The sequence below is a fragment of the Staurois parvus genome, unplaced genomic scaffold, assembly GCF_062004578.1.
Source record: "Staurois parvus isolate SC_StPar_1 unplaced genomic scaffold, SC_StPar_1.0 ptg003325l, whole genome shotgun sequence".
In the NCBI taxonomy this organism is placed as follows: domain Eukaryota; kingdom Metazoa; phylum Chordata; class Amphibia; order Anura; family Ranidae; genus Staurois; species Staurois parvus.
Window position 1 is genome coordinate 1 of NW_028321121.1, and position 55,538 is coordinate 55,538.

General features: G+C 42.6%; 1 long non-coding RNA gene across 4 annotated transcripts; it reads left to right on the plus strand.

Annotated features, from left to right (window-relative positions):
- Positions 1–18: 18 nt before the first annotated feature.
- Positions 19–31,879, plus strand: LOC149428312 (uncharacterized). Of its 4 annotated transcripts, XR_016310782.1 has the most exons (8): positions 19–976; positions 9,142–9,265; positions 10,475–10,616; positions 12,166–12,265; positions 12,646–12,806; positions 18,483–18,606; positions 29,664–29,739; positions 31,636–31,879. It is a non-coding gene; the product is annotated as an uncharacterized LOC149428312 (long non-coding RNA). The 4 variants fall into 4 exon arrangements; XR_016310779.1 differs by lacking the exon at positions 29,664–29,739 and having other exon boundaries at positions 23–976; XR_016310781.1 differs by lacking the exons at positions 19–976; positions 29,664–29,739 and adding an exon at positions 2,326–5,291.
- Positions 31,880–55,538: the final 23,659 nt, after the last annotated feature.

Genomic DNA, 55,538 nt, shown 5'->3' on the forward strand with positions numbered 1-55,538 from the left:
TGCAGATTGGACAGGTGGCGCTCTCTTCAAGCCATCGGTGGATACAGCTGGTGTGGAACTCGTGAGCGCAGGCCAGGATGGTCGTGTCCTCTCCATCTTCATAACCTGCCAAACAGATGGGACAGAGAATTACCTCCTCCTCGGCGCGCTGCTCCATGGCTGGGGGGTGCTCAGGGGCCCCGGCGCGCTGTTCCATGGCCGGTGGTGGAGGGTGCTCAGGGGCCCGGGCTCGCTCTCTTGGTGAACGGCTGCGGTGGGTGGAGGCCTCCTCCCGTCTCCGATGACGTTGGACCCTGGACCTCGTCCGATGGGCGATCGGAGACCCTCCGTTCACCTGATGTGAAGACCTTCCACGGGATGGGCGTCGTGAAGGTCGTGGCATCGTGATGGTGCTGGATGACCTCAAAGTGGCTAAAAATATAAATATTTCCCACTACTAAAGAATAATATAATGATATCAGCAATAGAAATGCTAATGATCGCAGTCAGTTGCAGGAGAACCGCTCTGACGATCTGTATCGCTCAACAACCAGAAAGGAAGTGAGGTCAGAGGCAGCCTGGAGGCGGAGCTAATCACTCTGCCAATCAGAGCCTGGAGGTGGAGCTAATCACTCTGCCAATCACAGCGTCACTTTTCGGGCCTACATATTTTTACTGAAAACCAAACTAAATCTGCTATTTTATTGATTTTCCCATAGAATGAATCAGTGTTGTGGTGACTTTAGTGGGTTTTCCTAAATTCTGCCTCCAGATGTCACTGTGCCTGTATGTGTTCCATGGCGGTAATACCGCTCCCCGCCATAGGTGTCTCCCTTCCCAATCAGCTCCATTAAACGTTATAGACATGGCTTTCCTTCGGCAGCCATCTTTTGATGTCACAGAGAGTAATAGGAGCCCGAGGAGGGATGGAGGAGACAGACGGGAGCTGAGAGAAACGGGGTCCGGGGTGGGCAAGATGGAGACCGGGGGAGCCCAGGTGAGGAGAAGGCCGGGGGTGGGGAGGAGGAAGAGGCTGAGGGAGTGCTGGATGATGTGGGGGGGATTTTATCTATTGAGAGACAAATAAATGATGGGGGGGGGACATACCTGGAGCTTCGACCCCCCCAGTGTAACCTCAACTGCCCCCCCCCCCCAGTTTTACCAAACCTGCCCCCCCCAGTGTTTCTGCCCCCCCTCAGTGTTACCACAACTGCCCCCACCTTCCCCCAGTCTTTCTGCCCCTCTGTTTTACCACAACTTCCCCAATGGCCCCCCACCCAGTTTTTCTGTGCCCCCCCGTATTACAATTTCCCCCCACACTGTTTCTGCCCCCCCAGTGTTTCTACAAGCGCCCCCACCTTCTCCCCGAGTCTTTCTGCCCCCCCCCCGTTTTACCACAACTTCCCCAATGCCCCCCCCCCCAGTGTTTTTGCCCTCCTCCCCAGTGTTACAACTGCCCCCATCCCCCCCGTGTTTCTGCCCCCCCTAGTGTTACAACTGCCCCCATCCTCCCCCCCCCCCCGTGTTACCACAACTGTCCACATCCCCGACAGTGTTCCCGCCCCCCCCCCCCCCCCCCGTTACAACAACTACCCACATCCCCCTTCCTCCCAGTGTTTCTTCCCTCCACCCCAGTGTTTCTGCCCCCCCGTGTTACAACAACTTCCCCCATTCCCCCCCCAGTGTTTCTGCCCCCCCCCCCCGTGTTACAACAACTTCCCCCATCCCCCCCTAGTCTTTCTGCTCCCTCCGTGTTTCAACAATTTCCCCCATCCTGCCAGTGTTTCTTCCCCCCCCCCCCGTGTTACAACAACTTCTTCCATCCCCCCCCCCCAGTGTTTCTGCCCCCCCCCCGTGTTACAACAACTTCCCCCATCCCCCCCCCCCAGTCTTTCTGCTCCCTCCGTGTTTCAACAATTTCCCCCATCCCCCCAGTGTATCTGCCCCCCCAGTGATACCACAACTTCCCCCATCCCCCCCCAGTGATACCACAACTGCCCCCATCCCCCCAGTGTATCTGTCCTCCACCCCAGTGTTTCTGCCCCCCCATGTTACCACAACTTCCCCCATCCCCCCCCCCAGTGTTACCACAACTGCCCCCATCCCCCAGTGTATCTGTCCTCCACCCCAGTATTTCTGCCCCCCCAGTGTTACTACAACTTCCCCCATCCCCCCCTCCAGTGTTTCTGCCCCCCCCCCCCCCCCATGCCTGCACAGAATACATCTCATTTCTCTCCATGTATTCATTCTATAGTACCCCAGCATTGTGCAGAAACCCCCCCAATAATCCCCCCAGCAGCTGTGCCAGACCCCCCCCCCCCCATATCAGCCATTCATAAAGGAAATGAATACAGAGCTATAATCCCCCAAATATCACTTCCCCGCCCCTCCCCCACTCTTCATAAAGAGATCCGTGTCATACAATCACTGAGGAATACTGAAAACAAATCTAAATATTAAAAGAAATGAAATAAGTAAAGGAAAGTCATGTTTAGATTTGGATGGAGTGGAGATGATTGGAGCCCCTGTCAGTGTTTATTGCTGTCTGTGCCCCCATTGTTGGGGAGATCCCCCCTCTCTGTTTGTCCTGTTTACCATCATCATCCAAAGTGAATGGGAAAGACGATCCCACATTTTGGGTTGTCCCCAGAAAAGTGATAGAGGGGAAATCTTCCGATGGGGACACTAGTTCTGGTGATCTGGGGGGTCCAGTTTGCATGGATTTCCTCTCACTTCCTGTTATGGACACATGGACGGTGCTGACCAATCAGAAGCCGCCTTGCCCGGACTGTCATCGCTGCAAGGAGAGAATAGATAGTTGTGGGGATTTCAAATCTGCAGACCTGTGAAGCGGCTTTCTCTCCTCTCCTTGCAGCGATGACAGTACGGGCGAGATGGCACAGGGGGGTGGAAATGTTTGATAAACGACGTGTCCAGGGACTAAATCGGGGCCCCAATCTACTTGTCCCTCATGACAATCTACTTGTTTTAAAAGCAAAAGAGACTTTATGGCGACTTAAACGTGTCATATTTTTAACATTGCGCTGTTTATCTCCTCCCCCTCCCCCCCCCTCTCTCCAGCACTGCACCCGGGGACTAGCAAGGAGGAGAGAGACCTTGCAGTGTACTGAGCACCGATTGGCTGCTCGTCAGGAATGGGTGGGTCAGGGCTTATACTTTATCCCTTTGGCTGCCAGAGACGTTTTTGCCATTTTTGCACACATTTAAAAAATCATTTTAAGCCTGAAGATGGCATAACACCCAAATATATATTTCCTGAAAGCAGAGACCCTAGAGAATAAAATAGTGGTAGTTCCAATTTTTTATGTCCCATATTATCGCAAAATTTCAGTAAAAAATACAAGTATGTTAATTTTAGGGCACAAAAAAAGCAATAAATGACCCTATTTTCTGTAAAATCTAAAAGCCGAGGTTGCAGCGAATAAATAGATATCCAACTTGTCATCCTTAAATTTGTGCGCACTTGTGAAATGGCGAGGAGCTTCAGTACCCTGTATTTTCTATAGGTGACACTTTTAAAGCTCCTTTATAGGTCACCAGTTTAGTATTACGGAGGAGGTCTGGTGCTAGAATTATCGCTCTCATTCTGGCGTGCGCGGCGATATGTAACGTATCGCAATCGACGGTTTGATGCGTAGGCGTCCCAGCGTGTGCTTTTACGTTTTGTACGTTTTTGTATGTGTGGGGGTGCCGGCCTTTTTGGGGGGATGGCATGTGCTTGGGTGTAACTTTCATTGTTTATAATTGTAAAAAAAAAGTTTTTTTTTAATCACGGGGACAACTTCCCCTATGTGATGATTTTTGGTGACAGGTTCTCTTCGAGACATCCAAGGTCTAAAAGACTCTGGATGTCTCCCCTCTGTTCCTATGGGGATTGCTCTACAATCTCTCAACGGGGACCCGGAAGTGACATCATAACGTCACTTCCGAGTCAGCACAAGAAGGGGAGGGGACTCGTCCGCTCTTCTCCCTCCCCTCTACCCAACGGGGAGAGCACACGACGGGGGTGCGGAGAGGCTGGCACTGTGCAACGCAGTCAACAGCAGCGCTGCCACCTATTGCCTCACCTGACAGGTGAGCCCTGCTGCTTGCCCGCAGCAGACCTAAAGGTAGAATGAAACTACCTGCCCAGCGCCCGGAACTACATGTCCCGGGCGTCAGGAGATAGGAATCCAACATCCCTGTGGCATCTGATTGGTCAGCACCGTCCATGTGACATCAATAGTCCTCTAGCCTGAACTGTCATTGCTGCAAGGTGAGGAGAGAAATCGGCAGGGATTTCAGATGTCGGCGTCTTTGTCTCCTCTCCTACCGCTGAGAATATGGAGTATCTGCCACCATGGTATACATCCCCACATGCCCACTCTCCGCTGCGGGAAAACTCCCTTCACCGCTCCTGTCCAGTGGGGAAACCGCATTTGTTTTGGACAGAAATTGCATTCCTGTTCACATTGCATGCTGGTCTTTGTGGTGCAATTTGTGTTCATACATTTTGTATTGACGCACATCGCACCACAAAGTATCGGCAATCGGTATCGGCGAGTACTTGACCGAAAGTATCGGTACTGGCCGATCAGAAAATGGTATCGGTGCATCCCTGCTTTCTAACCTGCATGCTGGCTTCAAGTTGGTGTTTCAAAGTATGGATTCTAGAGACAGCCAGGCAAATAGCATTTTCAGAGTGTTCCATAATGATCTCCATATTGTTTCATGCATTCGTTTCCTTCAAAGTCTACCTGTCATGAGAAGTATGGGTCTGCTTTTGTGGCCATTGTTGGTCTTCTGAAAATGCTATGTGCCTGGTAGTTTGGCTTCAATGCCTGGAACAAGCATGCTGTGAATGTCAGAAAACTGTTAGAATTCCTCATCTCTGTACTTGTGAAGGATGATCCAAAGTATCATGGCGGGTACTACAATTCTCAGAAGAAAGGGTCACCTCGATATGTTCCTCAGGGTTTCCTTTGAAGCTGAAGTCTTTCCATCCCCATCAACATGCTGATGAGTTTTAAAAGGAAACTTTCTGTTTTCACTATATAGCTTGTTTAGACATCACTGGGTCTCTGTGCTTCCCTATGCAATGGCTGGTGAGAGGTGCTAGTGGGATGCTGGCCTTCTGAAATGATCACAGCACCCTGCCTCAGTACTCCTCTCATAGGTCCTCAGTTCTGATACAAGCAGTGGGCTGACTCTTAGGACGATTTGTGCAAAAATCAAAATGCTTTGATGGTTGGATGTCCGTCTCTCAGCAGTGGCACTCTCGGCAGGCTTGGTTGGCACACAAATCACTCCAGGTAATGCACACATGTGATGCCGAATCTTCATGATTGAAAGTGAAATCCAATGAATGAAAAGGGTGGACCAGGGACAGGAAGGCCGGGGAGGAAAGAATAGATGCTTGACGTCCTCCAGCAAGGAAATAAGGTGGGCTCTGACTTGTGATGCACACTGTGAGAAGCTCAGTGTGCAGTGAAATCATGCCATGTCAGTAGAGCAGAGAAGTCTGTACAACTGTGTAAGACTGAAGGGAAGCTGAAGTTCAGATCTTCAAGATTTATGTGCTCAGCTTTGATCTAGCTAGTGTCCATTAAACTCCAGAAGATCAGAAAAGAAGTCTTATCAGGTTACCTCGTATTTGTACTTTCAGTGAACCGCTTTCCTGCCGCCCTATAGAAGATATACTGCTACAGGGCGGCAGGGGTGCGCAAAATCACCTGTATATATACGTCATTTTGCATTTCTGAGCCGTGCACGCCCCTACCCGTGCAGCTATTCGCAGCCTTAGCTGTCAGTCACCGGGTCCCGGTGATTGAGGAGCATTACTGACGGAGGGAGAGAACTGTATGTAAACAATACAGTGCTCTCCCCTGTCAGCTACTGCACAATGCTTTGCATGGCTTACACAGCACACAGTTAACCCTTTGATCGCCCCACATGCTAACCCCTTCCTGACCAGTGCCATTAGTACAGTGTCAGCGCTTTTTATTAGCACTGATCAGTGTATTGGTGTCACTGGGGATGTCAGTGACATCAAGTCAGTTCCCCCCAGTGTCAGAATGCCCGCCGCAGTCATGCTATAAGTTGCTGATCGCCGCCATTACTATTAAAAATAAATCTTGCCCATTGGAGGACAGGCAGGCTGTGCTCCCACCACAGCCAGAATCTGCTTGCTTGTACATCCCGTATGGGCAAGCAGATACTTACTGACAGGAAGGCTCAATGAACTACCATGGTGCTGTGGACTGGCGTGATAGTTGGTTGAAAACCACAAACTGACAACTGGAAAGGCTGCTGGGACTTGTAGTTTTCCCATTCACAGAATACTGTGAATGAGTGACGCTGCCGGAGCCCCGCATAGCAGTTTTTATTTTACATTTTGACAGCTAGCAGGGGGGAGAAGATCCCCCATTAGCAGATACAACGGTGATGGGGGGGGGGGGGGGGTGCAGGGGCTGGTGTGATTGTAACCCTGAATATGGGTGTAACGTTACAAAAGGTGACTGTATCCTTTAAAGGATGAGTTCACCTTTTAAAAAACAATAATTATTGCACTTTTTTTTTTTTTTGCAGGTAAAATAAATGTGCATTTCTTATTTCTGTCTGCAGGAGCCCGTAGACCATTGTGCCAGCGCCATGCGGGTCTCCTGCAGATCTGTTAGTATATCTTCTTACACGTAAAGGGATGTACGAGCCAACAGATATACTGACAGGAAAAATGAATGAACTACCACGGCACTTCACAGCACAGTAGTAGTTTATTGAGGACTAAAGCTGACAGCCGCTAAGGCTCTTGGGACTTGTAGTCTCTCATCCACAGGTGACTGTGTGGGCGGAGCCCTACACGGCCACGGTTTTAAAAATTTGACAGCGAGAGGGGAGAAGATCCCCCACAGGGCCCAGTCTGATCATAACAACATATTACATTTTACACCCTGAGTTTGGGTTTAACGTTACGAAAGGTGAACTTGTCCTTTGACGGCTGCCGACATTTTTACAGGATCTTGCTAGCTGAAAGATCCTGCATAAAAAGGATCCATACTGCATCTCTGCTCATATGGCCTGATCCATATAGGTTTGTGGGAGGTGAAATGTACGGGCAGCTTTATGGGCTCTCACATTTTTAAAAAATATTTCTCTGCCCTGAATGAGTCATTTAAAATGACGCCCCATGGACTAGAATGCAGCATTTATGTGCTCGTCTACTGCTTATATATAATTATTACATTGAATGATGCAAGTGCCTACACTTTGACTTGATATTTGACTCTTAAAATCCCTGTACAGCAGAGTTCAGATTTGACCAGAGAGAAGCCGCAGCACAAGAAGTGAATCAGTTCTGCTGCAATACTCGTGTAAGGGGCATGCGGTTAGGAGGAGAGAGCAGAGTGACGGGTGTGAGCTCATCAGTCTACTGCTTCTTTCACTATCCATTCAGACTGAGGGAGGAGCAAGAACTGTAAGTTACTGCAGCAGATTAAAATCAGGTCTACTGCCCTGCTAGACAGAGCTGTGCAGTGTGACAGAGCTTTGAAATTCTCAGAACTGGACAGACAGAAATAAAGAATCTTTTGGCAGGTAAAATGTCTCTGTTCTATGTATTCCAGATTGTTTTTCAGCAGTTCATCTTCAGGTTGTACTTTTCTGCCTGGAGCCACTCTGGTTGAACAAAAACAATGTAGAAATGAAAGGATCTAAGCACCTTTCGGAGCATGTCACCCATATTTGGGGTGTAACACTTACCATGCTCCTATTCCCCAACCTCCCGCCACCAGCGCTCCTCTCCATGACAGTGGGCTTCTTCCCTCACCCGCTGTCACAATTTAAAAACAGTGTGGCCCTTCAGGGCTCCACCCACATGTCCACGTCATTCATTCAGTTTCCTTGAATGAACGGACTACAAGTATTGTCAGCCATTGTGGCTGACAGGTTGTAGTTCTCAATGAGCTGCGAGGACACTGATGAGCACTCTTGTAGTTCATTGATTCTTCCTGCAGTGTAGGAACTTTCTGACATATGGGAGTACGGGCAGACAGCTTATTGTGGGTCTGCAGGATCCGGGCATTGCACCCACAATCTGCTGATCACAGGTGCAATACTTTACAGAATGTAATGTACAAAAATAGTAAATGCACATTTTTGTTGGCTGCAAAAAAAAAAAACGTGCATTTTTAATTTTTTTTTTTTTTTTTACAAAAGGTGAGCTTATCCTTTTACCACTTGGTAACCGTGATATAGCCAAATGACGGCTACAGCGCGGTTACCTAATTCTGGGAGGGTGTCTTATGACGTCCTCCCAGAATGTGCCCCCCGCGCACCATCAGGGGCACGCACCCGGCGATCTCCGTGATCGCTGTGTCCTACGGAGACAGCTGATCACATGATGAGGTAAAAGGCCAATCACAGCAGCCTTTTCCCACATGATCAGCTGCGTCCAATGACACAACAGTTCACTGTGTAAATACAGTTGTCTGTTATCGGCAGCATTTTCCTCACACTGTCACAGCGTGCAGAAAGTACTGCCGATAACTGGCAGCTGTCACAGAGGAGATCGGCAATGATCATCAGGGCACTGATGATCAGTGCCCTTCAGTACCACCCAGCAGGGCCCCCATCAGTACCGTCCATCAATGCCACCCATTCAGCTTCGGCAGTCAGGGCTGGTTGTCCGTGTCGCCCATCAGCGCCGCCTATCAGTGCCCATCATTGCTGCATATGTTGCTCTTCTTTTGTTTATAGTGCCAAAAATAAAACACCCAACTGCGATTAAATACCACAAAAAAAAATCTCTGTGTGTGAAAAATATTATAAAAATGTCATATGTGTACAATGTTGCATGACTGTGCAATTGTCATTCAATGTGAGACAGCGCTGAAAATTGGCCGGGGCACAAAGGGGGTATAAGTGCCCGGTAGATAGGTGGTTAAACTTGCAGGTTTCTGAGTGTAGACTTCAATCCTCCTTTAAATTGTAATGTAAAATAAATGCACCCTAAAGACAACGGAAATATGAGAGCTGCTCATAAGAAGTCAAGTGTTCAGAATTACAAATCAAACTGATTGTATTCCTGTCCATGGTAGAATATGTGGGCAGTGCTGGGGTTGATGCTCTTCCAAATAACTGATATGTTTATTTTTGTTGTCAAAGTGCAAACTGAATGACTGTAAAGAGAAAGTTCTCTGGAGCAATTGTCGTCCCCAAGAATCTGTCCAAGGGAACGTCTGACTTGCTGGTGCTGTTCACGCTGGACCACAACTAGGATGTGTTCAAGGTAAGTTTGTTGATGTGTTTGGATCGTGGCGTACCGGTGTCCTGACTGCAAGTGTTTTGGGTTTGTTCTGTGACTCAGTAGCAAGTGCAGTAACCACCCCAACAAAATGTTATTGAATGACAGATTCTTGGATTAGAATCAACTTCCATTTTACTCTTGGCTGAAAATAATCAGTGGCTGTAGGGCCAGTTATCGGTGGGGGGTGGGGAAATACCAGTGTCAGTGTTAAACCGCTGCAAAAGGATTGTGGTGCATAATTCCAATGGGTTACATTTAGGAAGGCTTAATTGGGAGAATCCTGTCATTAAGTGTTCTTGCATGGCAACCACTTACTGTTATCTCACATATATATTCCTATTATTATTGCCAAATTTACCACCCTAACTCCTCCCGCAGTTTTTACACTACATAGACAGTAATATACCGAAACGTGCGGATTGTTCCCGATTGGTGTGCTATTACTTTGTGGAACGTTTCGCCGAATGGTTCACGAAATATCAGCGTTTTTGTGGTGAAATTGGTCCCATAGGAATGAATGGCGGAATGTTGAAAACTAGAGTGGGAGCTGACAAAAGCTAGAGTGTGAGCTGAAAAATCAGGACATGATTTGTAAACTGCCATCACTCCCTCATTTTCAAGCCCACCTACACAAATCTTATATCAAAACGTTCAGCTATCCCTGCTGCCACTAAAAATGTCCACGGCTAGGCGATAGTCCTGATAGTCTTCACAATATGACCATTTGTTTGCAACTCACGCCGCCCATTGACATTCATTGAAACTGCACTCTAGCCACCTCAAATTTGAAGGGCAATTTCTAAACTGCGACTGTGCCTTCATTTTTAATATTTCAGAGACATACTATGCAACAAAATGTAGGGCTGGGTCTTGTGATTCTCACAATATAAAGCTCTTCAGATTTATCATTTTTAAACTACAATCTTTTGAAGAGGCCAACCGCCAGTGAAGTGAGCAAGTTGGAGCAGTTTTTTAACCGCTCTTCTCTGGCCTTGCTGTAGAGTGAGTTGCCATAGGAACCCACTCCACCCAGTTACACCGCCCACTCCAGTTATAGACTACTGGTGGAGGCAAGAACACTTCACACAATTTCCCCAGAAATTGTAGCTTTTCTAGTTATAAGCTGGTGTTCTGTCATACAATGGACTAGATATATGATATTCCTACTGTTATATTTGTGTTTTATCCTAGACCTTCGGTTATATTATTACACTGAGGATCTCAGGGGTGGAGAGGCTATTTATTAGGAAAAAGTGGATCAGGTGTTTCCTGGTAGGAGGAGCCTATCTCTCATGTGAAGCTGTCCTGGAAGATTCCTGGAAATAGTTAACAGGTAAATAACTGTGTTTTTTTCTCTTTGTGAATGAGCCCTAATTTGGTCTAAGCTGCAGATGAGTATGATCTATTATAGGGCAAGTGCTGATGTAATTGTTAGGCTACTTTCACACCAGCATTCCAATCAGGTCCACTTGTCAGTTTTTCAGGCAGACCTGGTTGGAAGGTCCATGGAGCCCTATGGACAGGCAGATGTAATTGGGCTTGTGTCTCTTTACATCCACCTACCGCCATCCAGGTCCAGAAAGCAAAAAAACAGAAAAGAAATGCGTAATTTTTCATTTTTGTTGACTGGATGGGAGGTACAGGAGAGCCCATTTACACCTGGCCACCCATAGAGCTGACGGGTCTGCCTGTGTCCACAGAAACTGTAAGGGCACGGATGTGACCGGTCACACACTGAAACATTATTACTCCTGCAGGTCACAAAAATAGTAATGCTAAGGCTCCTTTCACACAGAGGAAAGTCCACTGCGATCTGTGAGCAGATACCCTGCTGATCGGAGCCAAACGGTTTGAAAGGTGCCTTATTAGGGGTGTTTATTTTTTTTTACCTGCTGGAGTTTTAATGTGTTTCGGTGCAGTAGTTGCCACAAATCTGCAGCTTTTCTCCTGTGCTTTAAGGAAATGTTCTTCATTTGTTGTCATTTTATGCGTGTTAGTACTTGTTTATTTCTGGTTCTGTAAGCTCAGAAATGATGATTTTTACTACTGTGAGGATGCCCCAAACCTGCCAGCAGTAAGCCTTCTATACAAAAGTGAAAACAATGGAGTCCAATGGCATTGATATTTGTATGCATGTTTTGAGTAAGAAACAAATGTGAAAGTACCTAAAGTAAAAAAAAAAACACAATTGTGTTGGAACACAATTCCTATCCACAAGCCCACTCTTTGTAGGATCCATTCACACCATCGACATTTTGCATCACACCGTTTACTTGTTTTACTTCAAAGGATAAGCTGCTCTTTGTAAAAAAAAAAGAAAAGAAAGGAAAGTTTTTGAAGGTAAAAATGTTTTTTTTTTATTTATTTTTTTTTGTGCAACCTGGGTGCAATATTAGGCTCCTGCAGAATGTCAGTGTTGCTATCACCACGTACTGGGAGGAGCAGTGAACTACCTAGAGCACTCAACAGTGCCGTGGTTGAGGACTATAAGCCGTCAGCTGCAAAAGCTGTTGGTACTTGTAGTTTTCCCGTTCACAAAATTCTGTGAATGGATGACACGGCTGGGTGGACGGAGCGCCGCAAGGCCGTGTTTATTTAAAATGGTGGGTGTGGGGAGAAGATCAGCAGCATGCTGACACAATGAGGATTGGGGGGGGCCTTGTTGCTGCTGCAAAAGTAACTTGTTACATGTTACACCTTGAATACGGGTATAACACGTAACGTTACAAAAGGTGAACTTGTCCTTTAATAAAATTTCACAAAATAACATTTCATTCAGTGCATTGGTGTGAACCGGACTCACAGGAAATGGGCAAATAGGCTCCTGAGCACCTTCTAGTAAATGTGATTTTTCTTTTTTTGTTATGACTTCATATTCACAGCATCTGGAACACCTGGGCCGGACCAGAAAATGACAGATGTAGTGCCATGAAGTACGACCAGGGCACAGGCTGTTGGCAGGGTCCCAACCGGTCCACATTGGTGAGTGTCACTAGGGATGACCGATGGGAATAACATGTTGGATTGCGGGGCATTGCCTGCTGTGACCAAAGTGCAGGGTATGGCTTCATTACAGGATAACGAGACACCTAGAAGGTCACATACACCATATATCTTATGCCTACTCTGCACAGCTATGTAACAGCATTGCAGTCACTTTATAAATACAGCTACATAGCAGTTTTGTAGTCTCCATAAAAGTGCATCTGTACACATACAGCCACGTGGAAGGATTGTACTCGGAATCTTTGGGAACGTGTGAGGAGGCGTGTTTCCCCCTGTATGTTGCACCGTAGCAATCGTGATGAGGTGTTTGATCAGACTAAGACATGCAAATGCCGTCATTTTTCTCCCTTCTGCAGGTGAAATTGTTCTGTGGTAAAGAAACAGTCATCATGTCCACGTCGGAGCCAAGTCGTTGTGAATACCTCATGGAATTCTACACTCCGGCCTCCTGTCAGCAGCCCGCTGGGATTCCCCAACCAGAGGAACATGAGGAGCTGTGACCTCATCAGTCCTATAGGTGCCGTACTGTTCTGAGTGGGAGTGTGAGCGGGGAAAAAGTGTTTTAGGCTCAATACCCACAATAAAATGGTATATGTTGGTTGTAGTGCAGTGCATTGCGGTCTGCTGTACAATGTAAGGGTGTGCCATTCATAATCCATACACCCCAATGTGCTGCACATAGAGCAGGTATATTAGAAAAAACGCATTGGTGGAAGGTCCTTCTATTCATGTCGGTAAACGTCCCTGCTGTTTTGGTCCTGCGGCACTTGTATTTTTCTTGGTCTTGAATTAGTTGGCAAATACAGTATCTCCCAGAAGTGAGTACACCCCTCACATTTTTGTAAATATTTTATTCTATCTTTTCATGTGACAACACTGCAGAAATGACACTTTGCTACAATGTGACGTAGTCAGTGTACAGCTTGTATAACATGTAAATGTACTGTCCACTCAAAATAACTCAACACACAGCCATTAATGTCTAAATCGCTGGCAACAAAAGTGAGTCCACCCCTAAGTGACAAGGTCCAATTAGCCATTTTCACTCCCCAGTGTCATGTGACTCATTAGTGTTACAAGGTCTCAGGTGTGAAAGGGGAGCAGGTGTGTTACATTTGGTGTTATCGCTCCCACTCTCTCATACTGGTCACTGGAAGTTCAACATGGCACCTCATGGCAAAGAACTCTGAGGATCTGAAAAAAAGAATTGTTGCTCCACATAAATATGGCCTAGGCTATAAGAAGATTACAAACATAAATCACGTGATAGTGCCACTTCAAATCTCATAAATGTACAAACGCATAAATATATAAGTCCAATATGAATAATTCAGTGATGCAACATACACATGCAATGTGCAATTGGTGCTCAATCGTGTAAGTGCCAACACACTTTTCCACTCCAGCTGCGTGTGTATGTGTATGTTGCATCACTGAATTATTCATATTGGACTTATATATTTCTGCGTTTGTACATTTATGAGATTTGAAGTGGCACTATCACGTGATTTATGTTTGTTATCTTTATTCCAATATTATTTGCTGGCACTTGTGTGGGGCACTAAGATGATTTGGTCACTTTAAGATGTGTCATATTTTTCACATTTCATATGTTTTCATTTTTTAATTTTTTTTCCATGTTTTCAATATCATTATTTCACATGTAGGTGTGTTTGGCATTTTTAGCCCATGTAGCAATATTTATAGTGATTCAGTTTATTAGCGCTGCACTATTGTTTAATATTTATTCTGCACTGGTTGGGTATCAGTTTGAGTGTAAGCAGCTGATAGGTAGGGTTTGGGGTCCATTACAGCGCAGGAGGAATTTTTTATCAAACAATTGTCTAGGCTATAAGAAGATTGCCAAGACCCTGAACCTGAGCTGCAGCACGGTGGCCAAGACCATACAGCGGTTTAACAGGACAGATTCCACTCCGAACAGGCCTCGCCATGGTCAACCAAAGAGGTTGAGTGCACGTGCTCAGCGTCATATCAAGATGTTGTCTTTGAGAAATAGATGTATGAGTGCTGCCAGCATTGCTGCAGAGGTTGAATGGGAAGGGGGTCAGCCAGTCAGTGCTCAGACCATACGCCACACACTGCATCAAATTGGTCTGCATGGCTGTCGTCCCAGAAGAAAGCCTCTTCTAAAGATGATGCACAAGAAAGTCTGCAAACAGTTTGCTGAAGACAAGCAGACTAAGGACATGGATTATTGGAACCACGTCCTGTGGTCTGATGACAACAAGATCAACTGATTTGGTTCAGGTGGTGTCAAGCGTGTGTGGAGGCAACCAGGTGAGGAGTACAAAGACAAGTGTGTCTTGCCTACAGTCAAGCATGGTGGTGGGAATGTCATGGTCTGGGGCTGCATGAGTGCTGCCGGTACTGGGGAGCTACAGTTCATTGAGGGAACCATGAATGCCAACATGTACTGTGATATACTGAAGCAGAGCATGATCCCTTCCCTTTGGAGTCTGGGCCGCAGGGCAGTATTCCAACATACCGACCCCAAACACCGCTCCAAGACGACCACTGCCTTGCTAAAGAAGCTGAGGGTAAAGGTGATGGACTGGCCAAGCATGTCTCCAGACCTAAACCCTATTGAGCATCTGTGGGGCATCCTCAAACGGAAGGTGGAGGAACGCAAGATCTCTAACATCCACCAGCTTTGTGATGTCGTCATGGAGGAGTGGAAGAGGACTCCAGTGGCAACCTGTGAAGCTCTGGTGAACTCCATACCCAAGAGGGTTAAGGCAGTGCTTGATAATAATGGTGTCCACACAAAGTATTGACACTTTGGGCCCAATTTGGACCTTGTCATTTAGGGGTGGACTCACTTTTGTTGCCAGCGGTTTAGACATTAATGGCAGTGTGTTGAGTTATTCTGAAGGGACAGCAGATTTACATGTTATACAAGCTGTACACTCACTACGTCACATTGTAGAAAAGTGTCATTTCTTCAGTGTTGTCACATGAAAAGATAGAATCAAATATTTACAGAAATGTGAGGGGTGTACTCACTTCTGTGAGATACTGTATATATCCTTAACTTCCCCCTCTGTGGAGAACAGGGTGGCAGCAGGACTGTTTTACAGCTGCTGCAAAGCTTAGTGCGCTGTGTTCAGAGAATTCAGTGATAGTATTGTACCCAGTGTAGGCGCAGACTCTCCCACAATTACACACTCCGTGGTCATTTTTGTGGTTTTAATACGAACGCTAATAATAAGAGCTTTAGTAAAATTAATGCAAGGCTAAGACTAATTTTTTCTAAACAAAAGAAAAAAAGTATATGTACTGTGGCTGGTCGGCAACCTGTTATGAAGTTCTTTAAGATATGCTCAGTGAGGCAAAACAATACCTTTTTGGGTGCAGAAAAGCAAATGTAAAGGAAGGGTTCTTTTTAACTCCTTTGCCCTGAGGTTTATGTTCTTACTGTGAGACTGTCACTTGTGGCATATAAATTAGAAGCATTTTGTGGGTACAAGGACTGTGCCATATGTGTACAGTGTACTGTATACTGGGACTAGGCTCAGGTTCTTTTCATCCTGCTTTAAGCCATTTCCACTGCTAGGCACAACCTGACCGTGACAACCAATTGCAATGGTGTGCTACATGCACTGCTGGACTTATTTTCTGTTCAATCCCAGCTTTCCTCAGCTGGATCTGAAGATTGAAAAACGCTGGCATAATACAGCCACATGGAGTTGTAGGGAGCTAAGAGAGGATTGGATAAAATGTGTGTAAACATTATGCCCCCGACTTTTTTTTTTTTTTTTTTTACTGCACCCCCAGACCAGACAAACTAAATCCGGCCCTGCCAGGAAAGAATGTGATTATTATTATTATTATTATTATACAGGATTTATATAGTGCCAACAGTTTGCTCAGCACTTTACAATATAACGGGAGACAATACAGCAACAATACAGTTCAATACAAGAGGGATAGGAGGGCCTTATCCTTGGAGCTTACAATCTAGGAGGGAGGGGCTAGTGGTACAAAAGGTAGTAACTTTGGGGGATGAACTGGTTGGAAGAGTAGAAGATTCCAGTATTAGTTGAGGGAAGGATAGGCTTCCCTGAAGAGATAGGTTTGCAGAGTAGGCGATAGTCTGATAAATTGGGGTAGAGAGTTCCAGAGGATGGGGAAGCTCTGGAGAAGTCCTGGAGACGAGCATGGGAGGAGGAGACAAGGGAGCTAGAGAGTAGGAGGTCTTGTGAGGAGCAGGGAGTACGGTTTGGGTGATATTTAGAGACAAGATTGGTGATGTCATTTGAGGCAGAGTTATAAATGGCTTTATACATTATTGTTAATGTTTTGAATTTTATCCGTTGGGCAACGTTAAGCCAGTGGAGGGATTGGCAGAGAGGGGTGACAGATACAGAACGTTAGTAAGGTGGATGAGTCTGGCAGCAGCATTCATGATAGACTGAAGAGGGGATAGCCTGTGATGAGGTAGGCCAATGAGGAGGGAGTTACAATAGTCAAGGCCAGATATAACAAGGGAGTGGATAAGTTGCTTAGTGGTTTCTGAGGTTAGGAACGGGCGTATCTTGGGGATGTTGTGGAGGTGAAGTCTACAAGATTTGGACAGTGACTGGACTTGGGGCTGAAAGGACAGATGGGAGTCTAGGATTACACCTAGTACCCTGGCATGAGGGGAGGGAATGATGCTTGTGTTATTGATCTTGGTGGAGCACAGGGGAGGCATGCAGGGTCTTTTAGATCCTGGATGTCTCAAAATAGAGAATCTGTCACCCAAAATCATCACATAGGGGACTTTTTGTCCCCTATGTGATTTAACAAAAAAAAAAAAAATTTATTTCTTAAAAATGTAAGTTACACCCTAGCATATAATGCCCCTCACCCCCACATATGTACGCACACACAAATGTAAAAGCATGCGCTGGGGCGCCTACACATCAAAACGTCAAGTGCGATACACATGTTCTATATCGCCGTGCACACCAGAATGAGAGCGATAATTCTAGTACCAGTCCTCCTATGTAACGCTAAACTGATGACCTATAAGGAGCTTTAAAAGCGTCACCTATAGAAAATATAGGGAACTGAAGTTTGGGACCTTTTTCACGCGTGCATTCAAATTTAAGGTTTGACATGTTGGATATCTGTTTACTCGATGCAATCTCATCTTTTATATTTTACAAGAAAATCTGATAATTTATTGCGTTTTGTGCCCTGAAATTAAATTAAGTGGATTTTTTACTGAAATTTTAAGTTTCATAGATCTTTGTGATAATATCATGTGACATATAAAATTGGAACTGCTGCCATTTTATTTTCTAGGGTCTCTGCTTTCACAAAATATATAATGTTTAAGAGTTTTGTGTAATCAGACCTTAAATGATTTTTTAAATGTGCACAAAAAACGCAAAAATGGCTCTGGCAGTGAAAGTGATAAAGGATAAGTCCAACACTCCCATTTTCTGAGGAGCAGCCAATCAGTGCTCATTACACTGCAAGGTCTCTTCCCTCCCTGCTAGTCCCCGGGTACGGTGCCGGAGACAGGCAGGGAGGGGAGGAGGAGATATAGAGTGCAATGTTAAAAATATTAAACGTTTAATTCGCCATAAAGTCCCTTTTTTTTTTTTTTTTTTTTAAAAGCCCCAGACAGTCCATAAAGCACCTCAGATTTAAATAGTGTTTTGGTTAAAATATATTTATTTTTTAGTCAGGACAAGTAGACCTGGAGACCGATTTAGTCCCTGAACAAGTAGTTTTTTCAAAAATTTCCACACCCGTTTCTGCCCAGGTACGGGCAGACAGCTTATTGTGAGCCTGCTGGAACCTGGCATTGCACCCACAATCTGATGATCACAGGTGCAATACTTTACAGAATGCAATGTAAAATAATAATAAATGCACATTTTTGGTGCTTGCAAAAAACACGTGCATTTATTATTTTTTTTTTTTTTACAATAGGTGAACTTATCCTTTAAACTTGCAGGTTTCTGAGTGTAGACTTCGATCCTTCTTTAAATTGTAATGTAAAATAAATGCACCCAAATACATCCTAAAGACAATGGAAATATGAAAACTGTTCATAAGAAGTCAAGTGTTTGGAATTTTAAATCAAACTGATTGTATTCCTGTCCATGGTAGAATATGAGGGCAGTGCTGGGGTTGATGCTCTTCCAGATAACTAATATGTTTATTTTTGTTGTCAAAGTGAAAACGGAATGACTGTAAAGAGAAAGTTCTCTGGAGCAATTGTAGTCCCCAAGAATCTGTCCAAGGGAACGTCTGACTTGCTGGTGCTTTTCACGCTGGACCACAACTAGGATGTGTTCAAGGTAAGTTTGTTGATATGTTTGGATCGTGGTGTACCGGTGTCCTGACTGCAAGTGTTGTGGATTTATTCTGTGACTCAATAGCTAGTGCAGTAACCACCCCAACAAAATGTTATTGAATGACAGATTCTCTGATTATTATTATTATTATACAGGATTTATATAGTGCCAACAGTTTGCGCAGCGCTATACAAAATGAAGGTTGACATTACAGTTACAATACAATTTGTAACTGTAATGACAACAGTGCAAATTGTACTGATAATCAGAGAGTGAATTAGGAGCATTGTGGCATCATTTTGTTAATAAGGGGCGTATTCTGGAGATGTTGCGGAGGTTGAGGCGGCATGATTTGGACAGGGATTGGATGTGGGCCTGACAGGATATTTCAGAATTTGCACTGTAATGACAACAGTGCAAATTGTACTGATAATCAGAGAGTGAATTAGGAGCATTGTGGCATCATTTTGTTAATAAGGGGCGTATTCTGGAGATGTTGCGGAGGTTGAGGCGGCATGATTTGGACAGGGATTGGATGTGGGCCTGACAGGATATTTCAGAATCCAGGGTTACCCCTAGCACTTTGGCATTCAGGGATGGGTTGATAGTGGTGCTATTGATCCTGACTGAGAAATGGTTTTGGATAGGTTGAGTTTTAGGAAGTGGTGTGACATCCAGTCTGATTTGTCTCTGATATGTCTGTTAGTAAATCGTTAATACGTGAGGGAATTGAGGTGGTGAGCTGAGGAGTAGAGAGGTAGATTTGTGTGTCATCAGCATAGACATGGTATTGGAAACCATGGGAAGCTATCAGCTGACCCAAGGAAGAAGTGTAGATCGAGATTAGGAGAGGTCCAAGGACAGAACCTTGGGGGACCCCGACAGTGAGAGGAGTAGGAGAGGAGAAAGTATAGTTGTAAGTGACACTGAAGGTGCGGTGAGATAGGTAAGATTTGAACCAACGGAGAGTACAGTCACCAAGACCAAGTAAATAGAGTTTTTTTGAGGAGGAGGGGGTGGCCAACTGTGTCAAAGGCAGCACAGAGGTCCTAGAGCAAGAGTACGGAATAGTGACCATTGGTTTTCGCGGTTAGTAAGTCGTTTGTGAGTTTTAGGAGAGCAGTTTCTGTGGAGTGTTGTGGGTGAAATCCAGACTGAAGGGGAACGAGAAGGTTATTCTCAATAAGGTGGCAGCTCAGCTGGTTGTAGACTAGACATTCAAGGAGTTTGGAGGCAAAAGGGAGTAAGCAGATGGGTCTTAGGTTGCTAAGATTGCTGGGGTTCAGTGAGGCCTTTTTAAGTATGGGGGCGACTAGCACATGTTTTAGAGAGTTGGGGAAGATGCCAGTAGAAAGGGAGAGACTGACGATACGAGTTAAAGAGTGAAGAATAGAGCCAGAGGATGACCGAAGTATTTGCAAGGGAACAGGGTCCAGGGGGCAGGTGGTTAGGTAGGCTTTAGAAACGTTTACCAACCTCCTCTATAGTAGCTGGGTTAACCAAGGGAAGTATAGATTGTGCAGGTAGACAAGGAGTGTAGGGTGAGGGAGATATCTGTACAGTAGAGATCTCGTCACTAATTGTATCAATCTTATTTTTGAAGTGATTAGCGATCTCCTGGGCAGTGAGTGAGTTAGCGGCTGGAGGTAAAGGATGAAGTAGAGTTAAATGGAGAAAAGAGTTGATGGGGATTGCGTGAGAGGGTGTTAATGAGAGTGATAAAATAGGTCTGTTTGGCAGTGTGGAGACAGGAATTGTATTTTTGAAAGGCAGATTTATATTGATTGAAGTCTTGCTGGGGCTTAGTCGTATGCCATAAACGCTCAAGAGCATGGCTACATTTTTTGAGGCATCTGGTATTGTCTTTTTGCCAGGGCTGTAGCGGTTAGGGCCTAGGTCTGTGTGTAGTGAGGGGGGCCAATGTGTCCACAGTGGATGACCGTGAACTGTTGTAGACAGAAGTGGCCAGGTTGGGACAGGACAGGGCTGAGATTTTGTCATAGAGACAATCTGTTGCCGAAAAAAAGAAGAGAAGGGTTAAGATAACGAAGGTTTCTACCGGTAACTGGTAGTTGGAAGCCAAGGAGAGAGTGAGGCTAATAACGGAGTGATCAGAGATCGGAAAAAAGTTGGTGAGGTTGCAAAGAGTGCTGTCAGGAATGGACTTGCCAATAGTGGTGGGACTCACCTGCCTTGTGGGCTGCAGTACCAGGGCTGGCCAGCGGGTGCTCTCAACAACCAGAGGTTCACTTCGGCAATTAGCCATCACCTGGGGCTGATTGCAGGTGGTGTATTTAAGGGATGGCCAGACCTGCAGTCTGTGCCTTGGTGTGTGTTTTTCCATGGGCCCCTGTATCTTGTAACCTGCATTCCTGTTCCTGTTTCTGCCTGACTTGTTGCCGACCCTGCCTAATCCTGACTTCTGCTGACTTCTCCTGTTTGATCCCTGGCTTGTGACCCTGACCATTCTCTGCCTGACCCCCTGTACCTACCTGTCCGTTAGTTGCTGTACCCGGCTCGTGACCTGACTACTCTCCGCCTGCTCCTCCTGTACCTACCTGCCCGATAGTTATCGACACGGCCTGCCTGGCTACGTTGTGCTCTATATGTGTATGTACCTGTGTATCTATATCAGTTTAGGTTTGGGTTTGTTTTACCTTGTTGTATGAATTTGTGTTAGCTTGGTGTTTGGTGCACTGCGTTTATATTTGTATTGTTAGTCTTAATAAATTGTCTTATTTATACCATATCTGAAGCCTGCGTTTCCCTGTGTCAGTCCACACACTTCTGGTCACACCCGCATCCCTGACAAGTGCATAGGTAGGAGAATACAAGGTTGAGGCAGTTCCCATTAGAGTGAGTAGAAGCATGTGTCCATTGTTTTAGTCAATAGAAGTGGTTAGGCTCAGAAGTTTAGAGGTAGCAGGAGTTTTAAGATAAGCAGGGATGTTTAAGTCACCAAGAATGATTGTGGGAATTTGAGAAGAGAAAAAGTAAGGCAGCCAGGCAGAGAAGTCAACAAGGAAGCGTGATACCGGTTCAGGAGGCTGATAGATCACAGCAATTCTTAAAGAAATTGGAGAGAATAGACGTATACAGTGAACTTCAAATGAGGAGAGGGAGGTCCTGAAAAGTGCTTTGAGGGGATAGGAGGATTCCAACTCCACCTCCTTTCCATCCACTAGACCTGTAAGAGTGAGTCCAGAGGAGACCACCATGGGAAAGGGCAGCAGGAGAGGGAAAGTCAGATTCATGAAGCCAGGTTTCTGTAGTTGAAGGAAAACCGAGGGCTGGGCCCACAGATTCAGAGGGTACACGATGCCACAATTACGTTTACTGAAGAGTTATAGTGATCATGTAGTTGAGCATACGTAAACAGAATGATAACAGCGCATAACCATACAGTAAGAATAATACTGTCTAACACTAACCCCGTACTTGCGGACTTTTCCCCAATGTCCAGAAAGCAGCCTGGCTGCGCCTGAATGTTCCTGAGCAAGATATAACGTTGGGGTGCACCCTAAGTATTGCGCAATACTATTTGTAATCCAAAGGAAAGTGGAGTATGTCTCTTGTAACTTTCTGGTATATATAAAATGTCACTGACCACGTGTGGTGCGATGTGCTGCGGCAAAGCCGCACTTACGGTTCCCTGCCAGGCTCTTGGTGTTTTCTCCTGACCCACTCCGGAACCAGACCACACAGTCACTTGTTTCCTGGCCTCGTTGTGGATCTTCCTTAGGTGTCCTTGCCAGATTCCACTGTGAGCCGTAAATCCTCTTCCAGGCCCCACACAGATTCTCCAGACGTCCTCAGCATCCAAAAGCCAGACCCAGACTCCACTTCCTCCTCAGAGTTTGTGATGCAGTAAGTCATTTCTTAATTGCAGCCTCAAACCTGCATTTACAGTTCACTATGACCCTTCTGAGGGTCCTACTCGGCCCCTAAATTAGTATTCATGAAACTTTATAGGGTAAATAAGCATTTATCTTGTCTTAGCAAAAGTCACTACAAAATCGATTCTTGTACTTTGCTGCCATCTACTGACCAAAGAGCATATTACAGGCACAATATAGTTTAACATTAGATGTCAGTATTCATCCATGCGTCACACCCTTACATAGTTGCAAGTAGGTTAAAGGAGTTAGTGATTCAAAGGTCATGGACAGAAGTGAGTTTGTTACAGACAGAGCAGACATTCCAAAGGGCACAGGAAAAGGGGAGGCTGGTTCTAGAAAGAAGAGGAATAGTAACCAGATTGTGTGGATTGCGGCCGCAGTTCGAGGATAAGGTGTGTTGGTCAAATGAGAAAGATGGTGGCCCAGGATTTGGGAAATGTCTCCCAGATGTTAGGAGATGCAGAAGGGTGAGAGAGGTAATATGGGAGTGTGACTTATATGGAGGGACAGGTCCCAGTGTCCTGGAGGTTTTATTAGGATGTGAGTTCAGAATTAGCAGGAGTTGATGAGTACAGTAATAAGGTGAAGGTAGGAGTGAGGGTGATATATATGAGTTGTGGGGTGGAGAAGAGGGGTGTAGGAGAGAGAGTTTGAAGAGAGAGGATACAACTGTGAGAAGGAGGAGTAGGGAGTGCATGTTACAGAATGGTGAGATGAAGAAGCAGACTGGGTAAGAGATGAAAGAGTGGAAGAGGAAACAGGTCACCTGTAGTCTGTTTAGTATTTGAAGTCGTCTGCTGTGGTTTTGCTGAAGTGCAGAGCCAAAGTGCAATGCTCAATACTTAATCCAAGATGATAGTTGCCAATGCTACCCATGGCTGTGCTGCCTCTGGCTGTGCCTCCCCTAAGGAAGGTCTAAATTTTTACTGAGTTGGGTGGGGGTATTGCCAATTAATCAATGAGGAATGCATAGGAGAGACACATGGCTAGCAGGGCAAATTTCTCACACCAAAGGAGGACAAAAAGACTGCAGGAGGGCAGAGTTGTAAAGATTAGGATCAACTCATAAATTTGGGTAAGACAATAAGAGCAAAATAAACACCACAGTAATATGGACAGAGTTAGAGCTCGTTCACACTTGACTTATCTCTAACTCTTGCCAAACGCTCCTATAGTGTTTGACAGGCATTTGGGAAGCGTTTTTGAGGCATTTACCAAGCATTAAAACCGCACCACAAACACCTATAATGAAGTTTAATGGTATTAATGCTCCACAAACGCCCAGGCGTTTGAGGAGCGTCACCATAGACTTGAATGGGAGGTTTCAACTCCTCCTGACTCAACATGAGGCGTCAGTTTTGCGGCGACGCAACGCTTCAGTGTGAACAGCACTGTGTGCTGCCATGTGCAGAATATTCATAGGTGTTTGAGAAACGTTAAAAACACTTCCCAAACGCCTGTCTGACGCCTGCTGACAAAGCTAGTGTGAACGTAGCCGTAAAGATTTGGGAAGCAGTAAGAATTACCAAGAACATTGATAGCCATGAATCGGCTTCAGTTAGAGGTGGATTTTAAAAGCAGTATAGATTACCATATAGCAGTGCAGGGTGAATTCGCATTCATACATGGCATGGGCGATAGTACAGATGGATATTGCTTGCAGACATTTACCATATTGCAGTGCAGGGTGAATTCGCATTCATACATGGCATGGGCGATGATACTTCTATTTTGCTCCTGACTAAAAATAAGCAGTGGCTGTAGGGCCAGTTATTGGGGAGGGTGGGGAAATAACAGGGATTGTCAGTGTTTCAGTGTTCAAACCCTGGAAAAGGATTGTGGTGCAGAATTCCAATGGGTTACATTTAAGAAGACTTAATTGGGAGAATCCTGTCATTTCCAGTTGCTTTATGATGTTGAGTGAGTGTGCCCTGATCTCCCAACCTACAGTCAGTTGGGCAGGTTAGAAGTCCCAGTTGTTAAGTCTTTACCTGCTCAAATATTACTTTATCCTGTGAATTGTTGAACACATTTAAGTGCTTTCCAATTCGTCCATCACTACTCCCTAGACCAGTGGTCTCCAAACTGCTGCTCGAGGGCCATATCCAGTCCTTTACTTGCCTTTATCTAGCCCTTTGGACTTCCAAATTATTATGCAAATGATATTTTTCTCATTTACCTAAATAATTGATGTAAATAACAGTCGGCATAATTCTCATGTTATCAACTATTAAGAGTACAATTCAAATTTGATTGAACAAACCTCCTAATGATAACAGGATTTTTTTGAAACCTAAAACACTTACAATGCGCTGTTCCAAATTATTCCGCACAGTAAGTTTCAAAACACTTTATAGGTTGTAAAGAACTGAAAATTGTAGTTTCTTGTGTTTGCAGCATATTTACTGAAATCAAAAGCTATTTCAATCAAACTTTTAACAACATTTTAACAGGTCACGTTACATTTTAACATGGGACCCTTTATTTGATAGCAGCTTTACAAGTCTTGCATCCATTGAACTTGTGAGTTTTTGGACAGTTTCTGCTTGAATTTGTTTGCAAGATGTCAGAATAGCCTCCCAGAGCTACTGTTTGGATGTAAACTGCCTCCCACCCTCATAGATCTTTTGCTTGAGGATGCTCCAAAGGTTCTCTTTTACAAAAAGCTTTATTGAAAAATAAGCAAAGATGAACAGACAATCGTAACAAAAATTCAATGACCAACATTTACATAGTACAATAAATGAAGGGAAGCTGGTGCAAGGCATGCATCAATAAAGGCAAAATCGGAAAAGTTTACATAGGTGCCCGGAGGGAGGGGATGGGGAGGGAGGTTGGGAGAGAACGGGCAACAGACCTTTGTGGGCAATGATAATGTAAACTCCAAAGGGAAGTATTGCTATATCAACATTATAATAAACAGGAAAGGCCCGAGAAAAGGCCGCATCAAAAAACAGCACATATTCATGACCTAGAATTTAAAAAGAAATCTAGATTGCATAAATAGCCTTACGAATGCAGCGTAGAGAACAGGAGGTACAATCCGTAAATTATGTTTAAGAGCAGAGTAAACAGAAGAGTAGAAAAAGACAAATAGTAGAGAGACATGGACAACACACACAGACACACAACAAAAAAAAAAAAAAAAAAAAAAAAAAAAAAGGGGGGAGAGGGAGGGGCCCCGGGGGGATCACAGCAGAATCCATCCTCATATCGATAGAAGGGACTGGTCGAATCTCGAGGGCTGGGCTACGTCCAGCCAGGAACGCCATATCTGCAGAAATTTTGTATGGGTATCCAATAATATGGCCGTCAGTTTTTCATTGACCATTATGAAGTTCATCCGGTTTTTGACAGCCTCAAAGCTAAGAACAGGAGTCTTCCAAGCCCTCGCAATCGTCAACTTAGTTGCCATAAATAAATGTGATGCCAGTTGCCGTTCAGAGCGGAGAAGGCCCTCTGGTGGTTTAAATAGAAGCGCTTCATATGGATTACGCTTAATGTCTGTATGAAGAATAGTGCGGAGGAGGGCATACACCCTAATCCACAACCTGCTTACCTTAGGACAAGTCCACCAGATATGTGCCATGGTACCTAATTGCTGACATCCCCGAAAACAAACCGGGGAATAGGTAGGAATAAAACTAGCTAGACGGGCAGGCGTATAATACCATCGGTATAGAATTTTGTAGGCATTCTCAAGAATAATAACATTCCTGGAACACTTAGATAATGTTTGGGTCATGAGCTGCCAGTCTTGTTGATCCAGGGTTCCCCCTAATTCCGACTGCCAACGCTGATGGTAGGAACGAACCGGAGGGGTTCTATATGACATAATGGAAGAATAAATCAGGGAGATCAGACCTGGAGCATGAGGTCTATGTCTACACTGGCTTTCAAAAGGGGATAAACGGTAAGGTCCTGGATGCGTACGTATTAGAGTATGAATAAAGTGACGAAGTTGAAGATAACCAAAATGTTCTCGGAGGGGAATGTTATAAGAAGAACGCAAAGTGTCAAAGGTAATTATTCTGGTGGGGGATAGGAGTGAATGAATATCATAAAAACCATGTGTCTGCCACCAGACAAACTGTCTAGGGTTATCCTTACCCGGAGGGAATAATGGGTTATGCAATAGACGTAGCAGAGGCAGATGAGGAGAGATAAGGCCAGCGGAGTATTTTATAGAATCCCAAAGACGAAGCGAAAGTGTCAGCGTTGGGCTAAGATTAGATGGACGCTGAGCATTAGGGAGCCAGGGCAAGGAGGGGAGCGGTATCGGGTGAGAGTCCATCATATCTACTACAGCCCACAGGGGGAAATGGTGAGAAGCATGAATATGAGCTAAAGGGGCAATGTTAGCCGCCAAATAATAGGACTGGAGATTTGGAACAGATAACCCGCCCGCATTCCGCCGCGCAAATAAAATGTGCTTGCTAATTCTAGGTCGAGAGGAGCCCCAAATAAAGGACAAAAGTTTTCGCTGATGTATACGCAATATATGCGAAGGTACTGAAACTGGCAGAACACGAAATAGGTATAATAGTTTAGGAAGGTAGGTCATACGGATTGCATTAATTCTGCCAAACCATGATAACGGGAAATGGGACCAAGAGGACAAAAGCTCAGTCAACTCATGAAAAACAGTGGGAAAGTTAGCCTGATACAGTCCATCATATGTCGGGGTAAGCTTAATTCCTAGATATGGTAAGGCCGAAAGCCATTGGAAGGGGAACGTTTGCTTCAAAGTAGTCAGAAGTGATGGTGGGAGGGTAACTGACATAGCTCTTGATTTAGCTGGATTGACGTGTAAACCTGAGAGGGTGGCAAAAGAATCAAGAACTGCTAGTAAATTAGGCAAAGTAATCCCCGGATTCGAGATTGACAATAATATGTCATCCGCAAACAACGATAATTTATGTTGGGAGCCCGCCACATCGATTCCCTTAATATCAGGATGTACACGGATTGCTTCTGGCAACGGTTCCAGGGCTAAGATAAAAAGTAAAGGGGAAAGCGGGCAGCCCTGCCTAGTACCTCTAGCAACCGAGAACGTAGAAGACTCAAATCCGTAGTATCTAAGCTTCGCTTGAGGGGATGTATATAGTGAAGAGATCCATCGCAAGAAGGAAGGACCGAAGCCAAAACGATGGAGGACCGACAGGAGATACGGCCAGGATAAAGTGTCAAAAGCCTTGTTGATGTCCAAGGATAAGAGCATCATATCGATTTTACGAGTATGGGCCAAATGTTGCAATTGTAAAATACGTCTAATGGCATCTCCGGCCTGCCTATGGGGAACAAATCCCACCTGATCCTTTTTAATCAGACGAGAAAGGAAGGAATTCAATCGAGTAGCCAAAATCTTAGTAAGAATCTTCATATCGATATTGGTAAGAGAGATAGGCCTATAATTAGCCCAGGAAGAATGATCTCGGTCCGGTTTAGGGATCATAACTACATTAGCAGTTAAAGAGTCCGGGGAAAAATTTGAACCTCCCTTCACCGCATTAAACATAGCGGCAAGGTGGGGAGCGAGCACATCAGCCAATTTCTTATAATATAGTGCCGTGTATCCATCAGGACCTGGGCGTTTGCCTGTTTTCAGTTCCGCTATACATTGCAAAACTTCAGATACTTGGATATTGCGATCCATCAGATCCTTATGGGCCGGTGTTAAAGTAGGTAATGACAAACTAGATAAGAAGTCAGAAATAGACTGAGGGTCAGCCCGGGTGGGATCAGAGTAAAGTTTAGCTAGTCTGTGCCGGAACTCCTCTAAAACCGTTACTGGGTTGCTCGTAAGGGTATTGTGACGAGTACGTAAAGATATCGGTTTAGGGTGTTGCGCAAAAGAACGCAATCTACGGGCCAACATAGAGTCTGGTTTGTTAGCTTTGCAATACCACTTCTGGCGAGTCCAACGTAAGGAGCGCTCAGCCTCATCTGTTAAACACAGATCCAACTCCAAAGGTTCTCAATAGGATTGAGGTCAGGGGAGGATGGAGGCCACACCATGACTTTCTCTCCTTTTATCCCCATAGCAGCCATTGATGCAGAGGTATTCTTTGCAGCATGAGATGGTGCATTGTCATGCATGAAGATGATTTTATTACGGAAAGCATAGTTCTTCCTTCTGTACCAGGGAAGAAAGTGGTCAGTCATAAACTCCACATACTTTGCAGAGGTCATTTTTACACCTTCGGGGACCCTAAAGGCGCCGACTAGCTCTGTTCCCATGATTCCGGCCCAAAACATGACTCCACCACCGCCTTGCTGACGTCGCAGCCTTGTTGGAACAGGGTGGCCGTCCACCAACCATCCACTACTCCATCCATTTGGACCATCCAGGGTTGCACGACACTCATCAGTGAACAGGACTGTTTGAAAATTAGTCTTCATGCATTTTTCTGCCCAATGCAGCTGTTTCTGCTTGTGAGCATTGGTTAGTGGTGGCCGAATAGAAGGTTTATGCACAGTTGCAAGACTCTGGAGGACTCTACACCTTGTTGTCCGTGGGACTCCAGAGGCACAAGCAGCTTCAAATATCTGTTTGCTGCTATGTAATGGTATTTTAGCAGCTGCTCTCTTGATCCGATGCATGGATCTGGCAGAAATCTTCCTCAATGTGCCTTTATCTGCACGAACCCGTCTGTGCTCTGAATCAGCCACAAATCTCTTAATAGTGCGATGATCACGCTTAAGTTTTCGTGAAATATCGAATGTTTTGATACCTTGTCCAAGGCATTGAACTATTTCACTCTTTTTGGCAGCAGAGAGATCCTTTTTCTTCCCCATATTGCTTGAAAACGGTGCTCTGCTTAATAATGTGGAACGCCCTCCTTCAGTAGTGTTTCCTTAAATTGGGCTCACCTGCTAATCTAATTATCACAGGTGTCCGAGATTGTGTTCAGTGATCAAAAGAGCCCTGACACACAATGCCATCCATGAGTTAAACTGAAAAACAAAATATTTAATCTTTGTGACACTTAAATAGAATTTGCATAATAATTTGGAACAGGGTGTATTCCTCCCTCTGACCAACAATGAGGTATTATTCCTCCCATCAGTGATGGACTATTCCTTTCACTGACACCAGCTATGTTTTTTGTGTTAAGTGTTAAGCTAAGTGTTTTTTTTTTTTTTGTTTTTTTTTTTTAGATTCCTGGAAGTTTGCAGGAATGGTCAGTGATAAGCTGGTGGTTACTCGGCAGGGAAGAGACCCAGACAGACACAGGTGGATATACCGTATTTTTTGCTCCATAAGATGCACCTAGGTTTTAGAGGAGGAAAACAAGAAAAAAAATATTTTGACCCAATGGACTGCAGACATAATACAGGAGATGACCAGAGACTGCGGACATACTACAGGAGATGACCAGAGACTGCGGACATAGTACAGGAGATGACCAGAGACTGCGGACAAACTACAGGAGATGACCGGAGACTGCAGACACAGTACAGGAGATGACCAGAGACTGCAGACACAGTACAGGAGATGACCAGAGACTGCGGACACAGTACAGGAGATGACCAGAGACTGCAGACACAGTACAGGAGATGACCAGAGACTGCGGTCACAGTACAGGGGATGAGCAGAGACTGCGGTCACAGTACAGGGGATGAGCAGAGACTGCGGTCACAGTACAGGGGATGAGCAGAGACTGCGGTCACAGTACAGGGGATGAGCAGAGACTGCGGTCACAGTACAGGGGATGAGCAGAGACTGCGGTCACAGTACAGGGGATGAGCAGAGACTGCGGTCACAGTACAGGGGATGAGCAAAGACTGCTGACACAGTACAGGGGATGAGCAGAGACTGCTGACACAGTACAGGGGATGAGCAGAGACTGGTGACACAGTACAGGGGATGAGCAGAGACTGGTGACACAGTACAGGGGATGAGCAGAGACTGGTGACACAGTACAGGGGATGAGCAGAGACTGGTGACACAGTACAGGGGATGAGCAGAGACTGCGGACACAGTACAGGGGATGAGCAGAGACTGCGGACCTTTGGGGAGGGAGGGGTAGCAGGTACCCACTCCCACTTGCACTGAGTTGTTCTCCCTCCCCGTCTTCTGGGACACTGACAGGTCCCAGAAGACTGCTGGACCACTCACAGAGAGCAACACTTCTCATGCATGCGCAGTGGGCACCCGGCTGTCACAGCCTGGTGCCCACACTAAAGATGCCGGTGCTGGGAGAGAAGACTGTAGAGCTCTGGACCGAGGAACAGGTAAGGGCTCTGCTGCAGAGAAGAGCCGAGTGGCCGGCCAGGTATTCTGACACGGCGGCAGCAGGAATACCAGACCGGCTGCTCCATATTCGCTCCATAAGATGCACAGACATTTTTCTCCATTTTTTTTTTTTGGGGGGGTAATGCATCTTATGGAGCAAAAAATACGGTATATCAAATGTCTTTTTCCAGCCAATTGCTTTTCCGGGGGGTTTCACATTGTTTCTAATATATGGGTAAATTTAAGAGCTGTTTTGAAAGATGGATGGGTCCCTATTCAACTGTGCATTTCCTAGCCCCGTGGAAGACCACGCTTTTAGGATGGTCTAATATTTAATAAAATACAGCCTGTGAATTGCCCAGGGAGCAGCATTAACATTGTGGCTTGTAGTACATCCATAATTTTATACTAATAAGCTGTGTATTGGGTCTGTGCACAGGATGGGTCTCTCCATGGTGTTTGGGTGACAGGTTCTCTTTGATAAAATTCAACCTTCATTCTTCCTTGCAAAGTAAACGCATGAAGGTTAAATTAATCTGCACATTCAGGATAAAGCGACAAGTTCACCATAATGCCAACCTCCACAAATGCAAATACTTTCCTGGTTTTTGCTCCTCAGCCAATCTGTTCAGTTGGAAATGAAAGTAAAGCCCCGAAGGAGTGGTGTTTGTGAAGTCATGCTGGTGCTTGTTGAAGGGGGGGAATTGTTGGGAAAGGGTGAGGGATTACAGGAAACATTGATTTTCTCTTTTTTTAATCAACATACAGGATAAATTTAAAGTGATGTAAGGTTGTACTTTTTTTTAAGGCAAACCGCTCCAATCCTCTTCTTTTTTGTGTCATGTCCTCCTGCAGTCAATTCAATTTGTTCATTCTTCTTCTCTTTTCCAACAGATGGAGCGCAAGACTCCATGTCACTACCTGGGAACCATGAATGCTGTGCCCAGTGGGATGAAGCTCCATGACCTCAGAATCCCCATCCTCCTTCCCTCCTGATCACTGCAGTAAAAGTCGCCAACAGACTCATTCCATCCATCCATCCATCCATCCTGCATTGCTGCTCTGTGCACCTTCATGTACGTAGTCATGATTTCTGTGTGCAGTGTTTAATTTTATTAAATTTAGACCTTTCCCACTGGCTGCTGTAGTTTTTCTTCTAGTTTGTGGTGAACAAACAAAATGCTATTCGTGTTAGCTACAATAGACTTGCTCAGTATCTAAACCAGCGGTCACTAAATGGCGGACCACAGTCCGAGAACGGCCCCAAAATGCTCCCTTCTGGACCGCCAGCCTGCAATGACAGATCTGCCGCTGAGCAGGGCGGTCCTCACAGCAACATGACATCACGTGTGTGCGCCCCGCCCCTTGCAGCTCACTGTCTCTCCGGCTCCCTCTCCCTGCCTGTACACAAGCATTCTTCAGCAAGGATCCTGACACAGCTCCTGTCTGCCCTTAAGGTAGGGTGTAGTCTTACAGGGGCACTCTGATGGGCACATTTAATGTTAGAGTCATGCTGATGGGCACATTTAATGTTAAGGTGCACTGTGATGGACACAACATAGAATGTGCCCATCAGAGTGCCCCGTACTATAAATGTGCCCATCAGAGTGTCCCTTAATATAAATGTACCCATCAGAGTGCCCCTTACTATAAATGTGCCCATCAGAGTGCCCCTTACTATAAATGTGCCCATCAGAGTGCCCCTTACTATAAATGTGCCCATCAGAGTGCCCCTTACTATAAATGTGCCCATCAGAGTGCCCCTTATTTTATGTTAAGGGTGCACTCTGACGGCCCCATGTTATGTTAAGGGGGCACTCTGATGGCCCCATGTTATGTTAAGGGGGCACTTTGACGGGCCCATGTTATGTTAAGGGGGCACTCTGACGGGCACATACTGTGGAAAGGGGCACTCTGATGGGGAATATGATTTAAAGGGGTACTCTGAGTGAAAGGGGGCACTGACGGGAATACCTGATGTAAGGTGGCACTGTGATGGGGACACCTGTTGTAAAGGGGGCACTCTGATGGGCACACCTAATGTGATGGGAATACATGATGTAAAGTTGCACTCTGATGGCGACACTTAGTGTAAGGGGGTGCACTGATGGGCACACTCTATTTGGACCTCGGCCAGAAGAAAATTTTAGTGACCGGACTTCTTGAATTTTAATTCAATACCCCTGATCTAAAAAACTGTTATTGATCATCCTAAATTGGTGTAGTGACTCCTCCTGGCTAGAAAAGGAAAAACCTCCAGCACAGAGGTGGGCTGATATTACCCCAGGGTGGATCCATGGCCGCAGTGGAGAGTTACAGTGATGAAGGGCACCTAGCACTTTAGTATTTTATAGTATTCTGCTCTGGCTCATAAGAGAGAGAGGATTAGGGATTGAGATACCTCCAGCAACATGGGTTCAAAACGTCATCACACTCTCTGAGGGCAGACTCCAATCTTCCTCCAACAGGACTTCTTTTCCTGGCTCTCCAGCTTGGGTACTGTATGCTCCTTGACCTGGCAAGGCAGCTTGAGGATTTTCCTTGTGGTTTACCAAGACTGACATAAATATCTATAATCTAGTATTGCTGCAGCTCCCTTGTTTATTGCCCTAAGCGTCAGTGATTCCTAGTAGCAGCAGCCAGGAACACCAACACTGAGTTTAGGGGAGAGCCAAGTAAAAGACTATTGATCAACCTGGCAGAACTAAATTTACTAGTCACCTCTGTTTATGGCAGGGTGGCTACACTGGGCAAGTTGAAATGAGCAGATCGGTTATCAGGAAAAAACACATAAATACATTTTAAAAAAAAAGGTGAAATTATTCTTTAACTCTGTTTTGCAGATAAAAAAATGTGCATTTATTATTTATTTTTTTACTTGGAGCCTAGAAAGCATTGCACCCACAATTAGCAGATACAGGTGCCATGCAGGACTCCTGTAGACCTGTCAGTGTATCTGTGTGCTCCTACCTCATACAGGCAAGATGATACACACTGACAGACAGGAAGAGACAAAGAACTACCACAGTGCTCAACAGCTCCGTGGTAGTTCATTGAAAAAAAAAAAAAATAGTAACCGCTATCAGGGGAAAGATCTGCTCGCTGTGACTAGATGCAGCAGAGCGGGCCCCGGGAACATGTTGCATGTTCCCAAAGATTAACTTATCCTTTAACTTTGAGTTAAACCTGCATGCCAGAGATGGAGGCAGCTGATGTGATGTGCAACTCGCCATCCTTACTGGAGCTGTTGTATTCTCAGCCTTACTTTTGGCATTTTTATGTGGCTGACCAGTAAAGAGGGGGGGGGGGGGGTAGGATGAAACCCAAGCTTTCCCATGCAATTATTTTGCAGGTAAAACAAATGTGCATTCATTCATTTATTTATTTGTTTTGGTGCATGTAAAACATTGCACCCCGTGATCAGCAGATCGCTGGTGCAATGACAGGCTCCTGCAGGTTGTCATTGTATCTGTCTGCTCGTTCCTCATATGGACAGGCAGTTACATGATGACAGGAAGACTCAATGAACTGCCTAGAGCACTCACTAGCACCCTGGTAGTTCAAGAACTGCAAGCCGTCAGACGCAAAGACTGTTGATACTTGTAGTTCATTAATTTACATTCTGACCACACGGCTGCATTCTTTTCAAATTGTGACAGCTAGCGCTGAGAGAAGATCCCTGGCCCGCTGTCACAGGTGGGGGGGGGGGGGAATTTGTGACCCTAAAGTGTGTGGAACTTGTAACAAACCTTTAAGTTGCATGAAACCTTTCCTGCCAATATGTCTGGACCTGATTGGCATATTGCCTCTTTATTGTATGCTCTGTATAAGAAGTGCCAATATACTGGATGTGCTATACTCAGATTTGGGCAAGAAGAGGAGATTACTGTATAAATCTGCTTTATGGGTCAGTCCACCTAAAATGGATATTTTAATTATGGGTGGTGATTAGTAAATGGAGACCCCTCATATCTTAGGAATTCACAGTCTTCTCCATAAAATTCTTGGCTATGATAATGCACTAAAAGTGCCTCACAGTTTCTACCACTGTGCCGTGTGTTGCTGTTGGGCTTTGCTGACTGGACCCCCACCCATATCTTTGGGTTCCTTAAAGTGATATTAAAGGCAGATTAAGAAAAATAAATGTGTCATACTTACCTGCTCTGTGCATTGGTTTTGCACACAACATAAATATTAAATATTGGATGAAGCGCTCTGCTATAATAGTACTATACACAAAACCAAAATATTGTACAAATATATATAAAACAAAAAAAGAAAGTGACTAGTGCTTAATAAATATTATATGTGTAAACACAATAAAAATATATAATTCATATAAAACCAGTCTGCCCCCAAGTGGCTAAAAACTGGTTAAACATGTGCACACACGACTTAAATAAGGGTGACCAAGTGCTTACTTACATATATAATGTCTTAATAAATATAATAAAAAATCACAGTGAATAATCTCAAAAAGTGCCAAGTGTTAAAATGCAATCAATATACATCTAATATCATCATGTGCAAAATCATGCTATCATTCTTCTGTGAAAATTAAGATATAAATAGGTGCTTCTTCATCAAAATTGTGCTCAGACCAAGGTGTCACTCCAGTGCATCAATCCTAAATATCCAGAGTGCCTCCTCACCTCCAACATTCGACCCCTAGAGGTCACAGATCATTTATTTAAATGATGTTCCAGACCGACACCAGGATATATCTTGTCCCCACGACTCAAAATCTTATTATATAAGATGACTCAGCCATATATCCATGGACCATGGAAGATTAAGCAAAAAGAGAGATCTCCATTGCGCAATATGTAACGATTATTAAATATAAAGACCAGACGAATAACTCACATGCTCCTAGTAGTTAACAAGCGGTTCCCCCATATCCTATGGGAGTAATAGGAAATCACGTTTGGCAAAAACCGGAAGTGCGTCACCGGAAACACGTCACCGAGCTCCACCCGGAAATGACGGAATATGAGGGCACTCGAGCAGGCTCACTCCTGAGCTGCTGCTGTGTGTGACCATTTACACACAGCATGGCTTGGCTCCATTCCTGGAATGAGGGGGGGCTCAGGGAAGTGGGGGCTGCTGTACACAAGTCTGTTTTTAACTTCATGTATTCAAGATAAAAAACGTTGAGCCTTTACAACCACTTTAACCACTTGCCCTCCAGAGGATCCCCCCACTCCTGACCAGGCCCTGTTTTGCGATATGGCGCTGTGTTAATTTAACTGACAATTGTGCAGTCATGCAACGCTGCACCCAAATGAAATTTGTCCTTTTCCCACAAATAGAGCTTTCTTTCTGTGGTATTTGATCGCTTGTGCGTTTTTTATTTTTTGAAAAAAAACCAATATTTTTAACGTTTTGCTTTTAAACATGTCTCCTCTTCTTCCTTCTCCTTTTCTTCTTCTTTTTCTTTTCTTCCTCTTCTTCTTTTTCTTTTCTTCCTCTTTCTTCTTCTTTTTCTTTTCTTCCTCTTTCTTCTTCTTTTTCTTTTCCTCCTTCTTTTTTTCCTCTTTCTTCTTCTTTTTCTTTTTTTTTTCTTTCGTCTTTTCCTCTTCTTTCTTCTTTTCCTCTTCTTTCTTCTTTTCCTCTTCTTTCTTCTTTTCCTCTTCTTTCTTCTTTTCCTCTTTGCTTCTTTCTTCTTTTCCTCTGCTTTCTTCTTTTCTTTCTTCTTTTCATCTTCTACTTTTCTTGATTCTTTTCCTCTTCTTCTTTTCTTGATTCTTTTCCTCTTCTTCTTTTCCTCTTCTTTTCTTCTTTTTTTTCTTTTCCTCTTCTTTCTTTTCTTCTTTTCCTCTTTTCCTCTTCTTTTCTTTCTTCTTTGCCTCTTCTTTTCTTTCTTCTTTTCCTCTTCTTTTCTTTCTTCTTTTCCTCTTCTTTTCTTTCTTCTTTTCCTCTTCTTTTCTTTCTTCTTTTCCTCTTCTTTTCTTTCTTCTTTTCCTCTTCTTTTCTTTCTTCTTTTCCTCTTCTTTTCTTTCTTCTTTTCCTCTTCTTTTCTTTCTTCTTTTCCTCTTCTTTTCTTTCTTCTTTTCCTCTTCTTTTCTTTCTTCTTTTCCTCTTCTTTTTTGTCTTCTTTCCTCTTCTTTTCTGTCTTCTTTTCCTCTTCTTTTCTGTCTTCTTTTCCTCCTTCTTTTCCTCTTCTTTCTTCTTTTCTTTCTTCTTTTCCTCTTCTTTTCTGTCTTCTTTTACTACTTCTTTTCCTCTTCTTTTCTTCTTCTTTTCCTCTTCTTTTTTGTCTTCTTTTCCTCTTCTTTTTTGTCTTCTTTTCCTCTTCTTTTCTTTCTTCTTTTCCTCCTTCTTTTCCTCTTCTTTCTTCTTTTCCTCTTCTTTTCTGTCTTCTTTTACTCCTTATTTTCCTCTTCTTTCTTCTTCTTTTCCTCTTCTTTTTTGTCTTCTTTTCCTCTTCTTTTCTTTCTTCTTTTCCTCCTTCTTTTCCTCTTCTTTCTTCTTTTCCTCTTCTTTTCTGTCTTCTTTTACTCCTTCTTTTCCTCTTCTTTTCTGTCTTCTTTTACTCCTTCTTTTCCTCTTCTTTCTTCTTCTTTTCCTCTTCTTTTTTGTCTTCTTTTCCTCTTCTTTCTTCTTTTCCTCTTCTTTTCTTCTTATTTTCCTCTTCTTTCTTCTTTTCCTCTTCTTTTCTTTCTTCTTTTCTTCTGCTTTCTTCTTTTCCGTTGCTTTCTTCTTTCCTTTCTTCTATTCCTTCTCATTCTTCTTTTCCTCTTCTTTTCTTCTTTCTTTTCTTCTTCTTTTTCTCTTCTTTTCTTTCTTCTTTTCCTTTTCTTTTCTTCTTTTCCTCTTCTTTTCTTTCTTCTTTTCTTTCTTCTTTTGCTCTTCTTTCTTCTTTTCTTTCTTCCTTCTTCTTTTCCTTCTCTTTCTTCTTTTCCTCTTCTTTTCTTGCTTCTTTTCCTCTTCTTTCTTCTTTTCTTTCTTTTTCTTCTTTTCTTTCTCTTTCTTCTTTTCTTTCTTCTATTCCTTCTCTTTCCTATTTTCCTTTTCTTTTCTTTCTTCTTTTCCTTTTCTTTTCTTTCTTCTTTTCCTTTTCTTTTCTTTCTTCTTTTCCTCTTCTTTTCTTTCTTCTTTTCCTCTTCTTTTCTTTCTTCTTTTCCTCTTCTTTTCTTTCTTCTTTTCCTCTTCTTTTCTTTCTTCTTTTCCTCTTCTTTTCTTCTTCTTTTCCTCTTTTCTTCTTCTTTTCCTCTTCTTTCTTCTTTTATTTCTTCTTTCTTCTTTTCTTTCTCTTTCTTCTCTTTCTTCTTTTCCTCTTCGTTTCTTTCTTCTTTTCCTCTTCTTTCTTCTTTTCTTTCTTTCTTCCTTCTTCTTTTCCTTCTCTTTCTTCTTTTCCTCTTCCTTCTTTTCTTTCTTCTTTCTTCTTTCTTCTTTTCTTTCTCTTATTTTCTTTCTTCTATTCCTTCTCTTTCTTCTTTTCCTCTTCTTTCTTCTTTTCTTTCTTCTTTTCCTCTTTCTATTCCTTCTCTTTCTTCTTTTCCCCTTCTTCTTTTCCTCTTCGTTTCTTTCTTCTTTTCCTCTTCTTTTCCTCTTCTTTCTTCTTTTTCCTCTTCTCTTCTTGCTTCTTTTCCTCTTCTTTTCTTCTTCTTTTCCTCTTCTTTCTTCTTTCTCTTTCTTCTTTTCTTTCTCTTTCTTCTTTTCTTTCTCTTTCTTCTTTTCTTTCTCTTTCTTCTTTTCTTTCTCTTTCTTCTTTTCTTTCTCTTTCTTCTTTTCTTTCTCTTTCTTCTTTTCTTTCTCTTTCTTCTTTTCTTTCTCTTTCTTCTTTTCTTTCTCTTTCTTCTTTTCTTTCTCTTCTATTCCTTCTCTTTCTTCTTTTCCTCTTCTTTTCTTGCTTCTTTTCCTCTTCTTTTCCTCTTCTTTCTTCTTTTCTTTCTTCTTTCTTCTTTTCTTTCTCTTTCTTCTTTTCTTTCTTCTTTTCTTTCTTCTATTCCTTCTCTTTCTTCTTTTCCTTTTCTTTTCTTTCTTCTTTTCCTCTTCTTTTCTTGCTTCTTTTCCTTTTCTTTTCTTGCTTCTTTTCCTTTTCTTTTCTTTCTTCTTTTCCTTTTCTTTCTTTTTTCCTCTTCTTTCTTCTTTTGTTTCCCTTCTTTTTTTTCTTTTCTTTCTTCTATTCCTTCTCTTTCTTCTTTTCCTCTTCTTCTTTTCCTCTTCTCTTCTTCTTTCTTTTCTTCTTTTCCTCTTCTTTTCTTGCTGCTTTTCCTCTTCTTTTCTTGCTTCTTTTCCTCTTCTTTTCTTGCTTCTTTTCCTCTTCTTTTCCTCTTCTTTCTTCTTTTCCTCCTTCTTTTCCTCTTCTTTCTTCTTTTCCTTCTTCTATTCCTTCTCTTTCTTCTTTTCCCTTCTTCTTTTCCTCTTCTTTTTTATTTATTTTCTTCTTCTTTTCTTTCTTCTTTTCCTCTTCTTTTCTTTCTTCTTTTTCTCTTCTTTTCTTTCTTCTTTTCCTTTTCTTTTCTTCTTTTCCTCTTTTTTTCTTTCTTCTTTTCCTCTTCTTTTCTTTCTTCTTTTCCTCTTCTTTTCTTGCTTCTTTTCCTCTTCTTTTCCTCTTCTTTTCTTGCTTCTTTTCCTCTTCTTTTCTTTCTTCTTTTCCTCTTCTTTTCTTTCTTCTTTTCCTCTTCTTTTCTTTCTTCTATTCCTTCTCTTTCTTCTTTTCTTTTCCTCTTCTTTTCTTTCTTCTTTTCTTTCTTCTATTCCTTCTCTTTCTTCTTTTCCTCTTCTTTTCTTCTTTCTTTTCTTCTTTTCTTTCTTCTTTTCCTCTTCTTTTCTTTCTTCTTTGCCTCTTCTTTTCTTTCTTCTTTTCCTTTTCTTTTCCTGTTCTTTTCTTTCTTCTTTTCCTCTTCTTTTCTTTCTTCTTTTCCTTTTCTTTTCCTCTTCTTTTCTTTCTTCTTTTCCTCTTCTTTTCTTTCTTCTTTTCCTTTTCTTCTTTTTCTTCTCTTCTTTTTCTTCTTTTCCTTCTCTTTCTTCTTTTCTTTCTTCTATTCCTTCTCTTTCTTCTTTTCCCTTTCTTCTTTTCTTCTTTCTTTTTTTCTTCTTTTCCTCTTCTTTTCTTTCTTCTTTTCCTCTTCTTTTCTTTCTTCTTTTCCTCTTCTTTCTTCTTTTCTTTTTTCTTTCTTCTTTTTCTTCTTTTCCTTCTTTCTTCTTTTCTTTCTTCTATTCCTTTTCTTTCTTCTTTTTCTTCTTTTCCTTCTTTCTTCTTTTCTTTCTTCTATTCCTTCTCTTTCTTCTTTTCCCCTTCTTTTCCCCTTCTTTCTTTTCTTCTTCTTTTCCTCTTCTTTTCTTTCTTCTTTTCCTCTTCTTTTCTTTCTTACTTTCCTATTTTTTTTTCTTCTTTTCCTCTTCTTCTTTTCCTCTTCTTTCTTCTTTTCCTCTTCTTTCTTCTTTTCCTTCTTCTATTCCTTCTCTTTCTTCTTTTCCTCTTCTTCTTTTCCTCTTCTTTTCTTTCTTCTTTTCCTCTTCTTTTCTTTCTTCTTTTTCTTCTTTTCTTTTTCTTCTGTTCCTTCTCTTTCTTCTTTTCTTTCTTCTATTCCTTCTCTTTCTTCTTTTCTTTCTTCTATTCCTTCTCTTTCTTCTTTTCTTTCTTCTATTCCTTCTCTTTCTTCTTTTCCCCTTCTTCTTTTCCTCTTCTTTTCTTCTTCTTTTCCTCTTCTTTTCTCTCTTGTTTTCCTCTTCTTTTTTTCTTCTTTTCTGTCTTCTTTTCTTCTTCTTTTCTTTCTGCTTTTCCTCCTGCTTTTCCTCCTTCTTTTCCTCCTTCTTTTCCTCTTCTTTTCTTTCTTCTTTTCCTTTGCTTTCTTCTTTTCTTTCTTCTATTCCTTCTCTTTCTGCTTTTCCTCTTCTTTCTTTTCTTCTTCTTTTCCTCTTCTTTTCTTTCTTCCTTTCCTATTTTTTTCTTTCTTCTTTTCCTTTGCTTTTGTTCTTCTTTTCCTCTGCTTTCTTCTTTTCCTCTTCTTTCTTCTTTTCCTTCTTCTATTCCTTCTCTTTCTTCTTTTCCTCTTCTTCTTTTCCTCTTCTTTTCTCTCTTGTTTTCCTCTTCTTTTTTTCTTCTTTTCTGTCTTCTTTTCTTCTGCTTTTCTTTCTGCTTTTCCTCCTTCTTTTCCTCTTCTTTCTTCTTCTTGTCCTCTTCTTTCTTCTTTTCTTTCTTCTATTCCTTCTCTTTCTTCTTTTCTTTCTTCTTTTCCTCTTCTTTTCTTTCTTCTTTTCCTCTTCTTTTCCTCTTCTTTCTTCTTTTCCTCTTCTTTTCTTTCTTCTTTTCCTCTTCTTTCTTCTTTTCTTTCTTCCTTCTTCTTTTCCTTTTCTTTTCTTGCTTCTTTTCCTCTTCTTTTCTTGCTTCTTTTCCTCTTCTTTTCTTTCTTCTTTTCTTGCTTCTTTTCCTCTTCTTTTCTTTCTTCTTTTCCTCTTCTTTTCCTCTTCTTTCTTCTTTTCCTCTTCTTTTCTTTCTTCTTTTCCTCTTCTTTTCTTTCTTTTTTTCCTCTTCTCTTCTTCTTCTTTTCCTCTTCTTTCTTCTTTTTCTCCTTCTATTCCTTCTCTTTCTTCTTTTCCTCCTTCTATTCCTTCTCTTTCTTCTTGTCCTCTTCTTCTTTTCCTCTTCTTTTTTATTTCTTTTCTTTCTTCTTTTCCTCTTTTTTTCTTCTTTTCCTCTTCTTTTCTTTCTTCTTTTCCTCTTCTTTTCTTTCTTCTTTTCTTTCTTTTTTTCCTCTTCTTTTCTTTCTTCTTTTCCTCTTTTTTTCTTGCTGCTTTTCCTCTTCTTTCTTCTTCTTTGCCTCTTCTTTCTTCTTTTTCTCCTTCTTTTCTTTCTTCTTTTCCTCTTCTTTCTTCTTTTCTTTCTTCTTTTCCTCCTTCTATTCCTTCTCTTTCTTCTTTTCCCTTTCTTCTTTTCCTCTTCTTTTCCCTTTCTTCTTTTCCTCTTCTTTCTTCTTTTCCTCTTCTTTTCTTGCTTCTTTTCCTCTTCTTTTCCTCTTCTTTTCTTCTTCTTTTCCTCTTCTTTCTACTTCTTTTCCTCTTCTTTTCCTCTTCTTTCTTCTTCTTTTCCTCTTCTTTCTTATTTTCCTCTTTCTTTTCTTTCTTCTTTTCCTCTTCTTTCTTCTTCTTTTCCTCTTCTTTCTTCTTTTCTTTCTTCTTTTCCTCCTTCTATTCCTTCTCTTTCTTATTTTCCCCTTCATCTTTTCCTCTTCGTTTCTTTCTTCTTTTCCTCTTCTTTCTTCTTTTCCTCTTCTTTTCTTTCTTCCTTCTTCTTTTCCTTCTCTTTCTTCTTTTCCTCTTCTTTTCCTCTTTCTTCTTTCTTCTTTTCTTTCTCTTATTTTCTTTCTTCTATTCCTTTTCTTTCTTCTTTTCCTCTTCTTTTCTTTCTTCTTTTCCTCTTCTTTCTTCTTTTCTTTCTTCTTTTCCTCTTTCTATTCCTTCTCTTTCTTCTTTTCCCCTTCTTCTTTTCATCTTCGTTTCTTTCTTCTTTTCCTCTTCTTTTCTTTCTTCTTTTCCTCTTCTTTCTTCTTTTCCTCTTCTTTCTTCTTTTCTTTCTTCCTTCTTCTTTTCCTTCTCTTTCTTCTTTTCCTCTTCTTTTCTTGCTTCTTTTCCTCTTCTTTTCTTCTTCTTTTCCTCTTCTTTCTTTTATGTCTTCTTTCTTCTTTTCTTTCTCTTTCTTCTTTTCTTTCTTCTATTCCTTCTCTTTCTTCTTTTCCTCTTCTTTTCTTTCTTCTTTTCCTCTTCTTTTCTTTCTTCTTTTCCTCTTCTTTTCCTTTTCTTTCTTCTTTTCCTTTTCTTTTTTTTCTTCTTTTCCTTTTCTTTTCTTTCTTCTTTTCCTTCTTTTTTCCTCTTCTTTCTTCTTTTCTTTTTTCTTTCTTCTTTTCCTTCTCTTTATTCTTTTCTTTCTTCTATTCCTTCTCTTTATTCTTTTCGTCTTCTTTTTTTCTTTTCCTCTTCTTTTCCTCTTCTCTTCTTCTTTCTTTTCTTCTTTTCCTCTTCTTTTTATTCTTCTTTTCCTCTTCTTTTTATTCTTCTTTTCCTCTTCTTTTTATTCTTCTTTTTCTCTTCTTTTTTTTCTTCTTTTCCTCTTCATTTCTTTCTTCTATTCCTTCTCTTTCTTCTTTTCCCTTTCTTCTTTTCTTCTTTCTTTTTTTCTTCATTTCCTCTTCTTTTCTTTCTTCTTTTCCTCTTCTTTTCTTGCTTCTTTTCCTCTTCTTTTCTTGCTTCTTTTCTCCTTCTTTTCTTTCTTCTTTTCCTCTTCTTTCTTCTTTTCTTTCTTCCTTCTTCTTTTCCTTTTCTTTTCTTGCTTCTTTTCCTCTTCTTTTCTTGCTTCTTTTCCTCTTCTTTTCTTGCTTCTTTTCCTCTTCTTTTCTTCTTCTTTTCCTCTTCTTTTCCTCTTCTTTTCTTCTTCTTTTCCTCTTCTTTTCCTCTTCTTTCTTCTTCTTTTCCTCTTCTTTTCCTCTTCTTTCTTCTTCTTTTCCTCTTCTTTTCTTCTTCTTTTCCTCTTCTTTTCCTCTTCTTTTCCTCTTCTTTCTTATTTTCCTCTTTCTTTTCTTTCTTCTTTTCCTCTTCTTTCTTCTTCTTTCTTCTTCTTTTCCTCTTCTTTCTTCTTTTCTTTCTTCTTTTCCTCCTTCTATTCCTTCTCTTTCTTCTTTTCCCCTTCTTCTTTTCCTCTTCGTTTCTTTCTTCTTTTCCTCTTCTTTTCTTGCTTCTTTTCCTCTTCGTTTCTTCTTTTCTCTTTCTTCCTTCTTCTTTTCCTTCTCTTTCTTCTTTTCCTCTTTCTTCTTTTCTTTCTTCTTTCTTCTTTTCTTTCTCTTATTTTCTTTCTTCTATTCCTTCTCTTTCTTCTTTTCCTCTTCTTTTCTTTCTTCTTTTCCTCTTCTTTTCCTCTTCTTTCTTCTTCTTTTCCTCTTCTTTCTTATTTTCCTCTTTCTTTTCTTTCTTCTTTTCCTCTTCTTTCTTCTTCTTTCTTCTTCTTTTCCTCTTCTTTCTTCTTTTCTTTCTTCTTTTCCTCCTTCTATTCCTTCTCTTTCTTCTTTTCCCCTTCATCTTTTCCTCTTCGTTTCTTTCTTCTTTTCCTCTTCTTTCTTCTTTTCCTCTTCTTTTCTTTCTTCCTTCTTCTTTTCCTTCTCTTTCTTCTTTTCCTCTTCTTTTCCTCTTTCTTCTTTTCCTCTTTCTTCTTTCTTCTTTTCTTTCTCTTATTTTCTTTCTTCTATTCCTTTTCTTTCTTCTTTTCCTCTTCTTTTCTTTCTTCTTTTCCTCTTCTTTCTTCTTTTCTTTCTTCTTTTCCTCTTTCTATTCCTTCTCTTTCTTCTTTTCTTTCTTCTTTTCCTCTTTCTATTCCTTCTCTTTCTTCTTTTCCCCTTCTTCTTTTCATCTTCGTTTCTTTCTTCTTTTCCTCTTCTTTTCTTTCTTCTTTTCCTCTTCTTTCTTCTTTTCCTCTTCTTTCTTCTTTTCTTTCTTCCTTCTTCTTTTCCTTCTCTTTCTTCTTTTCCTCTTCTTTTCTTGCTTCTTTTCCTCTTCTTTTCTTCTTCTTTTCCTCTTCTTTCTTTTATGTCTTCTTTCTTCTTTTCTTTCTCTTTCTTCTTTTCTTTCTTCTATTCCTTCTCTTTCTTCTTTTCCTCTTCTTTTCTTTCTTCTTTTCCTCTTCTTTTCTTTCTTCTATTCCTCTTCTTTTCCTTTTCTTTCTTCTTTTCCTTTTCTTTTTTTTCTTCTTTTCCTTTTCTTTTCTTTCTTCTTTTCCTTCTTTTTTCCTCTTCTTTCTTCTTTTCTTTTTTCTTTCTTCTTTTCCTTCTCTTTATTCTTTTCTTTCTTCTATTCCTTCTCTTTATTCTTTTCGTCTTCTTTTTTTCTTTTCCTCTTCTTTTCCTCTTCTCTTCTTCTTTCTTTTCTTCATTTCCTCTTCTTTTCTTTCTTCTTTTCCTCTTCTTTTCTTGCTTCTTTTCCTCTTCTTTTCTTGCTTCTTTTCTCCTTCTTTTCTTTCTTCTTTTCCTCTTCTTTCTTCTTTTCTTTCTTCCTTCTTCTTTTCCTTTTCTTTTCTTGCTTCTTTTCCTCTTCTTTTCTTGCTTCTTTTCCTCTTCTTTTCTTCTTCTTTTCCTCTTCTTTTCCTCTTCTTTTCTTCTTCTTTTCCTCTTCTTTTCTTCTTCTTTTCCTCTTCTTTTCCTCTTCTTTCTTCTTCTTTTCTTCTTCTTTTCCTCTTCTTTTCTTCTTCTTTTCCTCTTCTTTTCCTCTTCTTTCTTCTTCTTTTCCTCTTCTTTTCTTCTTCTTTTCTTCTTCTTTTCTTTCTTCTTTTCCTCTTCTTTCTTCTTCTTTCTTCTTCTTTTCCTCTTCTTTCTTCTTTTCTTTCTTCTTTTCCTCCTTCTATTCCTTCTCTTTCTTCTTTTCCCCTTCTTCTTTTCCTCTTCGTTTCTTTCTTCTTTTCCTCTTCTTTTCTTGCTTCTTTTCCTCTTCGTTTCTTCTTTTCTTTCTTTCTTCCTTCTTTTCCTTCTCTTTCTTCTTTTCCTCTTTCTTCTTTTCTTTCTTCTTTCTTCTTTTCTTTCTCTTATTTTCTTTCTTCTATTCCTTCTCTTTCTTCTTTTCCTCTTCTTTTCTTTCTTCTTTTCCTCTTCTTTCTTCTTTTCCTCTTCTTTTCTTGCTTCTTTTCCTCTTCTTTTCTTCTTCTTTTCCTCTTCTTTTCTTCTTCTTTTCCTCTTCTTTCTTCTTTTCTTTCTTCTTTCTTCTTTTCTTTCTCTTTCTTCTTTTCTTTCTCTTTCTTCTTTTCTTTCTCTTTCTTCTTTTCTTTCTCTTTCTTCTTTTCTTTCTCTTTCTTCTCTTTCTTCTATTCCTTCTCTTTCTTCTTTTCCTTTTCTTTTCTTTCTTCTTTTCCTCTTCTTTTCTTGCTTCTTTTCCTCTTCTTTTCTTCTTCTTTTCCTCTCCTTTTCTTCTTCTTTTCCTCTCCTTTTTTCATCTTCTTTTCCTCTTCTTTCTTCTTTTCTTTCTTCTTTCTTCTTTTCTTTCTCTTTCTTCTTTTCTTTCTCTTTCTTCTTTTCTTTCTTCTATTCCTTCTCTTTCTTCTTTTCCTTTTCTTTTCTTTCTTCTTTTCCTTTTCTTTTCTTTCTTCTTTTCCTCTTCTTTTCTTTCTTCTTTTCCTTTTCTTTCTTTTTTCCTCTTCTTTTCTTCTTTTGTTTCCCTTCTTTTTTTTCTTTTCTTTCTTCTATTCCTTCTCTTTATTCTTTTCCTCTTCTTCTTTTCCTCTTCTCTTCTTCTTTCTTTTCTTCTTTTCCTCTTCTTTTCTTGCTTCTTTTCTACTTCTTTTCCTCTTCTTTCTTCTTTTCCTCTTCTTTTCTTTTTTCTTTTCCTCTTCTTTTCTTTGTTTTCTTCTTTTCTTTGCTTTTCTTCTTCTCTTCATTTCTTCTTCTTTCCTTCTTTCTTTTTCTTCTCCCCTTCTTTCTTTCTTTTTTTTCTCCCTTTCTTCTTTCTTTTTCTTCTCCCTTTCTTCTTTCTTTTTCTTCTCCCTTTCTTCTTTCTTTTTCTTCTCCCTTTCTTCTTTCTTTTTCTTCTCCCTTTCTTCTTCTTCTCCCTTTCTTCTTCTTCTCCCTTTCTTCTTCTTCTCCCTTTCTTCTTTCTTTTTTCCTCCTCCTCCTCCTCCTCCCATCATCTCCATCTCCTCCCATCATCTCCTCCTCCTCCATTTCTATCTCCTCCATTATCCCCATCTCCTCCTCCATCATCCCCATCTGCTCTTCCTCCTCCATCTCTATCTCCTCCTTTTCCATCTCCTCCTCCATCATCTCCTCCTCTTCCATCTCCATTTCCTTCTCTTCCATCTCCTCCTTCTCTATCATCCCCATCTCCTCCTCCATCATCCCCATCTTCTCTTCCTCCTCCATCTCCTAATCCTCCCCAATCTCTTCCTCCTCCTCCTATCTCTTCCTCCATCTCCTCCTCCTCCATCATCTCCATCTCCTCCTCCATCATCTCATCCTCTTCCATCTCCATCTCCTCCATCATCTTCTCTTCCTCCATCATCCCCATCCATCACCTCTATCTGCTCCTCCATCTCTATCTCCTCCTCCTCCTGCATCTCCCCCTCCTTCATCTTCTCCACCTCCTCCTCTATCATCTCCTCCATCATCTCCATCTCCTCCTCCTCCATCATCTCCTCCTCTTCCATCCCCATCTCCATCATCCCATCTCCTCCTCCATCATCTCCATCTGCTCTTCCTCCTCCATGTCCTCTTCCTCCATCTTCTCCTCCTCCTCCTCCATCATCTCCTTCTCCTCCTCCTCCCCCTCCTCCATCATCTTCTCCTCCATCATCATCCTCCTCACAGTAACAATATAACATGAAGTCAACAAAACATTTTTTTTTTAACCTTTTTGTTTACTTTTTAATTTCCTAAATTTTTTTTTGTACTTGAGATCGAATCGTGACACCCACGGGTCGGCGGGGGCTTGGGCGCGCCCCCCTGCCTGCAAAAACAACGGGAGTGCGAATGACGTTTTGAAACGTGATTTTGTGCAGCGGTGCCACCCTGTCGCCATTTTTATACAGTGGCTGGTCGGCAACCAGTTAATTTTGTAAATTTTTCTTTCTACCTTGTGATTTATGTTTTGTAAACACAGGAACCGGCTGATCTGTGATTCGTTACAGCAGATCAGCATGATGACTGATCGGTGCTGTACCAAATCAAAGCAGTGCCGGGCTGGCTGGCACACGTGTGCACCCCCTGTCCGGGTGCTTGAATGGTGTATGAAGTACGTGATCCAGTGCAGGGAGCCCACTTTGCCAACGTATTCCTACGTGAAGCGGTCTGCAAACAGTTAAGATAGGTAGAGGAATGAAATTTCCCAATAATGACACTGAAGTGTAATAACCGGAAATGGATATTCCACACTGTATAATGTGTAGCTTTGATGTAAAACATTGTTTTCCCCCATGTAGTTGTATGTTATTGAATATATATTATTCTGATTACTTTCAGAGCGTGAGGAAAGTACTGTTGAGAACCGGCAGTTGTCAAAGCAGGGATCGGCACCGATCATCAGTGCTCAGCAGTGCCACCCACCACTTCTGCCCAGCAGTGCCGCCCACCTGTGCCAAGCAGTGCCACCCACCTGTGCCAAGCAGTGCCACCCACCTACAGTATGCCAAGCAGTGCCACCCACCAGTTCTGCCCACAAGTACCCAGCAGTGCCACCCACCTGTGCCACCAGTCAGTGTCGCCAGTCAGTTCCCAGCAGTTGCGCCAGTCAGTATCGCCTATCATCGCCGAATATCATTACCCAACTCATTAGTGCTGCCTATCAGTGCAGCTTCATCAACGCAGATCAGTGAAGGAGAAAAATGACCAGTTTGCAAAATGTTATAATAGAAACAAAGGAACTTTTTTTTTTGCTCTTTTTTTGTTTATGGCGCAAAAAGTAAAACACCCAGCAGCAAGTAAATACCACCAAAAGAAAGCTCGATTTGTGAGAAAAAAATAATAAAAATTCCATATGGGAATAATGTTGCATGATCACGCAATTGTCCTTCAAATTGCGACAGCGCTGAAAGCTGAAAATTGGCCTGGTAAGGAACGGGATATAAGTGCCCGGTAGGCAAGTGGTTAATGTCTGTGGGAGGAATATTGCCTCAAGAAGAACACATACCTAAAAATAAAACATATGGATTCCTCCATTCACATCGATCAATGTGGATGAAGAAATCTGTGCCAGAAGAAAACGGAAAAAAAATATATGCCGAAGTATAGGAGCGATCCACCCACTGACCGCCCCCGGCCCCCATATTTGGGCGTATACATTCTGTCAGAGTAAACATGTCAGTGCTGCAGCTGATTGGTCTTCCTGCAAAGCAAACAACGATTAACAATAAAACACAGTAACAATATAACATGAAGTCAACAAAACAACAATTTGTTTTTAACTTTCTTAACGTTTGTTTTCTTTTTAATTTTTTAAGTTTTTTTTTTACTTTTTTGATTAATGTTTTGTAAACACAGGAACCAGCTGATCTGTGATTCATTACAGCAGATCAGCATGATGACTGATGAGTGCTGTACCGAATCAAAGCAGTGCTGGTCTGGCGGGCACATGTGTGCACCCCCTGTCCCGGTGCTCGGATCGCATTCTAAGTACGTGGTCCAGTGCAGGGAGCCCGCTTTGCCACCGTATTCCTATGTGAAGCGGTCAGCAAGCAGTTAAGATAGGTAGATGAATGAAATTTCCCAAACAGACAGTGATTGGATATTTTCTAATAATGACACTGAAGTGTAATAACCGGAACTGGATATTCCACAATGTACAGTTGTGACCAAAATTATTCAACCCCCACTGAAATTGAGTGTTTTGGCCAGTTTGACATTGCTTTTGATCATTCAGTCATCTTGCTTACATTTACATTAAAGAGGCACTTGTAGGTCAGACAAATATAACATAACAGTTATAATGAAATAACCACAAATGTCTTTTCTGTGCTCACAGCATTATCAGTTTTATTCAACCCCCAAGTGACATTCAATCTTAGTACTTAGTACAGCATCCTTTTACAGTTATAACAGCTTTTAAACGTGAAGCATAGCTTGACACAAGTGTCTTGCAGCGATCTACGGGTATCTTCGCCCATTCTTCATGGGCAAAGGCCTCCAGTTCAGTCACATTCTTAGGCTTGCGCACTGCAACTGCTTTCTTTAAGTCCCACCAGAGGTTCTCAATCGGATTTAAGTCTGGTGACTGCGATGGCCACTCCAAAATGTTCCAGCCTTTCCTCTGCAACCATGCTCTAGTGGACTTGGAGGTATGCTTGGGATCATTGTCCTGTTGAAAGGTCCAACGTCTCCCAAGCCTCAGGTGTGTGACGGACTGCATCACGTTTCCATCCAATATCTCCTGGTACTGAAGAGAATTCATGGTACCTTGCACACGCTGAAGCTTCCCTGTACCTGCAGAAGCAAAACAGCCCCAAAGCATGATTGACCCTCCACCATGCTTCACAGTAGGCAAGGTGTTCTTTTCATCATAGGCCTTGTTCTTCCTCCTCCAAACATAGCGTTGATCCATGGGCCCAAACAGTTCTAATTTTGTTTCATCAGTCCACAGAACACTATCCCACAACTTTTGTGGTTTGTCCACATGGCTTTTGGCATACTGCAGTCGACTCTTCTTATTCTTTGGAGACAGCAAGGGGGTACGCCTGGGAGTTCTGGCACGGAGGCCTTCATTACGCAGTGTGCGTCTTATTGTCTGGGCTGAAACTTCTGTACCCACATCTGACAAATCTTTTCTCAGTTCCTCAGCAGTCACACGGGGACTTCTCTCCACTCTACGCTTCAGGTAGCGCACAGCAGTCGAAGTCAGCATCTTCTTTCTGCCACGACCAGGTAGCGTTTCAACAGTGCCCTTTGCCTTGAATTTGCGAATGATGCTTCCTAAGGTGTCTCTTGGTATGTTTAACATCTTTGCAATCTTCTTATAGCCATTGCCCTTCCTGTGAAGAGAAATCACCTCTTCTCTTGTCTTCCTGGACCATTCTCTTGCCTTCACCATGTTTGTAACCACACCAGTAAATGTCTAGAAGGAGCTGAGTATCACAGTCATTTTAAAGCTGCCTAATTGGTGCTTATTATGCTTGATTGCTGCTCGGTGACATCCACAGGTGTTTTCAATACCTGATGGAAAGCACCTGTATGAACCTCTGTTCTTCAGAGTGGTAGTCTTTAAGGGGTTGAATAATTGTGGCAATGAAGAAACCACATAAGAACCATTTACTACTGTATTACATAAACAATTGATGTCATTTTAGTTGCATTTGGGTAGTTACAACGTCCTTGTAGGATTTGATTCTGAATACAATTCCAAATGTACACTATAGTCCCTAAACCCCTTTACAGCATTGGGGGTTGAATAATTTTGGTCACAACTGTATAACGTGTAGCTTAGATGTTAAATAATAGTTTTCCTCATGTAGTTGTATGTTATTGTATATATTATTATTTGACTAGATAATGTGTATAATAGTTACCACTAGTTCTGGATAAATGTCTAAGTAAGTGACAATGTACCTCTAGATCAGATATAAAAAACCTTTTAAAAAGTAAGTTACGTTACCTCAGGGCAGGGGTGTCAAATTCTTTATCATAGTGGGCCCCATCCGCATTATGGATGCCCTCAAAGGGCTGACTGTCTCTGTAAGACTAGACATCCAGGGCACCCCCCCCCCTTACATCAGATATCATGAGCCTCCCCCCACCATCAGAGGTCAAGGTTCCCCCTACCCTCCCTTACATCACAGTGCACCCCCCCTTATTTTCTTATTTTGTGCTGCTGCTGGGAAAAAGTGGAGGGCAAGTGTGCTTGGAAGTAGAAAGTTCAGGATCTGGAGGGGGACCAGAGGAGGGCTGGAGTCAGCTGCCAGAATCTGCTGAATCCTGAGACCAGGGGAGGCAGCGATGAGGGGGTGCTGCGGCTGCACAGAGAGGCACAGGATCTGTAGGAGGAGTCCTGTCCTCTGTGCTGCCAACTGCTGGGACTTGGATATGGCCCGTGGGCCTTGTGTTTGACACATGTTCCTTAGGGTATGTTAAAATATCTGTAAAGTTACATGACCGCATGTATCGTTAATATGAAGTTACTGGACAAAGAATCAAGCTAGGCCCATTACAGTGACTGTAGCTCCTTGAAAAAGGGGAGATTTTGAAAGGTGTAATAAACAGCCCAGTAAATGGAGAATGTTGTATAGCACATTAACCACTTACCCTCTGGAAGATTTACCCCCCTTCATGACCAGAACATTTTCTTGCTATATGGCGCTGCACTACTTTAAGTGACAATTGCACTTTCATGCAACGCTGTACATAAATACAATTTATGTAATTCTTTACATGCAAATAGAGATTTCTTTTGGTGATATTTGATCACTATTGGGTTATTAATTTCCCGCACTATAAATGGAAAAAAAAACAATATTTTTTACTTTACATATCCCATAAAAAAAAAGTAACAAAAATAAAATTTCTTCATCAATTCAGGCCAAAATGTACTCTGTTACATGTCTTTGGTAAACAAAATCCCAGTAAGTGTATATTAATTGGTGTGCGTGAAAATGATATCATCTACTAATAGCAGTATGTATACAGGAATATTTTTCTCTCTAGTAATGCCAGCGATCAGCGACTTATAACAGGACTGTGATAGATGTGTTTGTAAAGTCTCTAGGTTAGAGTGGGTCGTGAGGGAACTAACCGGTATGTAAATGGCTCTTTAGTGTCTAAGTGAGGACGGTGAAGGTTAAAAATCTTTAAAATATTTACATGGCAAAGCATCTAAGAGAGAGTTGGTGAAGGTATATAGCAGGGATCGCTAAACTCTCTAAATAAAGGGCCAATTTATTGTTCTTCAGACTATAGAGGGGCCGAACTGTGGCCAGTGAGAGGAGGAAATGTTCTGGCATCAGTGAGAGTGAACAATGCCTTATTTTTGGTATTAGAGAAATAGTGCCCCATCATTGGTGTCAGTGGGAGGAGTAGTGCCCCATTGTTGTCTGTGGGAGGAATAGTGCCCCATTGTTGTCAGTGGAAGGAATAGTGCCCATCATTGGTATCAGTGAGAGGAATAATGCCCCATCATTGGTCTCAGTGGGAGGAGTAGTGCCACATCATTGGTGTCAATTGGATAAATCGTGCCCCATCGTTTGTGTCAGTGGGGAGGAATAGTGCCCCATCATTGGTGTCAGCGGGGAGGAATAGTGCCCATCCTTGGTATCAGTGGGGGGAATAGTGCCCCATCATTGGTATCAGTGGGAGGAATAATGCCCCATCACTGGTATCAGTGGAAGGAATAGTGCCCATCCTTGGTATCAGTGGGAGGAATAGTGCCCATCCTTGGTATCAGTGGGAGGAATAGTGCCCCACCACTGGTATCAGTGGGAGGAATAGTGCCCCATCACTGGTATCAGTGGTAGGAATAGTGCCCCATCACTGGTATCAGTGGGAGGAATAGTGCCCCATCATTGGTATCAGTGGGAGGAATAGTGCCCCATCATTGGTATCAGTGGGAGGAATAGTGCCCCATCATTGGTATCATTTGGAGGAATGGTGCCCCATCACTGGTACCAATGATGGGGCACTATTCCTCCTACTGATACCAGTGATGGAGCACTATTCCTGCAACTGATATCGATGGTGGGGCACTATTCCTCCCATTAACAACAACGACGGGGAACTATTTCTCCCACTGACACCAACAATAGTGCATTATTCCTCCAACTAATACCAATGATGGAGCACTACTCCTTCCATTGACAACAATGATGGGGCACTATTCCTCCCCAAGATACCAATGATGGGGCATTATTCCTTCCACTGACACCAGTGATGGGGCACTATTCCTTCCACTGACACCAGTGATGGGGCACTATTCCTTCCACTGACACCAGTGATGGGGCACTATTCCTGCCACTGATACTAATGATGGGGCACTATTCCTCCCACTGATACCAATGATGGGGCACTATTCCTCCTACTGATATCAGTGGGAGGAATAGTGCCCCATCACTGGTATCAGTGGGAGGAATAGTGCCCCATCACTGGTATCAGTGGGAGGAATAGTGCCCCATCACTGGTGTCAGTGGAAGGAATAGTGCCCCATCACTGGTGTCAGTGGAAGGAATAATGCCCCATCATTGGTATCTTGGGGAGGAATAGTGCCCTATCATTGTTGTCAATGGAAGGAGTAGTGCTCCATCATTGGTATTAGTTGGAGGAATAATGCACTATCGTTGGTGTCAGTGGGAGAAATAGTTCCCCGTCGTTGGTGTTAGTGGGAGGAATAGTGCCCCACCATCGATGTCAGTTGCAGGAATAGTGCTCCATCACTGGTTTCAGTGAGAGGAATTATGTCCCATTAATTTCAGTGGGAAGAATATTGCCCCAAGGGCCAGAAGAAAGAAACAAATTCCTTAAAAAATAAAATTCTTCCATTCACATTGCTCATCAATAGTGACAATGGGATAAATAGTGCCCCATCTTTGGAGTTAGTGGGAGGAATATTGTCCCATCGTGGGTGTCAGTGGGGAGGAATAGTGTCCCATCGTTGGTGTCAGTGGGGAGGAATAGTGTCTCCTCGTTGGTGTCAGTGGGGAGGAATAGTGTCCCATCGTTGGTGTCAGTGGGGAGGAATAGTGTCCCATCGTTGGTGTCAGTAGAGAGGAATAGTGTCCCATCGTTGGTGTCAGTAGGGAGGAATAGTGCCCCATTGCTGGTGTCAGTGGGAGGAATAGTGCCCAATCACTGGTGTCAGCGGGGAGGAATACTGCCCTATCGTTGGTGTCCATGGGAGGACTAGTGCCCCATCGTTGGTGTCTGTGGGAGAAATAGTGTCCCATCCTTGGTATCAGTGGGAGGAATAGTGCCCCATCATTGGTATCAGTGGGATAAATAGTTCCCCATCGTTTGGTGTTAGTGGGAGGAATAGAGTCCCATCATTGGTGTCATTGGGGAGGAATAGTATCCCATCGTTGGAGTTAGTGGAAGGAATAGTGCCCCATTGCTGGCGTCAGTGGGGAGGAATAGTGCCCCATCATTGGTTTTAGTGGGAGGAATAGTGCCCCATCATTGGTTTTAGTGGGAGGAATAGTGCCCCATAATTGGTTTTAGTGGGAGGAATAGTGCCCCATCATTGGTGTCAATGGCAGGAGTAGTGCCCCATCATTGGAATCAGTGGGAGGAATATTGCACCATCATTGGTGTCAGTGGGAGAAATAGTTCCCCATCGTTGGTGTCAGTGGGAGGAATAGAGCCCCATTGTTGGTGTCAGTGGGAGGAATAGAGCCCCATTGTTGGTGTCAGTGGGAGGAATAGTGCCCCATTGTTTGTGTCAGTGGGAGGAATAGTGCCCCATCAATGGTATCAGTGGGAGGAATCGTGCCCCATTATTGGTGTCAATGGGAGGAGTAGTGTCCCATCATTGGTATCAGTGGGAGGAATAGTGCCCCATCATTGGTGTTAGTGGGAGGAATAGTGCCCCAACATTGGTGCCAGTTGCAAGAATTTTACTCCATCACTGGTTTCAGTAAGAGGAATTATGTCCCATTATTAATGTCAGTGGGAAGAATATTGCCCCAAGGGCCAGAAAGAAGATACAAATTCCTTAAAAAAAAAAATTCCTCCATTCACATCGCTCATCAATAGTGACAGTGGGATAAATAGTGCCCCATTGTTGGTATCAGTGGGGAGGAATAGTGCCCCATTGTTGGTGTCAGTGGGGAAGAATAGTGCCCTATTGCTGGTGTCAGTGGGAGGAGTAGTGCACCACCATTGGTGTCAGTGGGAGAAATTGTTCCTCATCGTTGGTGTCAGTGGGGAGGAATAGTGCCCCATCATTGGTGTCAGTGGGAGTAGTAGTGCCCCATCGTTGGTGTTAGTGGGAGGAATAGTTCCCCATCATTGGTGTCAGCTGCAGGAATAGTGCCCCATCATTGGTATCAGTGGGAGGAATAGTGCCCCACCGTTGGTGTCAGTTGCAGGAATAGTGCTCCATCACTGGTTTCAGTGAGAGGAATTATGTCCCATTATTAATGTCAGTGAGAAGAATATTGCCCCGAGGGCCAGAAAAAAGAAACAAATTCCTTAAAAAAAAATAAATCCATTCACATCACTCATCAATAGTGACAGTGGGATAAATAGTGCCCCATCTTTGGAGTTATTGGGAGGTATATTGCCCAATCAGTGGTTTCAGTGGGGAGGAATAGTATCCCATCGTTTGAGTTAGTGGAAGGAATAGTGCCCCATTGCTGGTGTCAGTGGGAGGAATAGGCCCCATCATTGGTGTCAGCGAGGAGGACTAGTGTCCCA